A 72,089-nucleotide genomic window follows, 5' to 3' on the forward strand; every position below is an offset into this window, starting at 1 on the left:
TAACTGCTCATTGCATTCCTTACCAAAATATCGAATTTTGATTCTACTTCGAACTCAATTTCATCTGATTCGTGGCGATCACTTTGCTCAACCGGCTGGTCAAATGGGATACCATGTTCGTCTAATAATCCAGTGAAACATATCTCACCTCTTGGTCCTTCTTCAAACTCATCCTGAGTGACATCTTCCGAGACGTCGCCTGACCCTTTGAAGGTGAAGTCTCCACTTGGGCCTGGTTCATATTGATCCTGGAAGCTATCTTCCTGATCCACTTGTTCATCCTCACCTTCAGTTGTTTCAGGGACGTCGTCAGACCACGTGACTCGCTTTCGCTCACGTTTTGATTCATTTGTTATAGGAAAGGATTTTTTTCTCGATGAAATATATATTTTTCCTCTTGGGCCTTTGGTTTTGCGCATCGACCCTGCTCTTTTCAGTGTCGACTGTTCTTCCATGATATCCTCTGAATCAAACGCCATTCCTACCGACTCACCGCACTCGGTTTCTGTCGACTCAAGCTCGGTTTCTGCCGATTCCATTGCTGATTCTTTGTCCGGATCTTCAGGAATTCTTTCCATGCAAGATACATTAACTATTGATCTCTGACTGATGTTGCAGTCAAACGTAAATTCAATATTGTTTATATGCTCTAAAATTGTACCTTGAATATCCTCATCATCTGGACTTTTAAGTTCTTTAGTCTGCGAGTTTATGTCTTGTTCATCACTTGTTGCAGATTCTTCACAACCATCAACATCATCATAAACATCACCATCATACGATTCCACCACAGGCGACTGGCTCTGCTTAAATTCGAACTCGCTAACAAGGATTTCTGGGATTTCTATGTGTAGCTCTTCCTTTGCCTTTTGAATGGTGGCTTTTTCCTCCTTTACTTGTTCGTTAAGAAATTCATTTATTACAGTGCCTTGTGTTGTATTGTCTAGCTTTTCGTCATTTTCTTTGTTCATTTGCAATTCTTCAGCTTTATTATTTTCATGCAATAGTTCCTGCTGAAGTGCAAGCGCTTCATCTTCAGCATCTTGGTTTTCCTCTTCAACATTATTAATTTCCTCTTCGTGTGCTTTTTCTTCCTCTTTCGTCATCATCAAATCTTGTTTAATTGCTTGCTGCAAAAGGTCAACCTCGAAGTTATTTTCTTCTTTCTGATAGTGAAACTCCTCACTAACTAGTTGGTGGTGTTCTTCATTGTCATTTAGTGATGCTGTTGTGTCTGCGTGTTTTTCGTTTTGATTGTCGTGTGCTTCGTGCTGTTCGTCGTCTGGTTCATGTTCGTGAAACGTGAGATCAGCACTCTCTTGTTCGTGATCTGTACTTTGTTCTTCTTGTTTATCGTCTGCTTTCTCTAGCGTTATATCTTTGTCATTTTGGCATGACTTAATTTCGTGCAAAGTTTCGTTTGAAGCAGTGGCTTCTTTGATTGTGGAAAGAGAGCGTGTCCTCTTCACTTTGTTCCTAGGTCGCTGACTGCTTTGGATTTTTCTCAGTAGCTCTTGGAAAGCTTTATTAATATGCTTTTTAGCCATATCTTCAATGGATTCATATTCACTGCAGCTGTATTGTTCTGCTGATTCTTCTGGTATTTCTTCCAGAGCAAGAGTAACTGGCAACGACTTTGCTCTTCTTCTGTCCCTTCCTTTCATTCTACTCCTTTTTTTCGGTGCGACAGCATTTTCGCCTCCTCCGTCATTCTCTTGTATTTTGTCATCAGTATTTTCAATGTCAGGTTCCAGTTTGAAGCCAGCAGCTTGTTCAGACAACATAACTGGGAAAACTTCATCAAACTCGACTCCTGTGTTCAAAGACTTGGTACGTTTCAATTCTGCAGTTTCCTTCTTTTGTCTCTCATATTCATCGACAATATCGAACTTGAGAGGTAGTGAAAAAGATCTCTTTATTTTACTCGATCTTTTAGTGGCCTCTACCTGGTCCTTAGTGTCTAACGTTTCTTCAGAATTCGAAGAATCTTGTTGTTTAAGAATTGGCTTTTCCACCATCGAATCATCGTCTTCTACTTCATAAGACTCTGATGTACAATTTTCATTTTCTTTGTGTTGACTTGATTGCATATTTGGTAACCCTTGGTCAACTGCTTCTACGAACACTGCAACTTCTCTCTCATCTAAACTTGTTCTAGCAGGAAATTGCTCTATGCAACTGTCTGCAGTTGTCTCGTTTACTTTGTACAGAGATTCGGGTAGAGAATGCCACCTCCGCCATGGTTTGTTTTGACAGCGTTTATTATCAACAATCCTGTAATTGTTTTCAAAGTTCATATTCGTCTGGAAAGCGTTCATCAAACTTGTACGGCTATCGTGACCTCGATCATAATCCCCAAGATATGAATCGAGTTGATATTCAGACAAATTTACCGGAAGTGACTTTCTTCGAATATCTGTATTCGATTCTTGGAAGTCAAATGGTTGCTCTTGGACATTATTTTCTTGTTTTTGTCCATTATCTGTCGAGTTTGAAGGATAATTATTTTCGTATGGCTTCTTATCCTCGGATAATTTCGAGGCTTCATAGTCGTCGTGAAGTATAGTTGTCGTGTTCGATTGTTGATCACCCACAAAGCTTTCTTCGTTCACTGAATAAACTACTGAAGAGTTTGTTTGATCGGAGTCAATATTATTGGGGAATTCCTTTTCTTCTTCCATTATATGTAACTTTTCTACAACACCATTCACAGCTGGTGAGCAGAATCCTTGCTTCCTTACTCGTACTAACGCTTGGTCGTTTTCGTGTACACTCGATTCACTTGAGTTGCTAGACTTTCTGCTTGAGTTATCCCTCTCATCTCGATCGATAACGTCAACAGACCGCGACTTCACCAAAGTGTCCTTGTTTTTTCGCTTTTTGCTTTGATTTCGTAGAAGGCCACCGCTAGATAATCGAGCCCCACGTCGTTCCGTGCGCACAAGTCTTTCAACACTGTCGACTGTGTTACTCCTCGACCTTCCCACGATCGGCTGATCCTGTAATTGAGAATCATTTAAGAACGCAGGGGACATTGCTGGCACTGACTTTGATCTCTTATGTGGAGCGCTTGAAACGTTCTTTTCTTTTTCATCCATGACGAAGCTCGGTAAACACCCAGAAAAAATTACACTTAAACACAAGGGCTTCTACGAAGTAGATCCATATATAGTCTAGCCATCCAAATACTTTCTAGAGAAATATAGTTCACTTGGGAACAGCCAAACTGGTAGAGGTCAGTTCGCGTAGTTCATTCATTCGGGAAGACCAAAATAAATGTCACGTCAGACTCGAAGAGCTTCAGACTTGATGTCCATCGAAGAACGAGGCAAATAAATACATTTACCAGAAAAACTTCAAATATAATTCTTTTTGGTGATTCCAAGAACGATACAAATACTGCCAAATTAATTTGCTAAGAGTCTAATTTCTTCAAAAAGACGGTTCAATATTATAGTCATGTGTCACTCATATACATTATTCGTGTGGTCGCAATCTTCTTCTAAAGAAGACTATTATCTTAATTATACAGAAATGTCTAGAAGTGAATTGATTAGTACAGGAACAACAACGATTGGTGTTACGACGTGATTGATGGACGGTTGGTTGGTTGGGTGTTACTGAGTGGCGGATATTCATTATCAAAGAAGCCAGATGTTTTCAAAAGGCTTCCCGCCGGCCGTAATCGGTCTCTGAGGCAACAGGTTGCCCATCGATGGATAAACAACCAAAAGATTAAGTCTTGCATTGAATAACATGTTGTTCGTGGTTATGAAAAAAGAAAAAAAGATCCATAAAGAGTTGGTTTTTTTATTTCTTCATCAGATGCCATTATGATAAATGAGTCAATGAGGACACGAGTGGCTCTTATACTTCGTTTCCTGATTGGCTATCTACTCAATTCTCCTTACAGATCAATCAATCGTAAATTAACATAAATCGTTCGTAACACCCTAAAATCCATCCTGTTGCCATCGTTTAAATTTGTTTTGCAAATAAATCCTTTCCAAATGAATATCTTCTTTATGAAAAGGCAAAAAAAAATGGTATTTTCAATCAACTTCCCCATTATATTCGTTTCTAGAGATATTTAGAATGAGAAGGCTTAAAATTCAATTCATAGATATATATTAAAGCCGATTACAGTGATAAAGATCTTCCAAAGATAAAGACGTTGATTGCGTGTAAATAATAATAATCAAAATTAATTATTTACGAAAATAATTATCATGTGTTGTAGACACACTTCAATATGATGTGAAAACCGTAAAGACTTATTTCTCTGATCCTAATGCGCTTGATCGTTTCACTGCGTTCAGCCACGATCACCTACGTTCAATCGAAGCATGTTTCTGTTCAATATACACCTATTTCGAAAATCGTTGTCGCAACAAGAACCTCAAGTAACATGCCATGGCTCCAGAGAACAACGGTACTTTTAATTATAATTGATTTATTCATGGTTTATGCTAGTGGCTATAGCCAATTATAGCTAAAAGTACCGGCGTTCTCTGCGGTCTTGGCTTGTTGCTTGAGGGTTTTTGTGCGACAACGATTTCTAAAATAAGTATATATATATATTTTAAATTCGCCATCCATCCGTCCGTCCGTCCATCCATCCATCCTTCATTTATCCAATCCCTTGGCCATGGATGAAATCTTGTATTCAGCTGCGGATAGATGCCGCTATATCAATATATATATAAATAATAATAACAACCATCGGAATATTATCAAAACATCGCAGACATTAGTTTGAATTAGTCGCATGGAAATGTGGACGGATTTGTGATTGACAGCTATATCTGATTGAACTCCAACATATCCAAGATTGCGTGTTTGTCTTACACCAGACACCTTTATGGTTGCAATGTGATACGAGTCAAAATTTAAGATTTAAAATTTTCAATTCAGCCATCACCAATTCTTTCCATGCCTATCATAATGCCTGCTTACGTCTCTTGTCACGTAAGGGGCTTGTCAGCAATTAATTAGCAAGGGGAGGGGGAGGGGGTGGATATTTGAAAAGTGAGAGGCGAAAATGATGTGATCGCCTTCCTAGCGATAGGAATTAAATTTCCCGGGCCCCATCATTAAGCTCACTCATGCATATATTAAAATACCTCCAAAACAAACCTGAAACAAGACCTGTCCTTGAACATATATATATATCTCCAGAAACCCTAAATATTTATAAACCTATGAAATGATATGAGTGTATGAAAGAGCATCATTCTTTGATATCAAGTATCTGCCTTTAACCATGAATGAGAATGGTGACGGTGATGATGGTGTTGATCAGATGTCAATGCTGCAGTATTACAGTGACTAGTGATGCTTGGCATTATGTGTTCTTGATAGAGACAACTATGATTTTTTTTAATTAATAGCTTTTTGTCTTGCTCTTGTGAACAAGTAAATTGACATCGTCTTTTCGTTAAGATACGATGAGAGTAATGGATAATGATCGCCGAAGCAGGAAGTTTTGAGGGACATCTGCTAGCCTGCGTCACATCCGGAATGTTCTTCGTAAATTTCGAAGAAAATTCCGGATGTGACGCAGGCTAGGCATTTGCAGGAGAATAGATTAATGTTACCTCCCTTTTTCACTTTTTTCCCTCACGACCCCCCACCCCTCCCTTCTCAGGAGGCGTAAAAAAAAAGAAAAACGACTTTTGGCGGCGTGAGCCTGGCCCAAGGAGCGACGTCACGATGAAGAACATCCTTCTTGATTTTGACTCAATCCCACTAAATTTTTCACCTGAAAACGAGTTAAAATAAAGAAAAGGATTGTAATTTTCAGACTGTTTGAAAATGCACAAAATACCAAACATAACCGTTTTTTTCAAGCGGCGAAAATACTTCATTACATATTCAACAAAGGACCATCTGTCTCACATGAGCCGTTAAGTACGTCTTCGTCACCTAGTCAGCGGGGTTATGTACTGCGCAGGGTCAGTAGCGTTTCTTGTCGTCATTCAGGTTGGCTGCCATATTGTTTGGGAATATTACACTCCAAATTGCTCTACTTCTACCTTCAGAATCCCTATTTTACCTTAGTCTTTTTAGTCAATGAATAAAAATGTCCAAAGCAGAGCAAGTGGTTCAGCTTGAGCCGTCTACAGAGCTACGATTCCGAGGTAACTGGTGTTTTTTATTGCTTTTTTTTCAAGTCACTAGTGAGTCATGGTTCGTAGAGGTAAATCTCCATTTTTATTGAACTTTGTCCTTATATTTTGATTGTTATTCCTGCAGGGCCATTTACAGAGGTGGTTACTTCGACTCTTAAGATTACAAACCCTACTCAAAAACGTGTGTGTTTTAAAGTGAAGACAACGGCTCCAAAGAGATACTGTGTTCGTCCAAACAGTGGAATAATCGAAGGGAATGGATTCGTGGAAGTAGCAGGTAATCTTTTTCTCTTCTAGGTTTACTCGCCATTTATTTGATCATCTTCTTTATTTTACTACTAGACTACTCTGCAATTATTTCAACATTGATTAAGTTCCCTAAACTATGTACTTTCCCTTTTATAATACGAATAATCTTTTTCTCGTACATTCTTCTCGAGTGAGCTTCTATAAAACCCTTGCTAAAAGCTTAGTTGGTGTAAACTTTTACTTCACACATTCTTTTTAAATTTTGATTTTTACACTTTTCTACTTCCTTGATCTTCATAAATTAAATCCATCATTTTTTAAATTTGTGATAGATATTTTTTTGTGGGTGTTTAAATTAATCACATTCTAAAGTGATGGATATTAAAGATAAGGCTTTGCTCTCCATAATATTGTATTGCTTATGTAGATAATTTTATTATGAGTAGTCAGAAAACATATTTTATTTCTGTAGATTTGCTGTAAAAGCAAAAAATAAAAAGAATTTAAAAAATTTAATGATTTTGCAATATTTATTCAGCATTATATATATCCTAAGATTATTTTCTTGGGCAATCTGAAATGATCATTGATTTTGAATATTAAAAGAGCTGTACCCCTTCAAAATTGTCTTCGTTGAGAGGAAATTGCAATTATTTTCCCCTGTTAGTCTTATTAATATTTTGCACCCTGCAGTACATAAAAAAATCTAAAAATCACCATGTTTATTCTTGACTTTCCACTGTCATTTTCGATTGAAGTTGTGTTATTAACAATAGTTAACAATTATTCACCAAAGACAGCTTGAAGACTCGCGTCTTGGTAAATATTCCCTGATATTCACTGAGCCTGAGGTTAATAATTGTTTTAGTATTTTTAACACAAGTAAATTTAATAAATAAAGGAGAGAAAGTTATTATTTTAACTTTCATTTATCTCTGCAAGCTGCACACATCAACAAACAAGCGTGCATGAGCGTGTTATATTCACCTGTAGGTAAGTATAACACAGCATGAGACATAATTTGTGACCAATGAGGGCACCAGATTTATTATATTAACTTGTATAAAAATACTAATACAGTATAATTAGTATATCAGAGATAAAAACGACACAAACAACAGTGGCGTGCTAAAACTGACATTTGTCTAGACATGTATGTTATGTATCTATGCTTCTTGGTCTGGTCTTTTTAATGCAATAAGTCCAAAATTCATTATGTAAAAGTTATATTACATCATTGTACATTACAGAGAGTAAGAATATCTTTCATTATTATCTATTGCTGATGAATTTATGCTCAAATTTATCTGACATTAACATTCATCTTAATTATGTTGTATCATCATGCAACTGAGACCATGCAATGTTTTTACTGCAGAACTGAGTACTCCACACTCAAAAAACTAAAGTGGGATGATCAATAATAATATTATACAATAGCTGTAAATGAAATATTTTTTGAGGTTGTTTTGAGAAGCAAATATTATCTTGCATCACTGAGAATTATCCTTTTAGTGTACTTGCTTTTAAACTACTGTATTTCAGCAGCAGTATAAGATCAAATGTGTACAACAATATAATATCTAAAAAGTTTTACTATAATCAAAATCATTAATTCTCAAAGAGAAGCACTAATTAGGAAGGGAAAATTTATGTTGGAATCAGGGTTCGTGCTACTCCTTAAACTCCTCGAATTTAATTCATGTTTTCAAGGGCACTTGAAAAACTCTTGAATTTTACGATTTTAGCGAAACTCCTTGAAAACTCCTTGAATTTTTGCTTTGATCATTACTTGCATGGTTCTGTAATAGATCTAGTCAGAAAGATCGGAAAATCTGAAAGTCTGCCATGTGCAACCACCGTGTAAAACCTTGGCATAGTTAGCTGAACATACTCCTTGAAAATTCATTTTTGGGTCCTTGTATACTCCTTGAATAGTCATTGAATTTTAACTGGTTACCTCAGCATGTACCCTGTGGAATAAGACTCTTTTTTCCCCATGGGGTCATTCCTGTTTTATATACATGTACATGTACCTTCATTATCAAGTTTCAAGAATCTGCATTTTTAACCATAGATGTGCAAGTGAGTATGTTGTCGGAGCATTTCAAAGTCAATTTTGAAAATTCAATCACAGTTAACATGCCACTGAAAAGAGCTTTTCAGAAGCCAAAAACGGCAGACAAAAAAGAAGATCTATGGGGAAGCTGTGTTTCTAGATCTACTAAATATGTCAACATGTGGCGTCTACAGGAATTGAACCTGCAACCTCACCCTTATAACTCACAGTGGTAGAAGGTGATCGTTTTACTGCCACCCTTACCAGTGACAGTCTAAGAGATTCCTTTTCCTTTCCTTGATAAAGTAGCATCAGGTTGTTTTGACCAGACTGTTTATAATAATAATAAATATTATTATTATAGTAATAATAATGATAATAATAATATTTATTTATATAGCGCTAAATCCACTAAATTCTTCAGAGCGCTCACTAATAAAAAATAATACATAATTAACTAAGCTAAATAATGGCACTGTATATTGTATTGTATTTGTTGTTTTCAGTCTGTTGATGTGTTGACAGGAAATGAGATGAAAGTATTCACTTTCTTTTGGTCATTTCTGAGTGATAGTTCCGGCTAAGTCCTTCCTGAAAGGATATCATTTCTGTGTTAGACAATGTATACTCTAAATAACTTTGAAGCAGTTCGGTATTATCAGGAAAAATATGACATTTTTTTTGAGCTGTGCTATATCAAGTTTGTAGTTTAAAGATATTGTATAATCAACTCAGAATAATTTGTTTTCCTTTCTAGTAATGCTTCAGCCATTTGAATATGACCCAAAGGAGAAAGCCAAACACAAGTTCATGGTTCAAACAATGTTTGCTCCAGAAACATTCACTGATCAAGAAAGTTTGGTAAGAATAGAAGCATACACATTAAAGGTCTTTTGTCATTCTTAACTAGTGTATTTATTAATAAACTAATAGATAAATATGCTCTATGCATGCTTTGATTGCTTACATTGATTTTAAAATCGTACATGAAGTTTGGTAGTTATGAGATGCCTAAATATAAACGGTAGCAATACTGACTATTGTTCTCGGCTGAGGGCAGAAAAAAATTTAGCATGCAGATAGCAGTCACTGAATTTGCGTCGAAGCTGGTATAAAACCTGCAGCACTCTTATTATTCAAATAGAGATTTTGCGTACTGACTTGAATAGCATCGAATCTCAACAAATTGATATTGATATAAAACAACTTTGAGTTCACTTTGTATCCTCTGAGGTATATTGTATATTTACATTTGGTGGATCCAGGATCCTGATTCCATGGGGGAAAGGGTAGGCTGGGGGGTGGGGGGATGTTACCCAGAAGGCCAGTATGCTCTAACATTTATAATGATGAATTTCATTGCAACGACTTAAAATATAAATATAACATTGCCTGTTCTACAGTGCTCCTTGCAGGGCTAAATATAATGGCCAGCTATTGGATAGCGTTAGACCAAAATCAAAACATATTTTACAAACACCACACTGAGGCAAAAGCACTTGCAGAAAAACACAATTTAATCAATCTGATACACAATTTAGAGCTACAAATATCGACTTTGACAATATCATGGTTCGAGAGCTACTTATCGCACCGGAAACAAGTAGTTAGGATTCGTAATACTACATCTGAAGCTTACCACCTCACCCATGGTGTGCCTCAAAGAACCATTCTCTCACATCAATAACCTCCTATCCATCCCAAAACACTGTCAAGTAATGGGCTATCCAGACAAGACGAAGCTGCTCCTTGAGCTGCCATCTAAAGAGTTCAATAAAGTCACCATGACCAGCGTCTAATCAGCCTTTATTTTTAGCATTTGGCTTAGGAAAGCCTATTATTTTTCATGTAAATTTAGGTTATTATTGTTACATTTACCCTGTGTGCTATTGATTGTAGTGGAAAGATGCAGAACCAAATAGTTTGATGGATTCCAAACTAAAGTGTGTTTTTGAGATGCCTTCAGATGCTCCTGCCACAACACCTGTCGTAAGTCCAACATTCATATTTGTCTCCTCTTCACCACCATGTACCATGTTCATTAGCATTAGTATCCTTGTCCTCGATCCTCCTTCATCAGTATCATCATCAATGACTTTATCCACCAACACCATTATTTACATATTCAGTGCCATCATAGGCACCATTGCCAACACCATCATCACCATCACCACCACCACACCTGTAGTAAGTCCATCCATATTTGTCTCCTCTTCACCACCATGTACCATGTTCATTAGCATTACCATCCTTGTCCACAATCCTCCTTCATCAGTATCATCATCAATGACTTTATCCACCAACACCATTATTTACGTATTCAGTGCCATCATAGGCACCATTGCCAACACCATCATCATTTCACAAACATTGCATCTTCATCATCACCAATCACCACCATCATCATCATCATCATTATTTTCATCATCACCATCATACCAATCAAAACCACTAACATTATCATTAGCATCATCATCATCACTAACACCACCACCATGATTATCATCATCTTTACCAAACATTACCACCACCACCATCATCACCACCATCATTATCTTCATCTTCACCAATCACCACCATCATCACCACCATCATTATCTTCATCTTCACCAATCACCACCATCATAATCAACACCATCATCACCACTGCCAACATCGTCATCATTGTCATTATATTAACCAATCTCCACCATAACCATTATCATCATCATTGCCTCCATCACCATCATCATTATCATCTTCACTGCATCTTGATAATCCTAACCAATCAGCAATATCATCATCATTACAATCACCATCATTACATCATCATCTTCACTTTGATTACCATCATCTTCATCATCTCACAATCATCATCATCTTAGACCATTCACACATTCCCAATAATAATCTATACTGCAACTATGAAATAAGTATTTCTCTTAATTTGTCTATTGTTTTGCAACTTCATCTTATATCAGGAAAATAGTGATACATCAACAAAGGAAACTCCTCAGGCAGGTAAAACCAGTTATGGTAAGAGTGAGCCTTCAGCAAGTCCAGAACCAAGCTCAGCTAGTGGCAACCCAGTACGATCACCAACAGTACAACATGTCAGGAATAGCTCATCTCCTGAACAATTCTCTGATACTTTAAAGACACCACAGGTATAGCATGGCCATTAGATTGAATACCTTATCTAAAAGTGTTAAAAGGTTACTATTCACATTTGATGTCAAGTCTAGGAATCAAACCCGAGATGAGCGTGCACTACCGATACACCATTCTTGATTCCTACTTCCCTTAAAAATGTTGTTATGTTGTTGTCCGGTTTAACCATTTCCATTTTCCCTCTTAGCCAAAAGAGGACAAGAATGACAACGAAGAATTAGTAAAGCTGCGACAAGAGAATGTCCGTTTAGCGGTAAGAGAACACATGCCTAAAAAAAACAGATTTATCATTGATTTTCAGCTACTGTAACTCAATGAAGAAATAGAAAACGCGCGCGCGTGCTGTGTGCAGTCATAAAGCACGCGGGGGTTGGCAGAACACAAGAGAAGTGTTAGGAGAAGCGCGACGCAGCGGAGTGCTTCTGGACACTTCTCGAGTGTTCTGTCAATCCCCAAGTGCTTTATAACTCCACACAGCACAGCAAGCAAGTTTTCTTTTTTTTTTTGTATAAAATACAAATTACGTGAATGACGAAACTGAAAGTGCGCGCGCGTGCTGTGTGCTCTCATAAAGCACGCGCTCCTAGCCAATCAAATTGCGAGATTTACAGCAGTTATTTTATAATGTCTTATATATCTAACAGGAGGAATCTTTAAGACTGAGAAAAAACTTGGCTAACCAGGAAACGAAAGTCCCACCTGTCCAAATGTATCGAGCCCCACCCAGAACAGATAACTCAATGGTCGTAGGGCTACCTATTCTTTACGTAGTATTGGCGCTTCTTCTTGGAGTTATCGTGGGCAAGTTCATCCTTTAGAGGTTGCTGTGAGGACTGGACTCTAGCTAAGGATTGTTTAATCAAATACAAGCAAAATTTAAATGGTCATTTCATGAAGTACAATTTTTAAAATGAACAGAAAAAGAGAGGTTTAAAAAGCGGTGGTAGGAATATTCCAGAGTGTTTTTGGATCAGTGTCAACCATGTTATAATATCAAGTATACAGGGTTCGTGCTACTCCTTAAACTCCTTGAAAACTCCTTGAATTTAATTCACGTTTTTAAGGGCACTTGAAAAGCTCTTGAATTTTATGATTTTAGCGAAACTCCTTGAAAACTCCTTGAATTTTTGCTTCAATCATTGCTTGTATGGTTCTGCATTAGATCAAGTCAGAAAGAATGGAAAATCTGAAAGTCGGCCATGTGCAACCACTGTGTAAAACCTTGGCATAAAGTTTGCTAAACATACTCCTTGAAAATTCATTTTTGGGTCCTTGTATACTCCTTGAATAGTCCTTGAATTTTAAGTGATTACCTCAGCACGAACCCTGAGTATAGTCTGATTAACTAACGGTACTGTTTACACCTATTTCAAGAAAGGTTGTCTGCGCTAACCAGGAGTTAGACAATAGCTCGCTCCAAGACGGAAAGGAATTGTGGGTATGCAACTGAGCTTCAATAATAAACTGTGGTTTAGGATATTCCGTGAACTCAGTGTAGCTTGAAATTAGTTTTTTGTTTCGCTGCTGTCAAATATAAATAACCAGTCGGTACCTTCTCTGTACTTGATTAGCTGCAGTAAAAAAACAATTTCACAATAAGCCGTTGAAATGTCTGATTTCGCACAATATCAAAATCAGCAGTAATGGTTCTACAACTACAAACAACACTGGATATCTTGACAGTAGTATAACCTCCATTTTATTGACAAGGACAATCATAAGAATCACCAGGAGTGTAGCCATTGCCTTTCTCCTATAGCTTCGACAACCTATTTTGAAATAGTTATATATATATATCAAGACGTCTGGGAGCCATAGGAGACCGCTTCAGTCTCAACCAACTTATTATTAACAAATTATTTTGCAGAGTTTAAAATGAATGTATTGGTAAACTTGATGAAAATAAGATGAATTTCCTGTGAGTGGGAAGCTTGATATAGATATGTATATATACACCACAGTCTAAATATGGCGCTTGGACAGGTGAAAACGAGGCATCCAAGGCCAAATTTACAGTATTTTATGATTTGAAGCGTGGAAATTGTTGTTTTGCTGAATGTAAGTAGGAAAGAAAGAGAGAAAGCGTATTATTTCTTTGCGTTTGGCCCGGGATGCATCGTTTTCATGTAACTCACTTGGCCGTGCGCCATTTTGGATTTGGAGGTGTATGTTTCTATGATAAAACGCAAGTCCTGCATGTTCCCGCTCCTGCCTTGTCCAATCACCGGACAAGAAGCAATCGTTTTGTATAGACCTTTTCTGAAATAGCGAACATGGTGCATTATGGTCTAGTTTCAATACGAACTGCTTTTGTTCATCATGCCTTATATGGTGTTGTTTGTACCGAACCTAGACCACAATGCATTCTGGTTATCGAACTCTTAAAAGAACTATAGGAAGAGTGCATGTTGCATGTTGCAAATCGAAATCCGAAATGCACTATGGGCGATTTGAATGCAAACAGCAATAGCTTATAACACTATGGAGTTTTTCAAAACTTTGTCTGCACGCTTTTCTGGCATATTTTTCGTGGTGACATTAATGGGCCTTTCATACGAAAGTACAAGACTATCATGGATGTGAGGCTAACATGGAAATAAATGCCACATATTCCATAGAAAAAGAGTGATTTCTTTTGGGAATTTCTTTTGTGATTTCATATTAGCCTCGCATCCCTGATACCTTTGAGAAGGTTCCATTAGAAATATGTGTTCAAAACATTTATAGCTTGGTAAACAACGTGCAACATGCAACACAATTTTCACCAACACTGTTTCAAATAGATGTATCTTATTTGACTAAATGGCGCTAAATCTGCCCTGCCCTATAATGATACATCGGCTAGCCCACTCATAGGAAACCTATCCTCGTGTTTAAATCATCCATACAGACTGCAAAGAAACTGTTTTAGTTGATGTTAAAAGTAGCTCTCTAGGCATGTAACTCTTGCATTCCAAACATTCTAAATTAGCTTAAACAACGATTAATAAATTGAAATGTTGTAAATTTAAATAAACTTCCGGTAATGACATTTAAGTGTAAGGTTTTCCCATTTCAAACAACGAGTCATTCTCAAGAATAAGATTCTACGTTGCAGTTATATCCATATGTCTTCTTATTTGCAACCGTTAAACAAGGAAATGATACTCTAGGGAATGACACGTGGTCTGGAATGGGAAAACATTACGCCCAAGATAAAAGTGTCCAGTATTAAGAGAGTCTTGATGCATGGGTTATTTTTGTTTGTTTGTTTTTTGTTTTTTTGTTTGTTTGTTTGTTTTGTTATAGCTGTTGTTGATATTATTGTTCTTGTTTTGTGACTCTAAAGCAAAAAGAGTCGACTTATAACACTCAAAAAAGAGCAGTTAGAAAATATCATCACATTCTAACTCCAAGATGGCGGCCACTACTGTGAAACTCGAAACGCAGTTAGTATTATTCCTAGTTCAGTAGTTTAATATATCAGTTATTGTACGTTTACATGGCCAGTTCGCGAGCTGTTGATATTCGATGATCAATCCAGTCATAATCCCTACTGTACATGTCTGGCGATTTCTATAATTGGCATATTGCCGGCAAAAATGTTGAGATTCGATATCCAGATTTTCACTGACGATTGAGTCCCAATTCTTATTGATCTGTGGGAGAGTGCCAATGGGGTTAATGTTAACTGGGAATTGGCCAAAAAGTAGTATCTGACTGACGAATGGCCTAACGTTAGTAGCATAGGCACCCTCTTGTCGGCTTTGGGTGCAATGATTTCCGGCTCGCAACTCATTTCACACTACGTGTCATTTCCTTGAGTATCATTACTTTGATTACCCGTGACGCTTGAGAAAACAATATGAATGAGAATTTCGACAATCTTTTCTCAAGAGAATAACTCAAGTTGTCTGAAATAGGAAAACAATTGCCCTATTTTCACTATGACGTCACATCAAAACAATCTATTATTTAAACGCAAAGGATCATGGTCGTTGGAGGGGGTTAAATCAACGCAAATTCACCGAAAATTGTTCTAAAACCCGTATCAATCCACGAAGAGAAGTAGAATAACCAGCAAACGTTCAGAATATTTTTTGGTACATATAAACACATATTATATCTGAAAACCAGGCCATTTTAGATTAAACTGTTTCGCTAGGAGCAAATTGTGTTGAATTTTCTATTGGATTTGGTGATTCTATCCCCCACATAAACAAGCAGTGACGTCATAGTGAAATAGGGCAATTACGCCCAAGGTAAGGAGGTCTGCGGTCAGACAAACAGACAGACAGACAGAATGGAGTACGGAAACCAGCAAACGATATTTTAAGGCCACAGTTTCATCTGTAATTCATCGTTTCGTTTAGAAAACCAAGAAGAGTCAGTCCTCTTCGCAAACCACTCGATGCTCTTACATCTAACTTGTTGTTGAATACATTACACTCGCTGGTACTCGAGATTAACGAGCTTCATGTGACTATGATGAATGTTCTGGATATAAATAACTAGCATCTGTTTTACCCATTTCCTCAATAGTTTCATTTTCCAAAAGCTTTTAAGGATCCTGGCTGAACTTTAATTTAGGCGGGATCGCTTTACTTTCTTTTCAACTACAATTCCGAAAGCTCCAATCAGCGCTTTCAAGGTGTTTAGAGCACCATGTTACTAGGACATTACGACAATGTTTAAGGCGTATCATTAAACCTGTATCCTTAGAGAAACAATGATTAAAAACCTTTTCCAATGATAAACGATGCAGTCATTTGAATGACCGACGGAATCAGTATAGCACCTGACATATCCATATCCAGGATTTCAGAGTGATCCTGAAATTATTTCATTTAGAAGATGCCACAATCACTGATATGTGTTGTATGCTTTATGCAATCGTATACAATCCAGCTGATCTGCGAAAAAATTTAAGCCAATCAGCTAGAATCAAGAAAATTTGCAAATCTTCTTCAAGGATAATTTACAGGTCACTAAACGAAAAAGAGTAACGTTGCCGCTTGTGAAGCAAACCGAATAGCCCGTTACGGGGAGTGACTGGTTGTAATATTTATATAAGTTCAAGTTATGTCATGAGAAGCAAACTTATGGTAGGAAAGAAATTCGCCTTCAAACTTCAAGCCAGGCGCCGTTGTTTAAATATAGTTTTCTCTTCTATAGTAGCATATTACAGCCAAGAAGGATGTTCTATATCTTGGTATCAATCAGCAAAATGAATGAATATCATAACCAACCCTAAACAAGAGTTAATGAGAGGCACTGAATTACTACCCAGGGTTGGCTAGGCACGCAGTTCACCGCTGGCGTTTAGAGTCGGCGCTTCGGCAAATCAAAAACTGAAGTCTAACAAGGCATTTTGTCTGGTTTCCAATGCGGCCACTTATAGTGCAATATTCAAACTTGGCCATATCAGTTAGTGATCTTCTGTAGAGTTCCTAAGTGCTTTCACGCCAGCAGACATGTTATCCGGAAAAGAAAAAGTGGAATTTTTTTTCCTCTCATTTGGGGGAATGATTTTTTAGCCCTGATGGTGACGAAACGCGCGTACGCGAGCGTGTATTGGCGGGAAAATGGTACTTGCCTTATTTGTGGTCAAGAACTCGCTACGCCATTGCACGCTGGCCAAAATCTTCTCCAAAGCAACCACATTGTTTCCAAGACATCCCTATAGTAGTAAAACATTGTATGCTGATATTTTTTTTCGATGAGAGTTATCAATTCAATTTGAATCTGTAATAACATAAATTTCAACAAACAAAGGGTGACGGTAATATAATGACTCTTTCAACTTAAGGTTCATCTTATTTCTAAGTTATGAAATGCGAACGTCTCAAACTTTCGCTTTCAAAATCTGACGAGAGAGCATGATATTTGGTTGATCGAGAAACACTGAACGTCAGTCGTTTAAGCCACACTGCTGTCTCAAGATGAAGGCAAACTTGGACAGTTCTCACAAGCATCTTGAATGCGAGAATAACATAGAAATACAGAAGCAATGCCACAATTTCCATCGAGAAAAAGTGTGATTTCTTTTGTATTTTCAAGTTAGCCTCGCATCCAAAGTTCTTTTTGAGGGTTCATTGCTGAAGTACTGAAGTGTGAACGTCTTTATTGACGGGAAGCTTGGTGGCAGAGAGAAATTGGACAAACACACAAATGACTTTCATATTGCTGCCTAAACTTTGAATTATTACACAAGCTTTTATCATCAGTAGGATTTGCTGTTTTATTGACTTCCTTGGAAAATAACTACTGGTATATTAATCAGTGTCTCATTTGAAATCATTGGAAGCTGTTATACCGCATTCTATAAATCACATATGTAGTCTACTTATATACTCTTTTTCTCGCCGCATTTCTTTGATTTCCCCAACACCAATTGTCAGTGGTTCACACCGTTTGATTTAATTCGACTAATGCGAAAATCTCATGAGACACCATAATCTGCAGGAAAACAGGGCATAAAATGCTCTAGTAAATTCGTATTGTCATAAGATCGGTTGATACCAAGAAATAATCAAGTTATTATATCAGTAGAAAATAGAGTGAAGTAGCTGATAAATCAAAAAGCGAGGTAAATTTACACATGTCAGAAAAGACGTGTTTATTCATTCATTCATTAGTTCGTTTGGATCCTATTTATCATTAATCTCCTTCTCTTCTTCTTCAAATTCAATTCGATTGAATAAGAAAAGAGAAAAACAATAGAGCGTCTGAAATTCTTTATCACAGTGTCTTGTACTGATTTCCCAGGAAGCGCGGCCAATACTGAACGGCTAGGGTTACAGCTAACTGGTTTTCCTGTCAGTTACCGATGATGTTTATATGAATGATTTCCAACCGATCGAGAGACAATACTTTGTCGGTGTGATGAAGCGTGCTGTAAAACTATCTCCGATGATATATCTTCGGACTTCGGTTCCCCACAGCAAAGGCAGTTTTGCCGTTGATTCCGAGCTCTGATAAAGTCTCTCTTAAAAAAGGCATAGATGACCGGATCAACTATTGAGTTAATCTGCAGTGTGTAAAATGAAACAAAAAGAAGTTCCTTTGAAACGAACTGAGTGGCTTTGGCCACAATGCAGATATTTATGTAAATAATAGGCCCCCAACAAATGAGAAATGTAGCAAACACAAAAGCGAAGACTCGGGCAGCCTTTTCTTCTCTTCCCACGCGTGTTCCAGTTGCATTCCCAATACTCGCTCTACTTCTGTTCCTTAGGATAAAGCTTCTTACTACACCAAGTAAGCGCATGTAAATACAAATCATAACCACAATAGGTAATAAAATAAAAACCCCAACAAGAACGACTAGGTAAATTGTATGGAAGACACTGTCTGTGTTGGTTTTCCATGCCAAAGGCAACAGTGAAATCACTAATGGAGAAAGCCAAGCGATAGTTACGATAAGGGTGATTCGCTGAGAGCTTAAAAGTGAACGGTACTGAAATGGTCGTGTTAGTGCAATATAACGTTCAAAGGTGACTGCTGCAAGATTGAAAATCGATGCAAGTAATATAAAAGCGATGAGATAGCCATTCACAACTGTTTTAGCGTATTGCTCTATGATATGCATGGGCGTGAACACCATGGCTACTAATAAATCCGCAGCAGAGAGACTTACTACGAAGCAGTTGGTCACCGTGCGTAGTTTCTTGACCTTATAAACAGCGTAACAGACCAAGAGGTTGAGAGCAGCAGACAAGATCCCTAACACAGCCCATGATGAGGATATTACTATTATTGAAAGTCCATTACCAGGGGTTGTTTCTTGTGCTTGTAAGGTAACATTGCTTGTATTATCGACCATGATGGTTCACATACAATTGCCGAACCTTCTTCACTGTACATATATATGGATGAACTGAGTTATCTCATTTTAGTTTTATCGACGCTGATAAATGTACTATTCCTAGGAACGAGTTAGAAATCACCAACCATCCATCTTTATCACAGACACACCGCTAATTGCACTGTGGAAGAGAAAAGCAATAATGCTTAGCTATAGATATTATATATACTATTAGTAAAAGAGATAAAATATTCACGAATATAGAATAGAATCCAATACACTAACATCTAAGTTGGTCATAAGCCATTCTGCTTCAAAATAATCGCCTTGTATTATTATACACTTTTTGGTATTGAAAGCTCGGCGAGCCAATGGTTTTGATATGGAGCATATGGCACTGTCGGGTTTGTCTTATGACGTTAGTTCCAAACGATTAAAAAAATAAGGTTATTTCGGTTTAATAATAATGTGGGTGACAATCAACCAGGTGCATGCCACGAAAAATATCGGACAAGCTTATTTCGAGTTTCACTTCAAAATTACCATCCAATTGACACTTGCAGGAAGTAGGTTTTTCATCTGATTTTTTTGTCAACTGGTTGGTTACAATTTTTTTCTTAATATTAGTAAGGCGATGGGTTACTTCAGCCAAAAGGATCGCGCAATGTATACTGATCCCAAAATGTCATAGTTATCTATTTCAGAGCGGGAATTTTTGACAAGGATGCAACTGCTTTTATTAGTTTTCAGAGCCATTTCTTTACAAAGCTAGTGCTATTTGGATAGTGTGTAATCAATCAAAGCCTCAACGCAATAACACACAAGCCCACATGTACACAATCATTATATGTATTTTTTCCATATTATCATAACGACAATTTGATTCTCAAGACTATAAACATAGGCAAGCCTTCTAAGCTTTCGGCTGAACAAATTATTATCAATCGCATCAAAAAGGCGGATATTAGCGCTTTATGAAAAGAAAACCCGCCAGCAAATAAGAAACCTTTTCTCCTAATAAATTGTATATTTGTATTGTTTTAAAAAAGCGGATGATTCTTCGGATTCATTTACGTTGTGCCTTAAGTTATCAGTTCACTGATGTTAATGTTTGCTCACAAACTCTTGAACAACTTCTGTCTGACCCAAGTTAAAGACTAGCTTCACTTGTCATTTTCGATCCACAAACCCACATAAAACTTGTTTATTTTTAATAAGCTCTTGTCAGGTCACATGTATTTATGTTTGTAAAATAATTTCATGCCATTCAAAATTGTTTCATTCTCGTTTTCAAAAGTAACTGCTCTAATCCTGAATTATCCTAGCATTGACTCTTGTCTCTTGTCTCTTAAGAGAAGCGAGTCGTGGAGAGAAAAATTATAATCTAAATTAGCAGTTTAGCTAAGACTGTGTGTCAGGCTGTCATTGTGATATGTATCAAAAACCAATTCCCGCTGCGTTGAAAAGTCTTGTTTTTCAAACATAACAATATGCTGTTATTTTTGGTTTTTTAATTTTAAATTTAAAACTAAAGAATATGTTTTCTTTTTAAATTAATTTGAATTCGAAGTTTCAACCAAAGCAGCCATATTTTCGTTATCTTAGTAATAGCACATTTTTTTTCGGATCAGTCTAACGTGTGAGGAGTGAGATCTTGATAAAAAATATTTTTAAAAACCTGTTAAATTGTATCGCGCAACAAAAAGTGTAAGATTACAAGGACATAGGTAGTAATTAAACCAGAGGTGGAATAAGCTCATACAAAATTGTATATAAACATGTAAAAGAAAATCTAATGAATTGTAGAGTACTTGATCAATGACACCTTTAGTTGTCAAGCAGATCTCTCTGGATTTGTTTTTTGCTAAGAGAGTTTAGCTTTTACAAATAGAAACCTAATTAATATAAAAATCAGGCAGATTCGTGTCTTGCTGTTGTTGTTGTTCTGTTTAAATGACCGAAAAAAGGTTGTCAATTTTGGCTCATCTTGATCGAGGATGCTAAAGATTTGATGCACAATTCTGTGGATATTTCTTATTTAATCTTAATGAACGTAGCTTATTTTCAGTTTACAAAGCTATGACCAAAACATTGTCTCTTCAGTAAAGATACAATCCCCCACACTTAAGGAAAGACTTCAGCTGACGACAACTCTGAATGGCTTTTTTTTTTACAGTTTCCCCACCTGATGTCCTCAAAAATGACCCCGGGACTGTTACCATTTGGAATTGAGGACTTTTGTTTAAAATATTTTGTCGATTTTCTTTTCTTTTAGGAAAAATAATAAATAGAAGCAAGAAGGAATGGAGCATGCGTAGTGGATAGTGAAGATATCAGCAGGATGCTAAGCAGCCGAAAGGAGCTAAAAACACTTTAATTTACGAGCAAACAGAGTCAAAATATAAACAAAAAATCATAAAAACTGTACGGCCTCATCGCGGTAGCGGAGCTTATTTTAAGCCATAATTTGTTTATCTCAACTGTCACTTATGATCTAGAATACACGAAGTACAATCCCCATCTTTAAATTCAAGTTTATATGTTATATTAGAAACACTTCGTAAACCACGGAGAGTGTGTTGTGTTGTTCAGTTGGATTGTTCAAGCCTTCAGTTATGGAAATAAATAATAATTATTGATTATGGAGAAAAATAAAAATTAATTAGTTTCTTTTTTTTTTTTTTTTTTTTCTTTTTTTTTTTTTGATGTTGAAAAGACCTCAAAACAGCGACAGGGTTACTTTTCATTACTTTAAAAAAACAACACTTCCAACCATAATTTGTACGAGAATTGGTCATTACAAAACGCCGATAGGCAGAGTTTTGGCTATTTTCCTGGATAAAATTGATTATAACAATGGTGTCAGAAGTTGGTACTAGGTGTTGGTGATGTGAAATAAGCGGGTTGCCAATAGGTACATGTTATGTTTACGATAAGCATGAAGAACAAGCTCTTGTACGTTTCGACTTACCATTTCAATTTGTTATGATAAATCACATTGCTAATTGGAAAATTTTAAGAATTTTAGTATTTTAAATCTTAAACTTACTCGCAACGTAAAAAAAAAAAAAACGAATCCAGAAAACCGTTTGAAAATTTAAGATTACGAATTTAAGATCTCTCGGGTTAACACGGTCAGTACTATAGAAAACCCTTTTGCTTATTTAATTAAAAAGGCTATTTTACAAAGCTTTTTATTTGAATTCAATGCTTGTAGATAATTTGTTAAAAGAAACTATAACAATGTATTTATTAAACAAAATAGAAAATGTTAAACTGACCTCTTGTGGGAAAAGACCTTTTTAGTTGATTTAGCAGGTTTGTTCTGAATCTGTTGAGAGATAAATTTATGCATCAATTTAAAACTTGATGGGGGGAGTTTTTTGGATAGATAAGCTAGCGGCTACACTTAAAGTTATGAATATTGAACACGGCGCCCTATATGTCTTGGAAATAATTCACATGACTTCGTACTCTGCCTTAAAAAAAACTTCAAGACAATGGAAGAATGAGATGTTGTGAACGTGTTATAAGAAATGTAGTTTGCAGCCAGTTTGTCACCGAGGGTAAGTAGTTGGACAGTCTTGTCAAGCGGTAAAAAAAAGAACCTTTCTACCGCATAAATGGACTTGAAAGTACAAATAAAATTTGAAGAGAAGTTGACTTTGAATTAATTGAATTAATTCGTATTTTCCCAAAAGTCAAGACTGATTCCCGACATCGATAAACTTGGGGATTATCTGCGAAATAAGTAAATTAATATTAAAAGAATTCAAACTGATGTTCCTAAACAGAATCATTAAGAGAATTAACGGATCTGAAAACAAAACCCCCTCTAGATATAGATTCAATCAACTTCGATTAGTCTTGGCCGCGGCCGAGAAGTCTTGAAGTTACTTTAGACAATCTAGAAAGTTAAGATAACGAAAGATCATGAACTTCTATTACCGGTACAAAGCATAGCTCAACACACACGATTACAATCTTACTTTCTTCTAAATAACAGCAAAGAATAATAAAATATTTAAAAAAATGATTGATATAGTTCGTGTACTGAAAATCGTTATAGTTTGGCTTAATTTAAAAAAAAACAAACACTTCGTCTAACGAAGAAATAATGTTCTCAAATACCTTTCCTATAGCTAGCTAGATGTAAGACAGTTTTGCTATATGGTTACATCCTTTCTGAATATTCCATTAATTAATGACTTACAATTTATCTTTCGCTTGGATTGAAAAAAATATCTCAAGTTTGTTCGTATTTTTTGTCGCCTTCTTCAAAACCATGAACGAGAGTTTTCCTCGAGAGAGCCGGTCAAGTTGTCTCACGGTAATTCTAGATTAAAATTAACTCTGTACTTGTGCCTATATATCCAGCAAAATAAATCCGTATTTTGTGTTAATCTTGATCAAACTGACGAGTTTTACGACTCTTTAATGTATATCCAAAGCGTGAGATCATTCAGACACTTGAAAAATCCACTTGAAACTCGACATCTATTGGTGAGTTTGGTAAATCGAACGGACCTCCCAGCATGCATCAAAAATGTGACATCTAAAGAGCCAATGACTGGCTTTGTCAAGTGCCTTGATTAGCAATTCAGTCATCTTAGATTCATAGTGTTTTTGGTTACACACCGTTGTGAGAGAAATTAGTTTTCTTTCGTTGATCTACGTATGACAACCAAAAACATCACTTTATTGTCCCCGAATTGATTAAGTTTTGTTAAGTGAATAATATTCTCTTGGTGAATCCCAATCAGTTACTATTGATCAGATACGTCACAATCTGCTATTCATACGTAAACAAAAAGGTCTAGATTCTATCAAGTTGAAGTAAATTATTAAGGGTCTCAGGCACTACGTTTAATTTAGCTAAACATGATTATATCACGTGATAATCGTGGTATTTTTTCGCAGGCTATGTTAACTTAATAAGAATATTATTAAATCACTTTATACTTTGATTAAAAATTAGCCACGCGTGAACATTAATTCGTATTGTTTGGTCACGTAACTTAGTTGGTCAGCAGTATATCACGTGATCAAATATTCGTATAGTTACAACATATATTGAGTGTAACAGAATAATCGTTTGGCCAAGTCGGGTTTTAACTGTCTATCTAATTATTCAGATTAGTCACAATTGTTGAATGCTGTTTATGGATATTGCATATATTCATTATTTTATGGTCTTATAGTTCTATGTTGAAAATATTTTTTGTTTATATTTTAACTATAGCTAGTATTATACTATCTATGTAAAGCAATATATTGTCTATATAGTACATTAAAAAAAAAATCAATATTAATTCATGTCAAATCTCGGAAGATTATTATTAGTATATATTGATACTTATATATTTTAGGAAAAACCCGTAAGCTTATACCTAGTGGTCATGAATAAAGAAGATGTTGTTGATGATGATGTATATGATCCACATAGTGATGTGGGTGAAAATAATAATACTAGATTATGAGAATGAGATGGGGCCGGGTTGATGATAAGGATGATGTTAGTGATGATCATTCATGATGATGTAAATGATGCACATTGTGATGGGGGTGAAGATGATGATATGTGATGATGCTGATGATTACGCGAACATACTAGACACACAGATATTTAAGTGTTGGACACACTCTAGCTCGTGGAAAAGGGTGATCATATCTTTAAGAACAAAACACAACCATTCACTTGAACAAATAATATTGACAGCTGTCATCAGACCGTTCTGCGCATGCTCTTACTGCTGTAATGCAAGTTCGCTGAAAACATCTACTTGCTATTTGGGAGAACATAAAATCTTGGTCTCAACAAAAGCAATTTCCGATCAATAAACCAACATTTCGCCCGCCCAAAACTCAAAATGAAGTAGATTATTATATATATACATATATATATATATATATATATATATATATATATATATATATATATATATATATAAAGTAAACAAACACTAGAAGGAGCACCTTTACTTTAGTAAACCTACAAAGAATCATTATGTCAAGTATCATATATTGGCCAAGAAAACTTAAGTTAAAAACTGACTAATTACGTAACTTGACTTACGGCCTTACTTATGCCTTACGGCAGTTTTATCGTAAATCTTCCTAACATAAAGGGTCAATAAAGTGAAGGTGCTCTCTCGCAGCCACCATTTTGGCAAATGGTCTATTGGCAAGCGCTGGAGTTAAAGAAAGCACTTAGAAACCATTATCTAGTAAAAACGCTCTGAAATTCCCGACAAACAAAAGCTCACACATGCAAACGGTTTCTCTGCTTTTTTTGACAGATATCTGTTAAATGTTTCATGTTTTCCCCCCAGGTTTACTATTGGTCTATATTAGCAAGCGATCTATAAACAGCACATGCACACTCAATTCATTATATCTGACCTGTCTTGTCCTCATGGCGAATATTTCATTTTTAATCAATTTTTAACAGTCACGTGACAGAACTGAATTACAAAAAACATTTAGATTCGTTTCTCTAAAAATTTCTTTCGAAAATGCTTAGTCATACTTGCTATCGTATTGTATTGTTCTAACACTGCAAAAGTGTTTTAAGGTGGTGTGGCTATTTCGTTCAACACTAGCTGAATCCATAACCAAGTACATTAGGTATAACGTAACTTATTTTTGATCCAATTTTATCACCAATAATTTCAAACTCCCCAACCTAACGGGCAATTATATTAAAATCATTATATTAAATACTGAACTCTTGAACAAATTGCCTTATTGGGACTAACAAATCCAACAGAATTGTTGTCCACATTCGATATTACTGGCTGGCAATAGGTTGCGGGTTATTTGTAGATCGCCTGATTGCAAGTGATTGTTCAGGAACGTTGCTGAGATAGCTGTGTATTGCCGCCACGAGTTTGCCAATTTGTTATCGTTCTGTTGTTCAGATTATTTGCATAAGTGCCATCATCGCTGGACCACAGACTACGTATCTTCTTGAGCACCCCAACCCGTATTTCTCTCATATTCCACATAAAGAGCATAGGATTCAATGTGGAATTCACATCAATAATTGTTACTGATAACAGAGTAGCTAATATAACGTTTTTGTCTACTCCATTAACTTCACGATACACAATAAGGCCAAGATAGGGAAGGTAGCACCACAGAAATGCAATGAATACATAGAAAAACGTCCATGAAGACTTGCTAACGCGATGAATATTGATAGCGCTCTTTCCATCTTGTGTCCTCAAGGCCGGTTTAATTGATCTTCGATGTCGAAGCAAAATTCTATAAATTTGTAAATAACTCAAAACTGTAATTGCTACAAGTAGGACTATTACAGAGGCAACGAGAATGTTGTACAAGGACATGTCGATGAGTGTCAGGAATGCACCAATAATCGCAATGATCCATAATAGAACACAACAAACCAGCACTCGCTTCACTGTTACCATCGATTGATATCGAAGATGAAGCCACAAGCACAGAAATCTCTCAAAACCTATCGCTGCAGTCATACAACGAGAAACACCACAGAAAATATACGAGGCCATTGAGGCAGTCATTACAAGTGTACATTCGGTCTTTTGGTCTGTTGTTTGTTGATGAACAACGACAAGCCAGGCAACAAAGAAAGGTTGGTTAACACCTCCCACTAAAATATCTGTCACTGCTAGATTACACAACAACGTACTAGAAGGATTATGAAGACTTCTTGTTTTAAGAATCGTTGCCACGATCAAGGCGTTGCTTATCAGAGCTGTCAAGGCAAAGATTGTATTAACTACTGCAAGAATGATGAAAAGTCTACCATCATTGATTTGGCGAAGGTACAACGGCCATTCGGTAAACTGAAAACAGTAACTTAAATTTTGCGCCATTTTTTTGCTCCACAAAATAAAGTATATTTTCACCTTTTTGTTATATAACTCTTCCACGGGGCTAGAACAGCAGATGTAGCGGATGAGTTATCTGCAGAGTCAATAGGAAACTACCGCTTGAAGCGAAACATTAATTAAAAGTTATTGACCATTGAAAAAATAACGATTTCGATTAGTTCTTAGTTATATTGACACGAATAATCCTTAAAATATTCAGGATCAACAAAAAACAAGAGGGGAACAAAAAAAGTATCAGACTGATTGTTTTTGTTAAGATTGTAAATCCTGGATTTGCTGTAATTGAAGACTCTTGTAGCTGTTGTTAAGGTGGCTGCCTACTTTTGAACGTTCGATTTGAGCCCACGATGTGCGCGCGCTCAAAAACCGCTGAAAAATCTACAAGATTTTATTGAAGAACCATACGCATTTTGAGCTTCAACAGGGCAAAACCCTCAAATTTTGCACGGGACTCTATATTTTCTGATAGCTCATTCGAAAAAACTCCTAAAAATCAAGGTTATATCAAGATTTTAGGAAAAGTTTAAATCAGGAACACGTGAAAAAATAGATTTTTGTAGGGATTTTTGTTCGACTTTATGAGATTTTTTAAGAGCACCGAAACTACAAAATATGACAAATCAATGTATCTCTCTGTCTTTTTGTCGAAAATATCCATATATTATTGTAGAAGGATTGACTAGCCTTCATTTGTGCAATCATAGAGTCTGCAAATAACTATTATCTTATGAATCTTAATTTTTTTCCCAATCACTTCCGGTGGCGCAATTTTTACTCCAAAAGCTCGTGCGTAGGCTTCCATTAAATGCTGATTATCTCGAAAACGAGCTCGGGACACCCTATTTTTCTTTCCAGATTTGGAATCAGCATTAAATTTCAATTCGGAAAATCGAAGTTTAAAGAAAAGCTTAAATCAATTTCCAAAAGTAGGCAGTCACCTTAAACACCTGCAAGTGTTTTCACATTGGAAAACGTTAGAATGTAAATAGAAGGTGTCATAAAACTTCAAGCATCATTTATTCAATTTCAAAAGAGAATTAACGTATCTTATAAAATATTGGGAACACATGAAAAACCATGGAAAAAGTAAGATTAATAAGGTTTTTAATAAGAACATGCGTAATAGGACAAAGACTGAAGAAGAGTGCCATGCAAGCCTTTCACAACTTCAAGTCGCGTAAAAAATGAGCCAGCTCAACTAGAAACCGTGGACCGTGCTGACGAGGCCCAATACAGGCCGAAACAGCTGTCCATGGTTTGTAGTTGAACTAGCTCATTTTTTACGCGACTTGAAGTCGTGAAAGGCTTGCATGGCACTCATCTTCAGTCGATAGAAAGATAGAAAAAGATAAAGAAGTTTCTTTGCTGTGTGGCCAGAAAAAAAATCTTGGCTGGCTTTTTGTAACAACTCATATCCAAAACATGCAGAAGAATGTGTTTTAAATAGTACAAGGTTCAAGAGCTATGGAAATGTGGGAAAAATGGGATCAACACTTTAAGGCATAGCAAAATGTTTTGTATTTCCCCAAGACGCTCCATAATTTACACTATTGAGCCCTGACGAAATGCTTAGTTTTATTTAAGTTTCTTTATCCCAATTACTTTTTATTGTTAAATCTTTTGACACTAAAGTTTATATGTTTGTATGCATGTATGTATGTACAATGCATAATGGGTCGTGGATAGGAAAATAAAGATATAACAGTTCTTCTGGAAAAATCAGTTCTTTAGCTTGAGATTGTCATTTACCTGATCTGTTTTGATTTGTTTTTTATCTCGAGGTAATTGATATATGAACTGAAGTTTTAGCTTCTAATCATGTTTACATATAACAGGAAAGAACGAACACGAAATATATATTCGCTTTCCAGGGTCGGTTCCTGGAATCAAAGAGAGGGTGGGCCGGAAAGCCGGCGTTTAACAAAAAACCTTCAAGACCGTATGTAAATACATCACTTAAGGCGGAAGGTGGGGGTGGGGGCCCCGTCGGCCCCACCCTTTCATCTACCCCTGCTTTCTGTACAATTTTAGAACCACGCCGTCATCTAGAGCAAGGTAGATCATTGTCATCAGCATCATCTAGAGCAAGGTAGATCATTGTCATCAGCATCATCTAGAGCAAGGTAGATCATTGTCATCGCCATCATCTAGAGCAAGGTAGATCATTGTCATCGCCATCATCTAGAGCAAGGTGGATCATTGTCATCGCCATCATCTAGAGCAGGGTAGATCATTGTCATCGCCATCATCTAGAGCAAGGTGGATCATTGTCATCACCATCATCTAGAGCAAGGTGGATCATTGTCATCACCATCATCTAGAGCAAGGTGGATCATTGTCATCACCATCATCTAGAGCAAGGTAGATCATTGTCATCACCATCATCTAGAGCAAGGTAGATCATTGTCATCACCATCATCTAGAGCAAGGTAGATCATTGTCATCACCATCATCTAGAGCAAGGTAGATCATTGTCATCACCATCATCTAGAGCAAGGTAGATCATTGTCATCACCATCATCTAGAGCAAGGTGGATCATTGTCATCACCATCATCTAGAGCAAGGTAGATCATTGTCATCACCATCATCTAGAGCAAGGTAGATCATTGTCATCGCCATCATCTAGAGCAAGGTATATCATTGTCATCACCATCATCTAGAGCAAGGTAGATCATTGTCATCAGCATCATCTAGAGCAAGGTAGATCATTGTCATCCCCATCATCTAGAGCAAGGTAGATCATTGTCATCAGCATCATCTAGAGCAAGGTAGATCATTGTCATCACCATCATCTAGAGCAAGGTGGATCATTGTCATCACCATCATCTAGAGCAAGGTAGATCATTGTCATCACCATCATCTAGAGCAAGGTGGATCATTGTCATCACCATCATCTAGAGCAAGGTGGATCATTGTCATCACCATCATCTAGAGCAAGGTAGATCATTGTCATCACCATCATCTGGAGCAAGGTGGATCATTGTCATCACCATCATCTAGAGCAAGGTGGATCATTGTCATCAGCATCATCTAGAGCAAGGTAGATCATTGTCATCACCATCATCTGGAGCAAGGTAGATCATTGTCATCAGCATCATCTAGAGCAAGGTAGATCATTGTCATCACCATCATCTCGAGCAAGGTAGATCATTGTCATCACCATCATCTAGAGCAAGGTAGATCATTGTCATCACCGTCATCTAGAGCAAGGTAGATCATTGTCATCACCATCATCTAGAGCAAGGTAGATCATTGTCATCACCATCATCTAGAGCAAGGTAGATCATTGTCATCGCCATAGTCTAGAGCAAGGTGGATCATTGTCATCACCATCATCTAGAGCAAGGTGGATCATTGTCATCACCATCATCTAGAGCAAGGTAGATCATTGTCATCACCATCATCTAGAGCAAGGTAGATCATTGTCATCACCATCATCTAGAGCAAGGTAGATCATTGTCATCACCATCATCTAGAGCAAGGTAGATCATTGTCATCACCATCATCTAGAGCAAGGTAGATCATTGTCATCACCATCATCTAGAGCAAGGTAGATCATTGTCATCACCATCATCTAGAGCAAGGTAGATCATTGTCATCACCATCATCTAGAGCAAGGTAGATCATTGTCATCACCGTCATCTAGAGCAAGGTAGATCATTGTCATCAGCATCATCTAGAGCAAGGTAGATCATTGTCATCACCATCATCTAGAGCAAGGTAGATCATTGTCATCACCATCATCTAGAGCAAGGTAGATCATTGTCATCGCCATAGTCTAGAGCAAGGTGGATCATTGTCATCACCATCATCTAGAGCAAGGTGGATCATTGTCATCACCATCATCTAGAGCAAGGTAGATCATTGTCATCACCATCATCTAGAGCAAGGTAGATCATTGTCATCACCATCATCTAGAGCAAGGTAGATCATTGTCATCACCATCATCTAGAGCAAGGTAGATCATTGTCATCACCATCATCTAGAGCAAGGTAGATCATTGTCATCACCATCATCTAGAGCAAGGTAGATCATTGTCATCACCATCATCTAGAGCAAGGTAGATCATTGTCATCACCATCATCTAGAGCAAGGTAGATCATTGTCATCACCATCATCTAGAGCAAGGTAGATCATTGTCATCACCATCATCTAGAGCAAGGTAGATCATTGTCATCACCATCATCTAGAGCAAGGTAGATCATTGTCATCACCATCATCTAGAGCAAGGTAGATCATTGTCATCACCATCATCTAGAGCAAGGTAGATCATTGTCATCAGCCATCATCTAGAGCAAGGTAGATCATTGTCATCACCATCATCTAGAGCAAGGTAGATCATTGTCATCACCATCATCTAGAGCAAGGTAGATCATTGTCATCACCATCATCTAGAGCAAGGTAGATCATTGTCATCACCATCATCTAGAGCAAGGTGGATCATTGTCATCACCATCATCTAGAGCAAGGTGGATCATTGTCATCACCATCATCTAGAGCAAGGTAGATCATTGTCATCACCATCATCTAGGAGCAAGGTGGATCATTGTCATCACCATCATCTAGAGCAAGGTGGATCATTGTCATCACCATCATCTAGAGCAAGGTAGATCATTGTCATCACCATCATCTGGAGCAAGGTAGATCATTGTCATCACCATCATCTAGAGCAAGGTAGATCATTGTCATCACCATCATCTCGAGCAAGGTAGATCATTGTCATCACCATCATCTAGAGCAAGGTAGATCATTGTCATCAGCCATCATCTAGAGCAAGGTAGATCATTGTCATCAGCCATCATCTAGAGCAAGGTAGATCATTGTCATCAGCCATCATCTAGAGCAAGGTAGATCATTGTCATCACCATCATCTAGAGCAAGGTAGATCATTGTCATCACCATCATCTAGAGCAAGGTGATTCATTGTCATCACCATCATCTAGAGCAAGGTAGATCATTGTCATCACCATCATCTGGAGCAAGGTGGATCATTGTCATCACCATCATCTAGAGCAAGGTGGATCATTGTCATCACCATCATCTAGAGCAAGGTAGATCATTGTCATCACCATCATCTGGAGCAAGGTAGATCATTGTCATCACCATCATCTAGAGCAAGGTAGATCATTGTCATCACCATCATCTCGAGCAAGGTAGATCATTGTCATCACCATCATCTAGAGCAAGGTAGATCATTGTCATCACCATCATCTAGAGCAAGGTATATCATTGTCATCACCATCATCTAGAGCAAGGTAGATCATTGTCATCACCATCATCTAGAGCGAGGTAGATCATTGTCATCACCATCATCTAGAGCAAGGTAGATCATTGTCATCACCATCATCTAGAGCGAGGTAGATCATTGTCATCACCATCATCTAGAGCAAGGTAGATCATTGTCATCACCATCATCTAGAGCAAGGTAGATCATTGTCATCACCATCATCTAGAGCAAGGTAGATCATTGTCATCACCATCATCTACAGCAAGGTAGATCATTGTCATCACCGTCATCTAGAGCAAGGTAGATCATTGTCATCACCATCATCTAGAGCAAGGTAGATCATTGTCATCACCATCATCTAGAGCAAGGTAGATCATTGTCATCGCCATCATCTAGAGCAAGGTAGATCATTGTCATCACCATCATCTAGAGCAAGGTAGATCATTGTCATCACCATCATCTAGAGCAAGGTGGATCATTGTCATCACCATCATCTAGAGCAAGGTAGATCATTGTCATCACCATCATCTAGAGCAAGGTGGATCATTGTCATCAGCATCATCTAGAGCAAGGTAGATCATTGACATCACCATCATCTAGAGCAAGGTAGATCATTGTCATCACCATCATCTGGAGCAAGGTAGATCATTGTCATCACCATCATCTGGAGCAAGGTAGATCATTGTCATCACCATCATCTAGAGCAAGGTAGATCATTGTCATCGCCATCATCTAGAGCAAGGTGGATCATTGTCATCACCATCATCTAGAGCAAGGTAGATCATTGTCATCACCATCATCTAGAGCAAGGTGGATCATTGTCATCACCATCATCTAGAGCAAGGTTGATCATTGTCATCACCGTCATCTAGAGCAAGGTAGATCATTGTCATCACCATCATCTAGAGCAAGGTAGATCATTGTCATCACCATCATCTAGAGCAAGGTAGATCATTGTCATCAGCATCATCTAGAGCAAGGTAGATCATTGTCATCACCATCATCTAGAGCAAGGTAGATCATTGTCATCACCATCATCTAGAGCAAGGTAGATCATTGTCATCACCATCATCTAGAGCAAGGTAGATCATTGTCATCAGCGTCATCGAGAGCAAGGTAGATCATTGTCATCACCATCATCGAGAGCGAGGTGGATCATTGTCATCACCACTGATTATTTATCTAGGGCAGGGCGAATCATTGTCGTCACCGTCATCTACAGCAAGGTAGATTATTGTCATCACTATCATCTTTTCAATTCAATAACGTCAATCGAGAATGTATTTGTACTCTCAATTTGTGGTACAGAGGAATTGGCTTTAGCGGAAGACCAGAAAAACCGGAGGAGAAACGTCAAAGCACAGGATTGAAGGGATAAACAAATGCTTAGACCTAACTATCGACTGTCATGTATTATTTGTTCCATAGTGGTCAACGGTCTGGCTGTCATTAAATTAAAAATTCAGCTACAAATAGTGATAGATATAATAAATGATAGTAAATTCTACCCACGAACAGGAAGATGTATCATGAATACATAAAACAAATAGAGTAAGATTCCTTGAAGAATATTTAAACAAGGGCAATCAGCTTTAATCTAATGAAGTTGATCTAACAAAATAAACTAGAAAATCTTAATAATAAAAAATCAATAAAATTGATATTGAAGAAAATAAGAATTGTGGTTTAAAAATGAAAACCGTTTACTCGAAAATTTAAGAGAAGTTAAGCAAAATAATGATTGAAAGCACTAGGAAGGGATGGAAAATTATGTATAATGGAAAAAATGATGTCAATGGTTAACTTATTGATGATACATATGTTTTGAGAAGCTAATAGAAGTGTAGCATTAGCATAAGACTCATGAATACCACCACGGTATGCACAATATTACTTGGCTAGTTGAGGTTAATATATTTCATTTGAGATTGAATGATTTAATATATTTGCTTCACAATATCTATGCTTTTTTATCTGCGCAGTTTCACGAGTGCATTTTCTCTTTTCTATTACTTCTATTACTCTTTTCTATTATTTATACGCATTATTCCCTTTGAAATGAGTGGAATCCTTCTTATCGTTAGGAACTATCAAAGTATCGTATCTACGACAAGCTAAAACATCTTCAATCCGTTTTCTGTTTTCCCCCAGGCAACTCTTATCTACTAATTACGCTTTTTCATGCTGATACAAAGGGATAAATCTGTCACCTTACAATCTAGAGTGACTAATGCACCACTAATGTATATATTCCAAACTACTTTAATGCATTAGCAGCTAGTAATTGAGACTAATGTGTTTTGTATTTTTTGGTGACGTTTTTCACCTTGAACATCAGTTAAGGTACCCTGTATGAATATTTGGTGGCGCCAACCTAGCGATAACACGTACATGAAGCAGCTAACATAAATAATGTTGTCATTGAGGATCTTGAAGGACGTCAGTGTTTCTCTGTGACCTCGAGTGTCGAGGGTGATACATATATTAATATCATATAATGCTTTTTGCCAACGCATTAACCATTTTATAAATACTAAAAGCTAATGAAGATACAAAAGAGAAAAGTCTTCAACAACCTATTATCTTGAGTGGACGAAAGAGCTACACAAGAATTATTTTAAACTTTCTCTTTAATCATTTAAGTATTCTTTCCTTTTACTTCTACATTCAAACTTCTACATTTAAATACTTTAAGGTTGAAAAGCAGATGAAAACCTTTTAAAAATCGTCCTACAATTGCGTATCGCAGATAAGTTTCGAAATAAATGAGCGTGCGGACGCTTAAGCAAGTCAAAAGTCTCTCTCGACCCTATATCATCATAAAACCCATATACGATACACATCAACTACAATAACAATTATATATATATATATATATATATATACATTTATATATTTATATATTTATATATATATATATATATATAATAAAATATAAACAACAGCAACAGTTATAAACAAAAATAATAATTAGGGTTTTCTGGATTGGCTTTCGTGACTACTCTTGTTTATCACGAAGGAAATCTTTATGGGATATGGTGGTACGTAAAGCATCATATGCCGACTCCAGATTGATATGCTTTGTTTGCTGTTATCGCTCGCGCGAGTCAGTTGTCATCAATATTTAACGTTAATTATAGGGATTATAGACAAGATGTTTTTATATTTCTTGATATTGAAGTGTGATCAGAAAGTGACAAAAATTTTCAACTTGCTAAAACTATTCGAGTTTTATTTTGAAGTATATCTTCAGCGATCGCTAGAAAAAGTTCGGCTGATCTTGAATAACTGTAAAAAGCCAAAGCAATTATGGATTACAGAGTGTCAAATCTAATGAACTAGTGTCTTAAAACAATTTCCAACAAACCTTCCGATAAACATCTAAATTCAAAACACATTTCGGAAAAAGCGAACGAGAGACAATGTGGGATAAGATACAGTCTCGACGCTAGTTCTTCTAGCATTTCAAGAACATGTTAAAGACGTCGCCGTAATTAGGTTGAGTAGACAAATGGTCGTAGCAATACTTCAAAATGTTATGCACTCCACAATGTCATTAGCTAGCCTCTCTGACTAGCCATGGTTACTGAAAAACACGGCAAAGCTCAAGGTAACTCGCAACAACACAATCATCAGTGTATATATTTATCTTCATAATACTTGACAAGCCTCAAGATATCTTACGTGGGCACCTCCTTTAATAACCAAGATCGCCCAGGGAAATACGAACTCTTTCACTGACGAAAGGGCTAGTCAGCTTTGAAGCCCAAGAATTCATTTCAAATTAAGGAGAAAACAAGCTCACGTAATAAAATAACTAGAAGTTAAAGCGAAAATGGTTGAACAAGCTAAGAAATAAGCTCTATCAAAAGTGTGATATAGTACACCGTCATCTGAAAAGTCTAAAAGTATTTCATAAAAAACTGTTATAAACCGAGAGAAAATCAAAACATATAAATTATTATTATTATCATTATTATTATTATCATTATTTGCTTTGATGAGAATATGAGTCAAAGGTTTCAGCCGTTCAGACTACGCGGCCTGTTTACTTTCTTCGTACAACAGCCGGTATCGGCTAACTTTCTAGCTTCGTTTTGTTCATGAAAAGATCTTATTATGACTTCTTTCCAGTTACAGCGTTAATATGCAGTGTTCTAACTAACGGCAATAACAGTTACACTAGTCAGACTTTTGATCAATGTTTTAGAATTAAATAAATAATAAAGAGTCGTTTTTCCTTTGTTGTTGTTATTCTATGCGGTCCATTAGTAAAGTCAAGATATTGAAAACCTATTGATTAGACTTAAGAGTAATTCACAATCGTTATGGTAAAAGAGCGTGACGATATGCTATTATCAATAAAAGAAGAAAACATACCTTGCTTCTCTAGCTCGGTCTAAAGCATCATTGGAAACACTATCGCGATGTGTCTTGATTTACCCCTATACAATAACTTACTTCTGTCTTTTTTTTTTCACTTAAAGTGGAACCAAAAGTTCCCCTGATATACTACTTACTTAGACTCTGTTTGTGTAGATAGGCGAGGAATCCCTTGACCTCTTTAAATCTCTTTAATCTTCAAGATTTCAAAACTCCTGTAATTCTCAAATGTCTGAACGACTCTATCGCCAGAGCTAACTACGTTAAAACTGTGTTTTTCACGACCAGCTCTTAATTAACAGCCGTCATAACTGTACAGTGGTAATTGGATTAAACACATGCGTGAATTAATGCATATCACGTTTTTCTGCAAATTATTGTGTTCTGTGACGTAGTTTCTTTTAAATCTCTATATATAACTTCCAGTTGGAAATGTTCTGTATCTCGATGGCGTTGGCTAATGTGCCTCATAAATTAAACCAACTAGTGAAAATATGTCGTACATTTTTCAGACTATTTGCCGAAGTTCGGCAGCGGTCAGTCAATTTTTAAAATATATATTGACCTTTGGTCTTTAATCCGTTCCTAATGAATCTCTGCATTAAACATTTGTAAGGCAGAGAAAAATAATAATGATTTATAATTAAAACTTGATTTATTCTGGCTTAGCCACGTCTTAAAAAGTCGCTATATTTGATTCAGTGTTAAGGAGTAAAACATACTGCTACTTAACGTGCATTTGCAGACATATGAGAACTTTTCTTGACTTGTATCTTTATTGCTGTAGGGGAATTTGTATTAGTAGATTATAAACACGATAAGTGTGTAACATAAATACCACTAAATACTGCTAAAAAATGCTAATCCTGTCGTTTTCTATTGTTTAATTAGCACTATTTACTATTAAATAGTGCAAAGTGTTGCACACTTTTAGTGTTTGTCACTAATATGATTCGTGTGAACTTGGAAGCTGTATTTCAAGAAAAAAGAACTCTTACTTACAATGGAGTAAGTGTTAGTCTCGCTGACTACTTGGTAATTTGATTGAAAACTTTTGACGCATGCATGTCGGCGCTGCTTTTCTTAGGGCCAGCCCTAGTAAAAACTCATTTTTACTGTCACACTTTATTCATGGTTAGATTTAAATGCGCTAAAACGAGAAAAATAAAAAAGGAAATGAACGTATAAAGAATACTTAGTATAATGACAAATATAGAAAAGGGGTCAAAATATATCATGTACATGTAATTGTAATCAGAAAAAAGACTTAAATAATAGTAATAACACTTGATGATGATGATAATAATGATAATAATGATTTTACAATTGCAAATCTCGCTGGTAACTAGGTAATTTGCAATCGGCTACTTGAATTAAAGATAAATTCAGTTTTACATGAAATGAAAGGCTTATAGCTCAAGATATGTACTTGGATACATACAAGAAGATGAGGGGAAAAAACAACAATAATAATAAGAAATGAAATGATATGAAGATACTTGAAAAATTCATTAAATCAGGATTTTCCCAGTCTTTGTTTCGTTTACAAAAAATGAAATATGTTGATCTAATGGCAATCTTGATTATTTTTCTTATTATATACATTTTATGCTTTTTTTCATGTCCTAGCTGGTCGAACATTTCTAAAAACGTTGAGCTTTCCGCAGAGAAAACTCCAACAGAACTAATCGAGAGATTTACAAATTTAACAGATTTAAAATCACTACTTAATTTCCTTATAATATTTTTGTACTTCTTGTATTTTCGATCAACATTATTTTTCAAATTTGATTCAAAACCAACTGTTAGTTCCAGAATATAAAGACAGTCTAGTGTTTTTATCAGAAGATCACGACGGTGGGCATCTCCAGTTATAAGCAAGGGGCTGGTATAGCCTTCAATGTCAGCATATAATGAAGATTTGTCGAGTTTAGATAGCAGTTATGCAGCGTGGAAGTTTAAGATGGAATCGTGCCTCCAATAATAATAATGATAATAATAATAATAATCAACTATTAATATTAATAATATCAATAATAATAATGATAGTAATGATGATATTAATAGTAATAACAATATTCAAATAATAATGATAAAACAGTACAAGGAAGAAATAAAAAAAGCAAAAGAGATAATAGTAATGAAACAAATAAATAAATTAGAAAAAAAAGCCAAGCAAACCGCGTAAAACTTTAACCAACGAAAATATACATGACGTCACGGTCTACTAAGTCACGTGATCGATATCATTTATCACACTTGTTGATAGGAGAAGAGTGTGAAACACACTGTTGCATAAAAGAAAAACTTTGCTACGAAGAGATTTGTAACAAAGAGGAGTAAGAATTTAACCATGATTTACAGTCACACTAAGAAAAGTTGAAGAATGTTGAACATCATGTTCTGACCAATCGCATCCGGTTATCTCAGCTGTTAAGAGCGTCGTTCTGTTGTGCGGAAGGTCGTGGTTCATGCCTCAGCCGGACCAACACTCAGGGTCATAAAATAACTGAGGAGAAGGTGCTACCTTTGTAACATTTGCAAACAGTTAGAACTTCAATTGGCTCGGATGACTACGGCGGTCCCGTCTCTCCACACATTATCATTGACTAACCAATATCGGAGGTACGTAAAAGAATCACTGAGGACGTAAAGAAACCCTGGCAGTGACCACCTCATACTAACCACCTCTGGTTTACAACTCATTGTAAAGCGCCTTTGAACTTATCCATATGGAACAGAGCGCTATATCAAATATCATAGTCATTAGGGAATGAATTCATTTCTAATTAACTGTCGCATGTGATTGGTCAGGACACAATGTTTATCATTCCAGACATATTTAAGGTGTTCGCGGTGTTCTTTGAATTAGTTCCATGACTACTCAATGAGAATATCAAATATACTCCAGCACAATATCTACGAATGAGAATAAAATCAAGCTTGGAAACTGAGTATCCTTTATCGGGATTCAATGGTTTAAAATAATGAAAGTTCTCAGAATTGTATCGTTGTTAGATCAGATATTTTATGCCACATCTTACTGGGGCTATTGATGGGTTGCAAGCATTCCGAAGAGAGTCAAAAGACAAAGACATGGCGGCCATTTAGGTACCGTTAGCAATAGATACTAATGAGAAATCTTTCGTTAAAAGGCACTAACATGGCCGCGATGACATAACGTGCAATGGAAGAATCATTATATTATATTATATGTTATATCATATATATAAAATAAATAAATAAATCTTTAGAAAAACGTTTTTACTGATTTATCATCATCATCATCATCATCATCATCATCATCATTATTATTATTATTATTATTATTATTATTATCATTATTATTATCATTATCATATTTAGGCCCAGGGCAAACGTCGGACTAACGTCGCACCGAACCTATTTAACATAGGTTCGGTGGAAGGCCGACTAAAGGGCCTATGTGGCGGCAAACGTCGAACCTATGTCGATCTTAATTCACTCCCCCATTGTTATTATAATTTCAATTGGACATGAAAATACACGTGGGAACGCACAGACATTTGTTTGTCTTTTCCTGATTAATGCATATCCTTGTAATGGCAAAATATAGCGCTCGACCACAATTAAAACGGGCATTTATTTATATGGAATGCAGTACTACAAAACAGAAAACGGAGAATGGTATTGCACTCTGCACTTTTTGCCTGTTTTTCTTTTTCTTTTTCTTTTTCTTTTTTCTTTTTTTTTTTTTTTTCTCCCTTCTTGTCTCTCTCGCAGCATTCACCGCTTTTGCCCGACGTCCAGTCTGGCTCATTATCGTTGCTCTCGAATACAGCACATTTATTGCAGGTCGGCATCTCACAAACCAGGCAAACATATTTCGTTTGGTCAAAACAAAAACTACAAGACTCAAGAGTCTCGTCTCGTGGCAAGGATTTTCTAAACGCGGACATGTTCAGTTTGAGTAGTTTTGAATTTATTTTCGTATCCAGAGCTCCTCGGTCTTGTTCATCACTCGTCTTTGTATAGCGCATGCTCGCCAGGGGGGAATGGGTGTTTGGGAGGTGGGGGAGTGGGTTGTTTTCACGGCTTTGGTGTAAGTCATGCGACTTGCATGATGGATTTGCTATTTTGCATAATTTATCAATTTAGTTCAGCACTTGTTTAAAACGACGTTTGCCGCAAAGTCGCTCCAGAGTCGTAATGTCCGACTTGGCTTGTCGAACTTATGCTGGACTCGAACCTATTCAATGGGGTCGTTCTCAATCGCAGCAAACGTCGTACTAGGCTTGAGCCTATTTCAAATGTAATAGGTTCGACTAAATTAAGCCCTGGGCCTTAGTATCTTTAATTATTATTATTCTTGTTATTATTATCTTCCATAACGTACACATTCATTACTACATTTGAATAAGCTATACACACGACTCTAATTTCACATGTTTATTTTTATGGGGGAAGAACACTTTTAAATTAGATTATGCCTGCCTGACTGCCGGTCTAAATATGTCCAGCTAATCTCCACTGACAAACTGACAGAGCCTGTGATTGACAGACCGGCTCCTAACTTATTCCAGTCCCATTCAAACCGTTATTTGGCTATGCAGTCAGACAGGCAGGCACACGCAGAAAAGGCAACAACATAAATGACGAAAGAATAAAGAAAATATTTCCATGAACCCTTTCCGCCAGTCAAAGCAATGTCCGTCACTAGTCAAACCAAACAAGTGAAAAAAATTAACTAAAAGGATTTGAATCCGACGTGTCCTTTTTTCCCCATCAAAAGTTATTACACCGTAATCTTGTCTTATGATGATGTTTACTTGTGTTGTCTTTCTTGCGTGTTTGCATGTAAAAGTTATCTTAATGTTATATTGTTTTTCAGGGGGGAGGGGAGGGAGAGTGGAGTATGGTAGTGTAGGATGTAGTGTAGTTAGCAAAGGCATTTTATGCATATTTATAACTTCCTCTTCTGTTTATCTCTAACTCAAATAAACCATAGATTTGCCTTTTAGCGCAAATTATTCCAAAGGAGAATTCATGGTCAAAATACATAAACAAATCGAGCCTTATCCGGAAACTATTAGACCAAAAGCGCGGGGAGATCAAAGAGGTTGGGCGTCAGTACAATTCAAGGGGAAAAACAATTTAGGTTGAGCTAAATGAGAAACACTTATCTATTTTGGACTTAATGGCTTTAAAAGACTGTTACTTGAAACAATTTGACTCAATCCTTACAACGCACTAACTAATGCCACGATAAAGACATGGAATATTTCGGTTTTACACTTAGGGGATTTTTTACTATGCCTTTGGGCGACTTTTAACCATATTACACAACTGATAATTCCTTCATAATCTCATTTAATCTCCAATAAGATGATTATAAGGACAAATATCCTGAAAAACGATTGAGAAAAATTGCGTATTTTTACCAGATAATCTATCTAGATCAGTAAGCATCATTTTCTCCGAAAACAGAAGACATAATATAGATACTTTACTCAATCACAGATTCTAAGAGTCTTTTGCTTATTTTTCGTTTCTCTTGATGAATTAGATTAAATAACCATTATTCATAATTTGTTTCACCAAAATAGGGATTTTTTATCGAAAAAATAGTGGGTATTGCCAAAAAATATTTAATTTGTTTTGCTTGAAAGTGTATGGTCGTTCTTTCCCATTTATTAGCTTCCTATATTTATTTTACAATTTTACACGCTATTTAAGATAATTAACCCGGCAGTATTCTTCTATGAACCAAACCAATTCTAAGCAACAATTTTATTTTTTATTTTTTAGCAGAAAGTCTAGCCAACACGTGCGAAGACCCAGCCAATTACTTTATTACCGACAAACAACCGATGGTCTACTAAGACGTTGTGGTTAGAGGAGTCAAATCAAAGTGATAGCTTGACGTGTTCATTAAACTATGAAATATTGATAGACTTCTGACTAACGGATAGTCTAGTACACCTTTACGTTAACTTACCTTTCATACCAAGACTTTGGTTCCCAAGAGTGACCAGAATTAATTCTAGCTGCAAATGAACATTCAAATAAAGTTTTTCTGGTCTTGAAAAAGACGTGATGTTACCTCCCTCTGACTATTCACCAGCAAGTGTTTCAAGCACCTAATGACGTCATAAGTATGACATCTATTATTGGATGCCTGGCCGTAAACTATTGCACATGCGCAGTCAAGCCTCCCCTAAAAATATCTTTGTCAGTTCAAGTGCGATTTAGAATTATAACGGCATCATCAATCGTTACTTTCTGTCTTTAACCAGCAAATTTCAACCAGTCATGACATCAGTTGGCTGTGGTTCTTTTTTCCAAGTCGACCGACTTCATTTCCGAGGAGTCTTTTAAGTCAGCCCATTTATTTAATCCTATTAAAACTAGAGTATGTCAAGATCTTTATACAACCACTTAACAAATCTATCAGTGTTGGTACACATTATACAAATTCATACATCGAAAATTTAAATTCTTTTTTTTTTTCAAAGGATCGGAGGCAACATTGTTAAAGCATTAAAAGCATTTTACCGACGTTTTATCCTTCATTCTTTTCAAGATAATACCTCGAATTCTGAATGATTGATACCAATATCCAACATTGAGAAAAGTAAAAGCGATCTTAATACTTGAAATAGGACAAAAAAGTTAACATGAAACGCTTTTCAGATATCCTAAACAAATTGCAGAACTTTCTTTTATATTCCATGAAAATTATTAAATTATTCTGAAGGTAAATTGTGATATTTTATAGTTTACGTATGTCATATCATTGTCAAGGTTTTGTTTTATTATTTGATATTCTGCCGTTGCCCAATATTAGTATTCAGACACGATTACAGCCATCTTAAGCTTCCGCTTATGTATCATCCTATCTTAACCCAATCTACCTTTTAGTTGAACCAAGACAAAGGATTGAGGCTCTTAAAACTCTCGCAAACACCTCGAGTTATCTATTTCTGACGGCTTGCAAACTCGGTAAATATATTAACGCTTAAAGTGGAATATAAACACACTTAACGTCAAGTGTTAAAATGCTTTCTTGATCTTAAAATGTTATTCTAATTTGCTCACGTTCTACTCGCCCCCAGCCTTTTCACTATCGCGGATATTTCAGACCGCGTGAGCCTAGTGTGTAGCCGTGTGGCTGTGGCTGGTCACTTATCTCAGACAAGTGATAATGTGTTTCAAAATATTCCTCTTGGGAAATGAGTGCTTCTTCGTAATTGCTATAAGTCAAAGGTCGTCCGTTCCAATAAAAAACTTTTTGTTCGGTGTTGTTTTGTTTTACTCATGATGATATAGTAGACAATTCAACAATTCAGGCGCTTTGTGTTGTATAAAAGATCCCGCTGTGACCTGTATTGAGTTAGCTGGCGACAGCTAAAATGGCGATCAACAGGGTGCCCAAACATTGGTATTTATTGCTGTCATCTCTTCGAATTCCAATTGGACTACAGAAACGATAAGACAAGTGCTTTCGATCACTGAGATCACAGTCTCATCCAGCTTTAACCACCAGGCTGATCCGATATAGTATTAGTACTGTCTTTGTTCTCGTGCAGGCTGTTGTTCCGTTTAACGGTTAAAGCGTGCAAAATCACCTTTGTTTGGCTAACTCTGTCCTTGACTCGCAAAAGATAGGTGCAATATCTTATTGGATTCTGTGGGGTTTGAAAATAAGGTGAGTTGGCGCTGTCGTAACACTACCTAAGCTACATACATAATTACTTGGAGTTTACCCCAAGAAGGTTTAGATAAGTTATCCATGTTAAAATGACTACCACACGCTGCTTTCTCCATTTTACCACCAAGTGAAGACATTTAACTCCCAATATCATTAATCACTATGAAAATCTCTCTTCTTACATCCTGGAGTAGTTTTCTCGAACTTAAAGTGTTCTACGAATTGCTTTTGAATGATGCTGTTTTGGTTGGTTCATGTTGTGAGGCTCATCATAAGTTACGTGATCCAATCAAGTACTTCACTCTAAACACAATAAGTGTTTTACTTCTCGTGATTACTCTACTTTCATCTCCGGCATTGGGTGGTATATAGGTGAATTGATTAATGACAATTCTGTAATCAAACGATAAAAGAGCTTTATTCTTTGAATAGTATAGCAGTTCGTCAAGTAGCATTTATTCAATATATATCGACTATCTTTCCTTAAAAACAAAAAACAACAACACCAAAAAACGGAAAAGCAAAAGAATCCAGAGATAACAAAGTATTACACCAGTGACGATTCCTTCATCTTTGCAAACAGTTTGTATCATGCAGTTTGTGTCTAACGAGAATTCAACAATGCCTTCTTCGATTCCCGCTTTGTTATCATTTTTATCGCTTCTCATGACATCCTGTAGCGAACTGCGGGTTCAACCTGCAAATCTGTGCCATCCAGAAGCAACTGTTTCCCTTAAATTACAAATCCTCATCAAAAATGTCCTTGCGATTTCTATTTAAACGTCAAAACGGGGTGCATCCCATATAGTAGTGAACTTTAATAGTTTTCTATAGTTATAAGTCAAAGAGGATACTGTCTTTTCAGCGGTGAAGTCATTGATATCGATGTTATAACATTAATAATATGATATTTTTAGATTGAGAATTATATATAACTTCTTTATATCTTATTTATATCTTATATTTACATAATATATTATATTCATTTCTTTACCTTATTTTATGCACGACCTCGCAAGTTTTAGCATTAAATATTATCATGTTTAAATAAAGGTAATATAATCCATCCTATCCTATTGTAATTACAAAAACTGGTATTTTAATCCAACAACCCTTCAGGCTTCAGGCAATTACCAAAGTAAATCCGTCTCTTCACCTAACGACTTTTATTCTTTGCATGTGGTTAACAGTTTCATTTTTGTCTATAGCACTATCTTGTCTTTAGCTAATCTATCAAATTGTTTTATTATTATTATTATTATTATTATTATTATTATTATTATTCGGCTCTACTTGCTTTTTGAAAAGCCGTCGGTATTGAATCTGTTTGTTTCTAAGTACAGTACTTGAAAGGGTTTGTGTTTGGTAACAGTGTTAGATACTCAATGCTGAATTTTGGATCGACAGTTTCCAGCTTATGACAACTTTTAAAATAGTGCCTCTTGTAACGATCAAGAAATGTCCTCTAGTGCCATCTGAGGTAGGAAATAACCTTTAACCAACGACAGATACAATTGTAATGAAATATGGTCCAACCTAATGCTTCCGTATACCCTGTTATATATAATAACTTTGAACAGAGCATAAAATCGCAGAAATTCCAGAAATGGCCATCTAAGTTGTAGACAAGACTGAAGGGTCTGAGTGTTATCGAATGCTATCAAATTTAATCCCGTCCGTCATTGTTTTTTTTCTTTACTAGGGTAGCACTTAATTAGCCAGTGGCTAACAAACCTCTGACCCTCGTTCCATGATCAAATTGAAATTTAAACTAACCACCATTGATGGTACAGTACACCCATCCATTCATTTATTCCATCATCCCATCACCGATTGTACAGTACACCCATCCATTCATTATTCCATCATCCCATCCCATCCCATCACTGATGGTACAGTACACCCATCCATTCATTTATTCTATCATCCCATCACTGATGGTACAGTACACCCATCCATTCATGTATTCTATCATCACATCACTGATGGTATAGTACACCCATCCATTCATTTATTCTATCATCACATCACTGATGCTACAGTACACCCATCCATTCATTTATTCTATCATCACATCACTGATGGTACAATACACCCATTACATACCAGTACTTCCGTTGGTTTCATTTGAATCCTATCAATGTCAATGTTAGACTGTTGAGAATTCTCCTCCTACTTGCTAGCCATTTGTAATCATTCTTCTATTTGATAAGCACGTTTTGAGTGTATTTATAAGCGTATAAAACAAGCAACAGCTGGTAATTGAAGGCAATAATGACGTCATAATTTAAAATTATATTTTCCCAACTAATAATACATGATAGATGAGGCTGTAAGCCGTGGGGATGGGCTCGGAAACTAGTAGTAAGTTTTTTAAAACAATTTCTCAAAACTAAATCGTTATTCGCTTTGAAATCCAGTGCAAGTCATTTTGTATGGTCCCACAGCTAACAAGCTTTTCAATAGGTGGATTGGCGTCGGTTTGGGGACTTTCCTTATATTTCAAAATTTTTGAAACAGAGAAGATCTCTCTGATTAAATATTGTTCCAAAATATATCTAAAGCATAAAAGAAAATATTTTATTTTCTATGAGCTTGAACATCAAGAAAGATGTCGTACTTACCCCCACTCGCCCTCCACCCCAGACTCTACTCCACCCCAACCCATCTCGCTACTTGCAAACCACGAAAAAAAAAAAACAACAACAACAACAAACAAACAAACAAGCAAACAAACAAAAAACGGGGTTTATCAGATGAATTTCCAATTTTTAAAATCAAGGATCCAATCAAAATGTCAAATTCTAATTTTTTTTCATGTGTGTATATTTGTTTCAGATGAAATTGCGTTTTGCATATGGATTGTCAAGTGTTATAAAAATTACTAGAACTAGCTACCTATTTGTTGACATTTCTTAGCCTTATCCAATCAATGTACTCAACACTGTCCAGTAATAATTCTCAGTCATCAAAGCACAAGCCATCTCAATAACTAAGATATTGAAAAGATAAGTGGTTATCTCGCTTCTTTGATTTGATGTCATTTTGCAAGGTTTCCTTATTCGATGACATCTTTAATAGTTCATAAGGTTTTCTCTCACCGACACAGCTGAAAGTATCACTTTACGGCTCAATCTGGACGTGGGTTCTTTTCTTTTTGAGCTCAGATCCTGATGATTAACCCTGTTAAATCGTCTTTTCTATCCTATGAGAAGGTAAGAACGTCAAAGGTTCAATTTCACTGATTGTATTAAGGGAAAGTAAGTTTTCTTCGTTGAGTATCAGTTTATTGAGCTGTGGTGTGCGAGGAAATAAGTCTGTATACTTCAAAGTAAATGAATTTACTGATAGATAGGTTGTAAAAGGCCAAGTAGTTCATCTCTACATTAGTCTTGCCCTGTAATTCTGACTCTAGGTGGCATGAAATTAAAGACAAATTCCTGTTTAAGATACAAATTCATTGTCGTTCTTATTGTTTTTCGTCAAAAAGAAATTTAAAAAATTCAATCTACAAAGAAAAAATTAAGCTATTCGAGGAAAATATTACCTGCACCAGCTGTTGGACCTACAAATTTTCTTTTTCATTATTTTTGAGTAAAAAGTGTCATTTATAGAGCCGAAGATTTGAAACTATGAGACATCGAAGAGACATTTAGGTACGTACAAAAAAAAGATGTTTTCTGATTGGTCGATTCTCAAGGACTAATGACTGAGAGATTTCTCATATGTTTTGGGTGTTCTGAGATGTGTATAAACGAAGATCAGATTTTGATACTTATATCTTATGTGTCTTTTTGTCTGAGAGCAGCTTCGTGCTCAGAAATGGATTTTATTGAATTTATTGAAATGGATATATTGCCAATGACTGGCGCATCTCTTTTTCCTTTTTCGACTAAACAGAAAACCAAATAGAGCCCACTACACATGCAGAGTAGGAATAGCGTCTGGAGATATGCAAACAAACAAACAAAAAGACCAAAACAATAATAATAATAATAATAGTAATAATAATAATAATAATAATAATAATGATAATAATAATTATTATTATTATAATAATAAAATAATATTAATACTACCTTATCTGCCTGAGGCGGGATATCAAATAGTTTGCTTATCTCTCACTCAGTCAAGAAGATGTTAAAAAAACGTCCTCTCAATTACATACTGAGAAACTCTTTTACACAAGAATAGTTTGAGTGGGAAAAGCCATCTTACGAGTAATATGTGGTATTTTTGAACTGATTTTCACAATGTCAGCAGCTCATTAGAATAAAGATCTAACATCCAAGCATTGATAGCAATTGCCTTTTTCATACGAAAGAGTATGTTTGTTAGAATAAAAATATGAGCTTTTTAAAAAGATACAGAAAATTCTTTAAGAATTATGAGGCTTTTGTATGAGAGAAGACATCAAAACGATGCCACAAAGACCAGAACCCATAAATCATAGCAAAACTTGAGTTTTGCTCATATGATATTCTAAAGTTCTACGTTTATTTATCCTTAAGTGCTCTTTGAGGTGGTGTGGGTTGTTTTAATGGGGAAAAAGTTATAGTTACCAGATTTTAAAAACTCGTAATATGAAGGGGGTTAAATATGCGTATCCCATCGCGTACAAGCCTTGAGTCAAATAAAACATTACGTTATGACTGATAAACACTGAATCATTTCCTTAGTTTTGATATGACCTATTCATAACAATATAAGTTAAGGGTATTCAGAGAACTGAAGGTGGGGTCAGATTTAATGTGTCTTCGAACGGTGGGGCCACCGTAGCGTGTGGAAAGGCGAGGGAAAAATAGTCGTCGCTCAAATCCTTTATCTAAGTACATACAATGCAAACAATCCAATATAGAACAGCTCCGCTAGCGTGAGCTCATTTTGCGCTGAAACTCAATCGAGCTATTTAAACAAAGCGATAAAAAGGGTAGGTCATTCCAAGGCCCAACAAATAACTGCAAGGACTTAGAGCACCGAAGTAATAGGTGTTGGAATGGCGATACTATTTCCTTTGGTTCAAAAGACTTTTTTTTTGACTGCATAAACAGTTTATGTACACTAGTATCCATTCTTCAGCATTCATTCATGACGAGTAGTTCCCAGGTTCCTGTAAAATAAATACAACGCACAGTAAGAAAATTGAAGTTTCCATATAACACTACAACTCCGTCTAGCACGTGCCCTTCGTGACCCGAACAAGAACCGAATAATTGATCAGTTGCTGCTCTTCGCGTGATGTTCTAAAGACATGTCCAGTAGGTTGCTCAACATTTATATTTATTAGTCTTTTTGTGTATCTTTGATTGTCTTAGGTCTGTTGTCTTTTTGATTTATACGATTTATCCCTGGAATAACTGCTGTTGTAAATCCAAGTTGATTATAAACAGAGATAGAGCCATAGTCTTATTAGATACTGGCTTCTAGGTGTTTTCTAGAAGGAAGACAATATATGAGAAACGTTACTGCTGAAAAAAATATTTTTCTCTTAATTTTTCGAATTTTGAAATAGAAAAAGATATAAGTTAGTGTAAAAGCTGTTTTAGTAAGAATGCACAAAATCTAGAGAGAGAAATATAAAGCCATATAAGAAGTTTAGTAGTTTGATTTTGCTTGTCATAATTTGAATTCAGTAATACAAAATTACTTTTTTCCTTATGTTTTCTCATTTTACCTTTTCTATTGCTTTACCAATTGCATACAGGAATTGGAGATTTCTAATTTAACTCAATGAATAATTTGAAATATCTCGATAGTTGGATGACGACTATCTTTGGTATATTGATCGACAAACAACGAAAGATTTTTGTCTAATTAATTGTCCAGCAAATGCTCATTAAAATTAAAAGTTTTATCGTAAAAAGATACAGAAATCTCAATCCCAAATGCTTGAAATTTCTCTCATAAATACTTAATACAGTGTTATAATGGTTTAATTATCAAAAAATCTAGTTGAGGTAATTATTTAGCCAAAAATCTTCCTCGAATTATTGTGCGGATAATATCAAGAAGTTACGACAGGTTTAGTTCATATTTTTCCATGACACTTGAATATTACCTTCTAGAAAAGTCAATCCAAAGTAAGATAATTTCAATGATCCAATAAAGTGGTTGTATTATATTTATTTTCTAGCGGAGTTTGACAGCATGTTTTATGTTTCCGACTGTTGGATCTCTGTAGTTCTTTAATATTACAAAAATCGAAGTGTTTTAGAGGAAACACTAATTATCCCAGGATCAAACACATCAGTTCTCTTCGATCATGGAGTGTCAGTCTCTGTACACTAAAAATAAAGAAGAAAGAATAGAAAGAGTTATTCAATCGCTTTGTTTACGTTAGAACACTCTTTGTTTTTTTGCCTTGTCTTTTTTTGTTAATTGGAAAACTTTCTTTTCGCTATGACAAATTGCAGACCCTTTGAGATAACGATCCTGTAGAGTTAAAACAATACGCGACAATAAACCTTAGGAAATATCTAAAGAAGATCTGATTCCGAAGTATAAATTATCAATCTTTTAAATTGTTTTTCTTAGTCGCATTATAGGAAAGATATAAACTTATTCCGCCAAACAATAGCAAAATGAATTAGGTTCCATAAATTGATAAAATAAATAAATGCAGTTGTTTCATCATCATACATGACCGACAAACTAACCGCAAATCTAGAAATTATTAAAATATCAAATTTTTTTCTCACATAAAAGATTGGTCTTATTACTTTCCAGTCGTAACTTTTGCTATGAATAATAGATTGTAAAGAGAGAGGGAGAGAGAGAGAGAGAGAGAGAGCTCGTATGTTATCATTTTCGGCGCGTTCATTCCAAAATAACTTAAATGAACGTCAAATTCTTAATCGAAAAGTGAAGTCATTAGTTGTTATCGAGAGACTCATCTTATCTGAAATTATATTAAAAAGGAAAACTATGCAATACAATCCAAAATCAGTCACCCTTGATTATAAAACTGTTTCAGTGTCATCAATACCATCACAAGGACTGTTTCTTTTTGGCTAAATTGAGCAAATAGTCCGTGAATCTGATTGGTTCATTGATGTATTGCGTCATTGGTTCATTTTTTTTCGGGATTGTTTATTGACCTTACGCTTTAAGGTGGCAGATTCATATTGTAATCGGTCTTAGGGAAGATTTGGACTCCAAATGTCCAGATAGGGCCTCATTATGTCCACTGGAGGTAATCTCCTACGCAAGCCTTTTTAGTCAAATCACATTTTTTTCTATATTTTTCTTTTTTCTTTTCGATATCAACTCTCCGAGATATCTTGATATCTACTTTGTGGTTCTTTATTAAATTAATCATTCGATTTGTCAACAACTTTGCACGAATCCTCTTAATTATAAAACATTGACTTACTTGTCTACGAGATGAATATAACGGGTCTAAAGTGCTGTACTTTTTTTAGGTTTCCTTTAAACATTGTTTGGGGGTAAAGTTGCCACGTTTACCTTGAAATTGGTCGAACTAATGTTTTTCCTCGATCACTGACGACTAGTTTCTGGACGAACTACTTATAAGCTAAGCCAAGACAATACCTTTCGAGACGTAAGTTAAAGCGGAATCAACTTCTCTACTGTTCAATCGAACTTCACATTCATTTTGTTTCGGCTGTTTTAACAGGGCCCTTCAAATGTAAGAACTCATTTTGTGCTTTTTACTGCAAATGAGATTACTATCGTCCTTTTGCAGATAATGTTAGCTCTGAGCAAATAGTGGAAATCATCCGTGGATTTCTATTTGCAGTCAAAGGAAGACTTCGTATAATAATTAATTACCAACTGTTTGTATCAAGAGGTCTGCTTCTAAAAATCCCAAGTAGTTCCTATTTTTCTTCCTTCCTTCCTCGCCATTCTCCTTCATCTAGGTTCTAATCTATACAAGCTAAAACATTGCGGTCCGCAAACAATTACTTAAGGTTACTCTTAGTTTTTTTTTTATTTTTCCGAAGAGTTTTCAAGCCCATGATTGTTTATTTAAATCTTTTTTCCCTCAGTTCCTTGTTTGCTTAACGCGTGAAGTACTTATTAATTTTTTTATTCCATTTTCTTTTCAGAGTGAGGACATCAACGAGAAGCTAGCATCAGTTTGGTCGTCATAATAGGATTATCTTTGAGTTCAAGCGGTTTTCGAACTGATTTCCGGCTTCAAGGAAAGCTTTTCCACAATCAGGAAGTTTCTCGGGTGATTTAGCTACAGGTGTACAAGCAAGTAAAAAGAACACCACCTTTTTATAAAGTACAAGCTGATCATGAGCAACAATACAACCATTGCTCTACCCGTTATAGTCCCAGCACCACTTCCCTTGCTCGTATGCTGGTCAATAATCGGTTTCGTCTCGACCATCCTCAACATCGTGGTCTGTGGTATTGTTGCCGTTAATACTCGTCTGATGACCGTCACTAATGCTTTTGTTGTTAGTCTATCGATATCAGACTTGCTTGTAGCGGGAGTGTTCGTTCCTATCTACATCGTTGAAGAATATTCTTTGACCAAAGTCCACACCAGTGGTTACATCATAGCATTTTTGCTGCTCGCTTCCATTTTTAATCTTAGTGCTGTCACGTATGAAAGGTTTGTAGCTTTGACCAAACCGTTTGGGTATCGTGCAATCATGAACAAGAGAAAAGTAGCTTGCATCATCGGTGCCTCGTGGGTTTTGCCATTGATTATTTCTCTTCTTCCCCTCGCTTGGAATGCCGATAACACCACCAAATATCACCGAACCTATCTGATAACAGTAGTTATTCTCTTTGTCCTTTTCCCATGTATCGCCATGATCTGGGTTTACGCCCGTCTCCTTAAGATCGTCAGGAATTTTATTCAAAGGAATCGGCGAAGGACAAGCTATGGGAATAAGACAGGAGAGCGCGCAGGAACAGAGGAAAAGGCAGCACGAGTATTCGCCATTATCCTTGGGATGTTCTTGCTTTGTTGGCTTCCCTTCATGTACATCAATGTCTGCCAAGCATTCCAGCTGTATCATCTCATTTCGAATGGCCTCGCATATGCCTCGTTCTTTACTCTTCTCATCAACACTATCCTAGACCCATTGATTTTTGCTTTCCTCAAACGCGACTTTAAGGAATGTATCTTCAAGGGGAAGACCAGATGGCTATCTTCTATTACATCAAGGAGCGGCCACGAACTAGATGAACTCTCACCTACCTGCTTAGAGCCGTTGTAGATCCGGAGGCAATATCCATTAATCCTAGACCCACGGGTTTTGGCATTTCTTAAACGTTACTTTAAGGAATTTTATCGTCAAGGGGAAAACCAGGTACCTTTCTTCCATTACGTCACGTAGCGGCGGCTGCGAATTATAAGAACTCTTGCTTACCTGCTTAGAGCCGTTGTTAGTAGTGACCAGAGATCTAGAGATATCCATTAATTTATTATGGGCAATCGAAAAGGCTGTGGATGATGAGATGACTCCGCGGGGGTGCTTTGTCGGCTCATGTCACTCAATTTCCTTGGGATCAGAAGTTTACTGACATTTGCATAGAATTGCCTAAATGCCGTACAACAGTCAATCTGTTACTTGCCATCGAGATAATGGCATATTCACTGTACTGATTTTCTTACGTATATATATTTTTGGGCAAAACAATTATTTAAGAACAATTTACTATCACTTATCCTACTTTGACTCTTGGATATCGATCCCGGTAAGGAACCTTACTGGAAGAAATTTAAATTCTGACAACATACCATGCGAAAAAGATTTGAAAAGCTTGATTTCTAACTATTTAAAGAAGTGCATGTACTGAACATGCATTATACTATTAGAGACGTGTACTGACCATGCATTGTACTATCAGAGGCGTGTACTGACCATGCATTATACTATAAGCGACGTCCACTGACCATGCATATCATTATACTATTAGATACGTGTTATGACCATACATTATATTATGAGACGTGTATTGACCATGCATTATACGACTAGGGACGTGTACACGACCATGCATTATACTATTAGAAACGTGTACTGACCATGCATTACAATATTAAAGACGTCTAATGACCATGCATCATACGATTAGAGACGTGTAGGCATTATACTATTAGAAACGTGTACTGAACATGCATTACAATATTAAAGACGTCTAATGACCATGCATTATACTATTAGAGACGTCTATTGACCATGCATTATACGATTAGAGACGTGTACACGACCATGCATTATACGATTAGAGACGTGTACACGACCATACATTATACTCTATTAGAGACGTGTACACGGCCATGGGTTATGGTAGAGCACTGTCGTCTCCACAATATGAAAATGTAAAGGGTGCAGGGAGTTATCTGTTTGCTTAGTTTAGACTTTGCTTCAATAATTTATCAATATTATATATATCATCACAATTGTTTTTGCCAACTGAGTTGCATCGTTTCATTAGCTAAAAGCCTATTTTCGAATTAGCCAAATAAAGCAGTGTTCCTTGGTCAAATACTCGTTTATGCAGAGTCAACCGCATTTCACACTTTAAAAATTCCACGGACATTCACTGGAAACTTGAAAACGTTTGAAGTATCACTTCCATACGAAACCAATGCCGACTAACCCCGTAGAATAGAGAATTGGAAACTGGAGGTATTGCTGATCCTACCTAATCAGTGGCGGATCCAGGGGGGTCGAAGGGGTCCACGGAACCCCCCTTGAAGGTTTGATCTTTTAGGTAATAGAAAATTATTTTATATAAATTTTAACAAAAAAATATTAGTAGTTTTGATATTTGCTGTTATGATGTTTAATTTACCTTTAAGTTCCGTTACTAGATAGTAAATTAGGTGATTAGAGCCAATTTCTTTGTCAAACATCGACTAAACAAAAGAGAATTATACACAGTTTAAGAAACGGAACCCCCCTTTGAAAAATCCTGAATCCGCCACTGCTAGTAGGTAATGTTCATCAGCTGAATCACATGTTTTTAATAGGATTCTTTCTGGTTACCAGCATACGGTGATCAGTGTTTGACCACCATTTGGAGTAGATAATGAGATTTACTTTTATCAGCTGAGTGAAACCCCTGAATTGATTTCTGACGCATAGTTATAGCAATAACTTACGTAACGGCAACTAGCATTTTTAATCCACCAAAGTATTGTAAACGTTTTTTTCCTTCTAAAAGTAGAAGAATAATACATAATAAATAAGACTCACTTACATTGTATGGGGTATGAGCGAATTGATGTCTTGTATATCAGCAGATCTATATAGTTGAATATAAAGAATGATTTTTAATAACACAAATAAATGTAATAAGGATATAATTAGGATAAATTATTATATTATCCTCAGGGGTGCAGCTAGAAATAAAATGACATTTAAGAGATATTGTAGGTCGTAGCAGCAGGGGAGCAGGCGTAGCTCAGTCGGTAAGCGCGCGGCCTTCAGGGTTAGAGGTACATCGTTCGATCCTCAGGGACTCCACGTCTGTTCCTACTTCTCTCTTTCCTGCGTAACTCCGATTAGCTTCAAATGCCCGTAAGAAGGAGTAGAGAAGTAAGAGGGGGTAGAGGGCGCACTCTCGAGCGCAATAAACATGAGCCCCAGGCTCGGGGGATTTGGGCAACCACTCCCCGCGTCATCGAAGTAAAACATATTACTCCTTTACCTTTTTTGTTTCAATTTGAATTTGACTGATTTGCTTGTGGTGGTGGTAATGGCGGTGGCGGAACAGAAAGGGGATCCTCTGTCTTGGTCCTGCCAGGCACCCACATGGGCTGTTGTGCCAGAAGAAATGGTAAAGATCACAGGCAGCCCAATCTCTTGTTCTGTGATGTTGTGGTATTGAATGTTAACGGTAACATTTCGTAGCAAGTAAAATTAGTACTTTTAAGAATAAAAACGACTTTTCTTGATAGCTTGTTGTATCTTTTGATGTTTTGCTGATTTTGAAGCCAGTTTGGCGCGTTTTTACGGAGTTATCGAGTTCCTACTATTTCGTTTAGTACTGAGGAGGACCACAGGAAGCCTAGGAAGACAGGTGTCTTCTTATACAACGGGGAAGGGAAAATGTTTTTAAAAATCGCTAAAATGGCTCGAAACTACTATTAATGAACTAGGATGACGTATAAAACACTTCATGTGAGTAAATATTAGCTTTCATTTATTTTTTTGTTTTTTATTTTTTTCGCTAAATTACATTCAGCTCTCAAAGCTTGTATGGGCTTCCTGTGGAAGGACGAAAAAAACGATAACTAATAATAATAATAATAATAATAATAATAATAATAATAATAATAATAATGGGGTTCTTATATAGCGCATTATCACATTGTCTCATTGCGCTTTACATTGCAGTGGAGGACTTTACGGGCTGCATATTAAGGCGCTATTATTAGCAACCGTGCAGCTTACAATCATGAGTGATTTATTAGTACGTTAGTGTTATGCCTCCAAGTTGGGATAGGCTGTTGAACCGGGAGACAATCCCCTACTCTTACACGAATAATTCAACAGGTTCTTTTATATCACCCATTTACTGTAGGTTAGGAAGGGTTGGGAGACAGGGCCTACGGTTTTAAGTCCTTGTCCGAGAAGACTTGAAGGCCTAACCATTTGCAGATGTAATTACAAAGGCAGCACCTTTTCCTCAGTTATTTTAAGACCCTGAGTGTTGGTCCAGCCGAGGTTTGATCCACGACCTCCCGCACAACAGACCGCGACGCTCTTACCAACTGAGCTAACCATAAAATGACACGCCGAACTGGCTTCAAAATCAGCAAAAAATAAAAAGATACAACAAACTATCAAGGACATTTGTTTATATTACCGTTAATATTCAAACACTAAACACAACAGAACAAGAGATTGGTGGCTGTGCCCTGCCTGTGCCCTTAATGCGTTATGGGTTGCCTGTGGTTGTTTAGTACCTTAGTAACCAGGCGCCACGTAGACCAAAACAAGATGAGTTTTCAAAGCTAAATCACATTAAGTCTTACTTTTTCCTCCTTTTTTCTCGTAAATGGCGCGAAAAGAAGTCCAGGGAAAGTCCGAGATAGAGAAATACAGAAAGAACTTAGGTAAGACAAGGAAATTTCTTCATTTTTAGGCAAACTTTGTTCAAGTTTTTTCGCACCCTTCAATAAGTAGTGTTTTGAAAGTTGGGAAAATTTTACTGTTAAAAGCCATGAAAGATCAAATTTTAGTATCTTTTTTTCTTTTAATAGTTAATACTGAAAAATAGCATTTAGATATTATGATATGGTCTTTCAGCCTTCATTTAAAACATTTATTATTCATACAAACTCGTATTCATTTCAAAACCTACCCTAACCTACTTTATTTAAGAGTATATATTTTGTTTTGGGATAAACTTGTAGTTTAATTGAGGATTGAATGATTGCATATAGACTTAAGTTTTATTATTTAATATTTTATTTAAGGGAAGCATGAATTTAGTGGAAGAAGTAAAAGGAATACTTTGAAGTCCAGAGAGAAAGCTCAAGCGAGAAAGTCTTCACATCCTTTGCAAGTATGACACCTAGGGACCGTCCGTTATGTATTGGAGGGGGGGGAGGGAGGGTTATGAGTGGGAATTAGGAAGAAAATTTTTTCTCCAAGTCCCTATTAGTAATTCCCAATCAGGAACCCCACAGCTGTTTATTTCCAACATGTTGAAGGCTCATGTAAGTTTTGGAGATACCGCAATCATGTATCATACTCCTTTTTATTACTCATACTGTTTAATTATGTTTATAAAATAACTGTTATGAATGTCGCATTCTGATTGGTTTGGAGCGCGTGCTTTATGAGAGCACATTGTAATTTGTATTTTATAAAACAAATAAAAAACTTGCTTGCTGTGCTGTGTGCAGTCATAAAGCACTTGGGGATTGGCAGAACACTCGATAAGTGTCGAGAAGCACTCCGCTAAGCATCACGCTTCTCCTAACACTTCTCTCGTGTTCTGCCAACCCCTGCGTGCTTTATGACAGCACACAGCACGCGCGCGCGTTTTCTATTTCTTCAATATAATTACACCTATTTACTTTGTATTTACAACTATTTATTAGTCAGTGAAAAGAAATAAATTGATCAATTGAATTGGCACTCCTTTATGTATCTCATCTAATATTTCAAGACCCCCCTTCAGTGTCTCTAACATTTCAATTACCGTTATTTTCTCATCCATATGCCCCCATCAATAATAAATGGCCCCTCACATTTATAAGTTTTACAGGTTAAGACCTATTTACTGGAATTTTCAATATTCTGTGAACTCATTAGCTACAAGCTGCACCATGAAAATTGTGGTATTTTGTTATTGTCAGTCAAAAGTAATCAGTCAGCAGTAAAAAACAATTTTACAACAAGTGGTTGAAATGTATGAGTTTGCAGAATACGGAAAAGCGCAGTAAGTGAGATACCATGGAATATCCCATGAGTCTCTTGTATTTTTCTAGCACATGTGCAACATCATTATCTGAAGGCAAATGTGTTTACTACTTATGAAGAAAAACAGTTGACAATGCATGTAAATTTACTGGGATTTTCCATGGTGTGTCATAAGCATGCACACTAATATACGCAAAGCATTAACCTCAGAGGCATTTAGGCAAAAAATTCAAAACACCACAATGCCTGATGTCATAGAATATTACTGAATATATAACAGCTTTCCTGCATTCTGATTGGCTATTCTTAATTGATGTGGAATAAGTTAAATAATCAAACTTTGCATTATACCTATTTTTCTTCAAACTAGAATAATCAAATGCTTTGACAGTTGAACTAAAATTAAATGGTGTGAATGCTGAAATAATCAACAATTTGCTCATGAATGACAATCGTTAGTTAGTTATTCATGTTAGTACCCAGTCTGTCTAGTAATAGATGTACTCGTCACATCTATTTATTGACCAGTTTATTGATTATAATATTTTATGAACTGACAAGTAATGTAGCATTCATTTATTTTCTGTAGACTGCAGTTCTATATTTGGCCTTCGTGCTTGCTGTGTTACTAGCCCTCTATTGTCTTTTCTTCATGTTGTATGATATCAAGAAAACTGAGTAATCTCAATATATCATAAAAAATGAAAGAAGATACAGAAACTCCCTTTGAAGATGTACACAAGCTTGATGGTAAGTCCAGGATGTTATGGATTTTCTTTTGCCAATTAACGACTAGAATATGGAACGCTCTCGCTGATTAACTAAATCTGAACATGGACAAACTCAACACATTTAAACGCGCCAGGTTAAGGCACTACGTAACGTCGATCACTAGACAGTTACAACTGTTACGACCCACATACTTTCAAAACAGTTTATTTAAAATGTAACTCTTGCAGAAGCCTCACTCTTGCTACCTCCTGTTGTTAGCTATTTGATTCAAATGTGTCAATATATCTAATTATATTATCTTTATGCACTAAGTTTCATTTAAGACATTATTTTGGGCCCGCAGTAATTGGCTTAACACTGTTGCGGTCACCCTGTCATATATCACAGTATTTTTTTTTCTTCAGTTATTATATTTCCAGTTTAATATATGGTGTAACTAATAAATAAATGAATGAATGAGTGAGTGAGTGAGTGAATGAGTGAGTGAGTGAGTGAGTGAATGAATAGATAAATAATATACCTATCCCTAATTTGCTTGACTGACCACGAAACAATGGTTTGAAGTTGAGACTGAACTTGATTCTTTTATTCATCAAGTTCAACTTCGACTTGAAACCATTGTTTCGTGACCAGTCAAGCGAATTCGGGACAGGTCTATTGCTATTCTTTTTGTGAAAGTTGACTTTTTTTTTGTCACTTGTGTATCATGTTTTTGTTTTGTCTGTACAATAGCCCTTATTGCAGGTGAGTCCACAGCCCAGCAGTACCCTAAATGAGCGTAGTAATCCAAGTGAAGCGATCAGGTTGAGCTCGCAATAAATTTCAAGAAAATGTTTTTAACCAAAATAAGCTTTGTTTTATTAGTCTGATAACTTGCATCATATTTTTTCTACTTTGCTTGAAACAAGAGCCTCACTTTCACTGAGATAAGTGTAATTCCAAACCACAAGCATTTTCATGCTTGTTACTTTGAAAACTAATTTCCAGCCCTAAGCCTGAAAGGATTGAGTATAACAAGTTCTGCTGACTAAAGGATATTTGTGCGCATTTCTTGTTAAAACATGAAGCATGCGGAATATGCCACAGGGTTCCCAGTTTTTACACATTTATGTTTGAACATTACATTTCATTTTATATCGTATATATTATGACATTTGATTGAATATTTATTCTCATACTTTATAATTATGCAAATACTTAAATCTGCCTTATTTTTGATATTTTAATGAATGTCATTCTTTTTTTATGGCGCATTTGATCATTTCGACATGGAAAATGCGCCCTACAAGAATTAAATTATTATTCCCAAGTAGCTTTTTCACCACAAATTTAAAACTTGTGAAACAATAAAAGAACAATTTTTTGGTCAAAGTAATGATTTTAAGCAGCCATTACTAACAGCATGCACCTCATATATATTGCATTCCTCATTATCTCTTTGACAATAATCCGTATAGATTACAGTATTGTTATAAAAGAGTATAAATGCATAGCTTTGCTAATAATCCTCATCATAAGTAGCATGCACAGCTAAAGTATGCATGAGTCTAGATGGAGAGCTAGCTACAGTTCATTGCAAGACTGCTGAATGACTGCATTGATGGATGGACTGACTATCTGTCTGTCTGTCTGTCTGTCTAAAGTCTGCATGGGTATAGAGAGAACTACAGTTCACTGCAACGACTGACAATGACTCAACCGCTTGTATACTGTATATATAGATTGATGGATTGACTTATTGTTCACTGACCAGACTAATGTCTTACTGATTAGCTGACCAACTGCAAGTGTATATTCATGCATAAATAAAAGCTAAATGAAAGTAAACAAATAAATAAAATATAAAATAAAATACTACAGGTCTCACTGAACTGTGGCGACATGTCAAAAATTTGTCTCGCTACCACACCCTAATTCATCTACTGACACGCCTACTTTTGGTACATGTAACAGTAATGATGAAAAGGTAAATCATACACCGTGAAAAGATGAAAAAACTTACTGATGTTTTGGATGCTAGTCCTTCGTCTTTTACTCAGAAGAAGGACTAGCGTCCGAAACGTCAGTAAGTTTTTTCATCTTTTCACGGTGTATGATTTACCTTTTCATCATTACTGTTTCATTAGAAACACCGACGCAGCACACACTAGTTTTTAGCTTATATCTTTTTGTTACATGTATTACAGTGAATACCTTACTGGCAGTATGCTAGATCCGAGAAAGTGACAAAAGTAGGTGTGTCAGTAGACGAATTAGGGTGTGGTAGCAAGACAAATTTTTGACATGTTGCCACAGTTCTGTGAGATTAATAGTAAAATAAAATATTTCTTCTCTGATTAATATTAGTCAAATATTTATTTAAACACAATTATCCACACCTCTATTAATCCTAAAAATTAGCAATAATAACATTTTCTTTCAATTAATTTTTTTTTTCTTTTCTTAAATTAGATTTGTTGGAAGATAAAGTTTCCTGACAAAAACAAAATGGATAAAGTAGTTCTAGACAGACTAGAAATGAATATAGATAACGATAGAGAAACAATACTAAGATAAAGTGAAGTGATAACATAGAAATGCTATTAAACAGATATTAACATTCAGAATTTTTCAACATGTGAAATACAATATTATTATGACAAAAAAAATTCAAAAATGTCTCATAAAAAATATTTTAAATTATTTGTAACTGAATTTTGATTAAATTATATTTATAACAAACATGCTTCCAGACAGTCTACAGTATAAATGTACTATTTTTATTGTTTATTATGCACTTCTTTAATTTCCTCTTTACACGACTTTCATAATTCAGCTTTTTCTGATACAGAGAAAATAATAATAAGTTATTACAAATAAATAATAATTTATTACTTATATAGCCCTATTTACAATAGCAAATCAATAGCGCTTTACAAAGATTATATACATGCATATATACAAAAACTAAATCAATCAGAAAAATAGATTGTCTTAGAGTGCTTTTAGTCTCACTGTTGAATAGGTGACGTCAACTAAATTAGATAAGTTATTTACTATTTTAGGTGACGTCACCTAAATTTGAAACTACGAGTAAATAGCTACTGAGATCAGGGGGAGAAACAATGATGCAAATGAATGTCTATTTACTCATTCTCTGGTAAAACAACCCCCCGGATTAGCATGACCGTTATTTGGCGCGCTTTTACTATTTTAGGTGACGTCAACTAAATAGTTATCTAAGTTAGATAAATTTATCTAACTATTCAACAGTGAGACTAAAAGCACTTAATAAAAAAAACTATAATAATAATCATATTTTATAAAGAAATTACTATAGAATTAAAATGAGGGCTTTTTACCAAAAAGATCAATTCTTATTTCAGAAAGAACTTCATGAAAACTATTTTTCAGAAAATTGTATTCAATTTGACTGAATACCACCAAAAGAAGTTAATGGGAAATCGAAAATAGAGAGTTTTGTATGTATTTATAACTGGAGGCCCTGGTGTCTGGTTTTGGTGCCTTTTTTAAAACTTTAAATACTCATTTCTTGTCAAGGATTTATTACTTTCATTAGAAACTCACTCATTATCGAAATCAACAAGGTGAATGATTTGAAAGGGTTTTCGCTCCAAAAAAATAATTTTAAGTGATATGTAAAATTAGCTGCAACCGTTTATGAAAGTCATTCCGTTCATGAAAGTACAGGGGTCAGGGAATAAGATAGAAATGAATTCTTCAATTTAAGATGGATCTTGATTGTCAAGTTTCGTTTGCAGTTTGTTTGATCAGGTTGATTGATTCTCCCTCGCTATCCATAGCATTAGTCACTACACTAGACTAGTTTTCTTGCTTATTCAGTGGGAAACATAAACACGCTTCTCAACCCGCAAACAGTACTTTACTCTGCACTCTCGATCACCTGGAATCCAACGCTGCTTTAGCCACAATTCCCAATCTTCCTGAAAATGTAGCATGACGATAGGAACACTAACCCCTCCCCCTTTGGTAATTCAACATAAATATAGCCACACTACCCTCATGATCCATTATCCATCTCGTTTCAGAGGGGAATACTTTTAAGTAAATGGTTTTAGTCAAACCCACCTTCTACCTCTTTTTTCCCAGGGACGACTACGAATATCAAACAGTCTCAGCACTTTTCAGTTCATTGGATAGCGCGGGTGCCAAAGCGGTGAGAGCGCTCAATCATCAATGCGATCCGGGTTCGAGAGTTTTGTCTTTTCCAATTGGAATCCAGTGGAAGAAGAGCCACTATATGAAATCCACTGTTAATTCCAGCTATTCATTTTATTCATTTATTCATACGGGAACTGTAATGTCACCGTGAGTGAAATAAATTTGTACAATAAATTTTCACGAACTCGCGCGCGATCTGATTTTCTGAAAAGCCTCAGTATGTTTTATACTTATTTCAATAAAGTTAGTCACCAAAAACCTAGAAAGCTGTGATCGCTGAGAATCATGGGGAAATGCTTTATATCCAACAAGCAAAGCTTTTGACACAAACTGTAGCAGTTGAGGATGCTCAGAGGAGGTTAACTTGTAACTGGTAGAAGATCTCAAGTCCATCAACAGTTATCAAGTGGTTGAAACATGTAAAATCTATCTATCCATAAACCTTGTCGGTCTCACCTTTGTAGCTTTTCAGGTGACTAACTTTATTGAAATAAGTGTATCAGAGTAAAGAAACATAGATATGACGCCAAAACCATTTTTTTAAATACAAAAGTAAACAGAAATAACGTCACAGTAATTCGTTTTTCAAATTAAAGAATTTTGACATTTTAACTTTTAAATATTTATTTATTTTTATTATTTATCTTTATTATTTTGGTGTTCTCTAGAAAACCACTGTTAATTCCCAGTTATTTCATTTATTTATTCATACGGATCAGTGTCAAGTCACTGTGGGTAAAATAAATTTTGATCAACAATAAAAAATGGCTTTGATCGCAGGAGACTAGGAAAATGGTATAAACTCATTTCCTTTGGGACATATTTCTTTTTGTTCCCCAGAAAGATTAATTTGTTATTTTCCAAGATTAATTCATTGGTTTATCTATGTGGTGTTCGATAAATATACATGCTCACCGGTAGTATTTAGTTGTTTGTTCTGTTCTTGTTACTCCTTTTTCCGGCTCTTTCTTTACTTCTTGTCTTCTAATTGTGATCATATCTTGACCAGCTGTATGTAAGTCATTCAGTGTGTTCTAATATACTTGCATGGTACAGTTTCTATTGCAAACCTATCCAGCTTAATTTTATAATTCGTTTTGTGAGGTCCAGCGGTCGTTTCAAGGTATCGATAAAATTTTAATCTTTTTTCATATAGTAGGTTTACCAGAAATAATTAAATAGCTTACTATCAATCACGTGACTTTTTGGAGTTGACTGGGGGGCAAACAAGCGGTTGACTGGGGGGCAACTAGCGGATGCTAAGTCAAAACATATCAAAATAAGTCCTCAAACTATTGTATTTGACTATTTTCACGACATCAAACCAGAAAACAAGAGATCAAAACAACCTCCAGGATTCTACAAGCCATCAAAAAGAGCTATTACCGGAAGTGACGTCTATTGATAGCAACCTATACTTTTTTAATTTCCTATTGGCGAAACACTGGCTCACCTAAGATACAATTACTTTTCATTTCTTTTCTCTTATTTCCGATTAAAAATATTTAATTTGAAAATTTAAAGGTAGCTGAAAAGGTTGTGTTCTTTAAATTTTGTGTTGTAAGCCACCAGACGGTTACAATTTGATTTCACATACCCTTTTTTGGCTTCTTTTTTATCCTTATAGCTTCAAAGGGCTCCAGGTATGGTTCTAGAGGAAGCAAGGAAGGGGGGGGGGGGGGGGGTGTTCTGCAAGACGAGAAAATCTGAAAGCTTTCGTTCAGTTTCACAACGTACCGTTTAAACAGTGTTTAGTTCTACTTTGTTCGAAGTCTCTGGAAACCACATTTCAAAAGCATTAATTTTCACATTAAAGGCCATTCGTATTGTTTTAATAAGGAATTCTCATTAGCTTTAAAATAATCTTAAATAACAATTCACAGACTTAAATATTACAAAATGCTGATAAGTTTAGTTTAGTTTTTGTACCATTATAACAAGGTAATAATAAATATTGCCTAAAATAGTTGCTCAAATGGTGGCCCTTTCTTATTCATTGATTCATAATTTCACAGTTTTACAACGGTTTTCATTACTAATCCTCAGACGTTGCTCTAAAGCAAAGTAGACACCATATAGCGCATTCATCGGCTGCTCGTTTTTCTCTGCTGTTGTATGCAGTACTTGCTGCTGTGTCGCTTGCCTGGGCTTTGCGCTCGCAACTAGGTTTGGGAAAATGAATCTCGATTCCAGCAGTGCACTGGTTCGTGTCATCCAGGGACTTGGTTATTGTTATCTTGCGTACTTTCTGCTTGACATCATCCTTCCAAACTCCTGGTAAAAGATTGCTTAGCTCTTTCTGTACGATTGGTATATTATGACATGGCACGACTTTGTAGTAGAAAAACTCGGTTACGATTTCTGTCGATGTGTCGCCTGTCGTAACGATTCTGGTGGTGGATTCTTTTGTGTACCCCCTGCTTTCTAAGTTGGCTTTTCTCAGCATTTGGTGCATTTGGAGGCTTGTTGGTTTGAAGTCACGATCGAATATTCTGAAGTCGTCTTTTTCTTTCGCTGCTTGGGTTAAAACTGTGGGTGAAAACCAAACAGTTATCACTGTTGAACTTTGCTAAAGTAAAGGCATCTGCTTTATAAGAACAGACTTACTGAATAGTGGAGAATGCATCACATTAGTGGTTACTAGTTGGAACTGTGTTGGTGTGTTGAATACAACAAGTGAATAAGAATGACTATAGGTTACTAGTTGGGACTGTGTTGGTGTGCTGAATATAACAAGTGAATAAGAATGACTAGTGGTTACTAGTTGGGTGTGTTGGTGTGTTGAATACAACAAGCGAATAAGAATGACAAGTGCTTACTAGTTAGGACTGTGTTGGTGTGTTGAATACAACAAGTGAATAAGAATGACTAGTGGTTACTAGTTAGGACTGCGTTAGTATGTTGAATACAACAAGCGAATAAGAAAGAAACTCAAACATCGTGTAAATTTTTTTAACAATAACTATCATGCTGACGTGTTGGACATTCTATAATTCAAAATACGTCTTTTTGACATACGAATTAGCCATACGAGTTGAAAACGACCTTCAATTTTCGACTAACCATTCATTAATAAAGGAAAACTCAACATTTTTTTCCAAATTACTTCAGTACGGTGTTATCCAGTAAGGGTTATACTTTGCGGCAAAAACAATGGTTTCCGTTGCTCTTTCGCAGCCATTTTAAACCGAAGCGACTGTTTTTTTGAATCTCAAAGCTGTCAAGATCGGTCTACTTTTTAGAAGATAAAAATTTCCTTTGGAATGCTACGACGTGATCTGTTTGTAATCGTTGCGGTTTTCAAGTGATGTGCGCGCCTACAGAAAAATTTCTAACTTGTTAATTAGTCTTAAGTGGCATTACGAGTGAAAGTGAAAGCCATGAATAGAGGGCAGAAATATCTAGTTTACAATTAGCAAAAGGGACAAGCATCCCCAGTAACCATACGTCTTTGTAATTTTTGAGAAGTTTAGGAGGTTGCTACAAAAAAGGTATGAAACCCAAATCTTAAAACTCAAGAAATTTACTAATTTTGATGTACTCTTTCTTGTTATGGTGTTTATGTTTTAACTAGGTCGTTAATTCTAAAAAAATAAACTCATCCTAGTCCTCAACTTGTTCTGAAGTGGCCAAGAATCCTAGCTATAATTATAAGTATGATTATCTTGACGAGAAATATTGTGTCATAAGGATAAGTGTCAAACACTTGATATTTATCATTCCGATCTACTAAAACACACAGTAAAGCCCAACTGAGGAACGCGGAGAAACTTTTTACGAATACTTAAACGACACACCCCGAAGAACTGATTAGTCGGCTTAACGGATTCGACTCGGAGCGTATTTATCAACATTGCTGTTAATAAAATAACTTACCTAGTAGAGAGATTGACCAAATGCATAATACTAAAGCCATCTGCTTCATCAACGAAAAGATGGCCATCATGTAGTTGTAGTAGTTAACAATAATGGGTTTTTAGTTGTCTTGCTCGCTGCCTCACCGACTGCTTCAAGTGACTGTGTCTAATGCTCCCGGTATTTAAGCCCAGGCATTTTGTTATTGGATACTGACGTCACGAATTGTTAACCGGTAGTATCCATGATACAAACTTCCCAATACGTACGTCGAATGGGAAATGAGACATACTTCTTGAGTGGGGAATAAGGCTTCCTATTGTCTTCCTGAAACAATGTAGAATATAATCTGCTCTCAATACCCCAGAATAAGGATACTAATATTACGATAATAGTTTTGCGCTTCTAGTTTCGTGTCGAAACACGTCTCATTCTCAGGTTCGATGCAAACGTTTTATTTATCGACAAACTTGTTGCGATTTGGCGAGACAGCTTCGATTGTTCCCCCAATCCATTTATTTAAAAAAATAGATAAAACACTTAAAATACCGTTAAAGTACTCTCACGTTTTTTAGTTATACTACAAGATCCTTTCCAGTATTCCTTGACAATACCAATATCACTACGATAACGAAAGCTGTCGTCCTTAACTGTCAAGGTTATTAAGTTTATTTCTCAATTTACCGACTAACGTTTAATACTGTTTATGAGACGCCGAACAGACCGGTAAAAATATCTTGTAATAGACACACCACTACTGAGAGGAAGAAGGTTTGACACTTGGACTGATACTAAACACCTCCTATGCGTTCTCTTTTCCAAGCCAGGTCATCATTTGGAAGTTAATTCCATTCAGTTCTGTATAGAATTGAGCTTCCGTTCTGTATTGTATTAGGCTCAGGACCTCGTTTAAGCAAGAATGATCGGATTTCCCCACCATTGCTTTATCTAAATTAAAGTCATATCCGACAAATATTTTTTTAAGCAAAACAGGTCTCCTTACTTTTTTTAGGCTTGCCCAATGATGCCCATTTTAAAATATTTCAGCTCGTACAACAGTAATATCTAGATCAAATTTGGAACGATTTTCGTCATTGTTTAATATTAGGAGCTACGTTCTTATTTTTATTACGAAATACTATATTCAATTTTTTAATTGGATTAGGCTGCGTACGAAAGAACACAAGGTATTCCTCTTTCCTCTCCTTAAAAGGAAGCGCTTGTTTATTCCTTTATTTCTGATAAAGTCGTACTAAAATGTCACTTGTGGGTCTGGCGTATTTCTGGCAGAACTCGCGTGTTTCTCAGGTTTTTAATAGGATTTGGATGGCATCAATATGTTATATAGCACAGTTGACTTGAGTGAGATATCCTAACAATGTCTGGGGATTCCTTTTCGATATAATACAATGATGCCTCAGAGATAGAATAGGAAACTTTGTTAGCGTGAATCATTCGCTTAAATGCTAGCTAGTTTACAGATAGTCCGCTTAATGATTAATAATAACGTATGCAACATCGAGATATTTGAGTATTCTCGATACTCCTATTTCACGGGGATTACCGGTTGGTAAAATTGCTTACTGAAGATCGTGTCGTTGCGGACACAAATCATTCAAATTTTTTTTTTAAACCATATGCAACCAAATATATCTAACACTCTGCGCAAAACAGAATATATTTCTATATCTTTACATTGCATTGAGTTCATTTATCCCACGTTTCATGGTATGGAAGAATATAATTATTGGTATTTACTGAAAACAACCTTGTATTGGATCGTACTATATAGCGCCTAATGAAGGTCTTTTGTAGTTCATGTTGTGGGTCAGTCTTCACTTGTATTAGCAAATCCTTTCAACTTCAATAACAAGCTCCAAAATTTCATAAAGTTGTTATCAAAGATATTTTCTCGTTAGATTCACTTTTAAGTTAATCAGTATCGTGAGAACCTCTTGAGTGTTTTAAAGGTTTTCTCAATAACAAGCTCCAAAATTTCATAACGTAATCAAAGTATTTTCTCGTTAGTTTTACTTTTAAGTTAATCAGTATCGTGAGAACGTCTTGTGTGTTTTAAAGGTTTTTTTCAATAACAAGCTCCAAAATTTCATAACGTTGTTATCAAAGTATTTTCTCGTTAGTTTTACTTTTAAGTTAATCAGTATCGTAAGAACTTCTCCTTTACGAAAATGAAAGTAATTCATAGATTTATAAATAGTTAAAATTGAATTGAAAGGAGAAAAAAAAAAAAAAAACAACAAACAAACAAACAAACTATAAAGAGTTACCATCTGTAAATGCCACTTCTAATTCCCATTTTATTCTTTTTTTTTTTTTTTCTTTCTTCGACAAAAATTTAAATTCATTTTGACTTTAATTTAGGCGTGGGGATATACTTCTCGCCGCTCTTCTCTTTCCTGCTGTTACGGGGTGTATTCCCAGCCCACACAACATATACTAACGAACAAGCAAGCATTTTGAACAAATGCAAGCCTATTTAGTAGCTCAAAAAAAAAAAAAAAAAAAAAAAAAAAAGGCAGAATAAGCAATCGCTGGTTTCCTGAGAGCTAAGGAAATAGCCCACCGAAGAAAAGCTCTGCAAGACACAAGAAAACTAAGAAATATTTAAACCCTAGTTCTAATTAGTATCTTAGATTAGCTTTAGTTCATTTTCCGTGTTTTAAATATCAAAATTTGCAGCTTTTTACTGCTACGTTGGGTGTTAAAATATCAAGGAATAAAATTTGAAGTTACATAAGTCAATCAGTGATAGTTTAGTTTGTTATTCTAACGTCAGAGGACCTGACGGATCTCTGACCTCGTTCGTATCCGGCCTTTGAATCGAATCGAAATCATATAAACTTCATTAGACCGGCTGAGAAAATAAGAAGTTGCTAAAAAAGTAGGGTTTTTTTCTTTAAAATAAATAGAATCAAACTATCGATGGAGGTTATAATTGTGAACGGTAGAAATTTTATGCTTTTTACATGATTATTTTACTTTTTTGATTCCTTTATTATTATTATTATTTTTAACGAGAGCAATTCTTTTATGAGTAGAAAAGAAAAAAAAAAAAAACAAAAAAAAAAAAAACGATACGGCTAATTCCTAGCCATACCTGAAATAGCCGTAACTACTCATTCTGGTTGAATGAGTCATGTCGTATATACTGTATATGTGTTTGTAAGTCAGTATACTCATGCAAAAGCCATTCTATCTGCGAGCCAAGTCCAATTAGAACCAGGCATTAGACGTCACTCTATCAACGGGTTTTTCCATTCACTTTCTTTTCTTTTTCTGTAACACTCGAAAAGATTTCTCTCGGAATTTTATTCCCGAGGTAATTGCACTTGGCCTGAGATTAGAAATCTAGTTCAAAGCTGACATGCTTCTTGATTTCCGGTTCAATTTGTTGGATAAGTTAGATAGCTAATCTAAAGACTAAAATGAATGATTTGAAGGGGAAATATACTAGTCTATCAAAAGAAACAAAAAAGCGCAAAGCGGAGGATAGACTCTCCGGAATTCTCTTGGGTGAATAAATGTTTGAATGAATGATAACGCGTGAATAGATCTATCTTTTAAATGTTTTCTCGGTTTAAAGAAGAGGTGTACTTTTAGTCTCAATGGATGAAAACATAATAAAAAAATGGCTGGAGGAGTGGGAAGAATCGGTGAATGAATAATAAATGAAAAAAATGAATTTGGTCAGGAATGGATTGATGATCAAAAGGATGAAATACAGGATGAATAAATACAAAAATTAGAATTATTGTAGGAGTGGATGAATATAAGAAAGAATAGATAGATAAACAAACGAATGCCCTCACCGATTTATAAGGCGTAAAATATTAAAATAATATAAAGTAAAGGAAAAAAAAAAAATCAAAACGAAAGAAGGAAAATGACTGACGGACGGACGCATAAAGCCCTTGAAATGTGTCGTCCTTAGTCATTGGGAATTATCTACATAAGTATATATTCTAACTCCGATATTCCGTCAGGTTGTATCAAGTTGGCTGTCATATACAGATACGTATACATTATTTATTCCAATAAGTGTTTGTAAGCCGAGTTAAGATTCATGATAGTTTTGATTCATCAGCTTTTTGATTATGAATTAAGCCAAGCTTTCGAGCATCTTGCTCTTCATCAGGGCAAACGGTTGTGACAATATTCACAAGAAACACGCAACATAATAATGTGCGCGTGCTATAGCTAAATGTATCAGTTTGCCCTGATGAAGAGCAAGATGCTCGAAAGCTTGGCTTAATTTATAATTAAATAGCTGATGAATCAAAACTATCATGTATTATTTTATTTTTTTAAATTTTATTTAGCATTTGCCTCACATCAAATCATAGTTTAAAGAAATGAAAAATATAAATAAATTACAAG

General features: G+C 35.8%; 6 protein-coding genes across 10 annotated transcripts; 3 read left to right on the forward strand and 3 right to left on the reverse strand.

Annotated features, from left to right (window-relative positions):
• The first annotated feature begins 5,954 nt into the window (after positions 1 to 5,954).
• Positions 5,955 to 14,825, forward strand: LOC116292475 (vesicle-associated membrane protein-associated protein A). The gene is made up of 7 exons (XM_031699798.2): positions 5,955 to 6,140; positions 6,256 to 6,408; positions 9,197 to 9,300; positions 10,339 to 10,428; positions 11,400 to 11,585; positions 11,777 to 11,842; positions 12,234 to 14,825. Exons 1-7 carry the CDS (start codon positions 6,083 to 6,085, stop codon positions 12,405 to 12,407), a joined length of 831 nt encoding a protein of 276 aa, XP_031555658.1. The 5' UTR covers positions 5,955 to 6,082; the 3' UTR covers positions 12,408 to 14,825.
• A 2,958-nt stretch (positions 14,826 to 17,783) lies between these two features.
• LOC116292494 (adenosine receptor A2a-like) lies at positions 17,784 to 37,096 on the reverse strand. 4 transcript variants are annotated; one of them, XM_031699832.2, is made up of 3 exons: positions 37,001 to 37,096; positions 22,657 to 22,706; positions 17,784 to 19,556 (listed from the first exon to the last, which is right to left on the reverse strand). In XM_031699832.2, exon 3 carries the CDS (start codon positions 19,391 to 19,393, stop codon positions 18,392 to 18,394), a length of 1,002 nt encoding a protein of 333 aa, XP_031555692.2. In that variant the 5' UTR covers positions 19,394 to 19,556; positions 22,657 to 22,706; positions 37,001 to 37,096; the 3' UTR covers positions 17,784 to 18,391. The 4 variants fall into 4 exon arrangements, with proteins under 4 accessions (XP_031555692.2, XP_031555691.2, XP_031555689.2 ...); XM_031699831.2 differs by lacking the exon at positions 37,001 to 37,096 and adding an exon at positions 36,861 to 36,924; XM_031699829.2 differs by lacking the exon at positions 37,001 to 37,096 and adding an exon at positions 23,589 to 23,805.
• On the reverse strand, positions 26,224 to 27,234 carry LOC116292487 (melanocyte-stimulating hormone receptor-like). Its single transcript, XM_031699819.2, has one exon. It carries the CDS (start codon positions 27,232 to 27,234, stop codon positions 26,224 to 26,226), a length of 1,011 nt encoding a protein of 336 aa, XP_031555679.2.
• Positions 37,097 to 44,301: 7,205 nt separating the features above from the next.
• On the forward strand, positions 44,302 to 55,242 carry LOC116292492 (histamine H2 receptor-like). 2 transcript variants are annotated; one of them, XM_031699824.2, is made up of 2 exons: positions 44,302 to 44,550; positions 52,623 to 55,242. In XM_031699824.2, exon 2 carries the CDS (start codon positions 52,818 to 52,820, stop codon positions 53,751 to 53,753), a length of 936 nt encoding a protein of 311 aa, XP_031555684.2. In that variant the 5' UTR covers positions 44,302 to 44,550; positions 52,623 to 52,817; the 3' UTR covers positions 53,754 to 55,242. The 2 variants fall into 2 exon arrangements, with proteins under 2 accessions (XP_031555684.2, XP_031555685.2); XM_031699825.2 differs by lacking the exon at positions 44,302 to 44,550 and adding an exon at positions 52,007 to 52,114.
• Positions 55,243 to 57,472: 2,230 nt separating this feature from the next.
• LOC116292463 (uncharacterized) lies at positions 57,473 to 62,375 on the forward strand. Its single transcript, XM_031699782.2, has 4 exons — positions 57,473 to 57,607; positions 57,971 to 58,059; positions 59,512 to 59,672; positions 62,106 to 62,375. The coding sequence occupies exons 1-3, from the start codon at positions 57,550 to 57,552 to the stop codon at positions 59,602 to 59,604; spliced, it is 240 nt and encodes a 79-aa protein (XP_031555642.1). The 5' UTR covers positions 57,473 to 57,549; the 3' UTR covers positions 59,605 to 59,672; positions 62,106 to 62,375.
• A 3,271-nt stretch (positions 62,376 to 65,646) lies between these two features.
• Positions 65,647 to 67,848, reverse strand: LOC116292464 (uncharacterized). The gene is made up of 2 exons (XM_031699783.1): positions 67,713 to 67,848; positions 65,647 to 66,365 (listed from the first exon to the last, which is right to left on the reverse strand). The coding sequence occupies exons 1-2, from the start codon at positions 67,780 to 67,782 to the stop codon at positions 65,872 to 65,874; spliced, it is 564 nt and encodes a 187-aa protein (XP_031555643.1). The 5' UTR covers positions 67,783 to 67,848; the 3' UTR covers positions 65,647 to 65,871.
• Between the last annotated feature and the right edge of the window lie 4,241 nt (positions 67,849 to 72,089).

Source organism: Actinia tenebrosa, unplaced genomic scaffold, assembly GCF_029948245.1.
Source record: "Actinia tenebrosa isolate PJP-AT-01 unplaced genomic scaffold, QUT_ActTen_1.0 PGA_scaffold2__45_contigs__length_23673736, whole genome shotgun sequence".
Lineage (NCBI taxonomy): Eukaryota > Metazoa > Cnidaria > Anthozoa > Actiniaria > Actiniidae > Actinia > Actinia tenebrosa.

What these genes read in the sequence shown, in the direction of transcription:
- LOC116292475 (XM_031699798.2), top strand. Translation starts at nt 6,083, where the DNA reads ATGTCCAAAGCAGAGCAAGTGGTTCAGCTTGAGCCGTCTACAGAGCTA. An exon ending in TGGATTCGTGGAAGTAGCAG is followed by an intron (nt 6,409 to 9,196) that starts GTAATCTTTTTC and finishes TTTCCTTTCTAG; the next exon opens with TAATGCTTCAGCCATTTGAA. An exon ending in CTCCTGCCACAACACCTGTC is followed by an intron (nt 10,429 to 11,399) that starts GTAAGTCCAACA and finishes ATCTTATATCAG; the next exon opens with GAAAATAGTGATACATCAAC.
- LOC116292494 (XM_031699832.2), bottom strand. Translation starts at nt 19,393, where the DNA reads ATGGTCGATAATACAAGCAATGTTACCTTACAAGCACAAGAAACAACC.
- LOC116292487 (XM_031699819.2), bottom strand. Translation starts at nt 27,234, where the DNA reads ATGGCGCAAAATTTAAGTTACTGTTTTCAGTTTACCGAATGGCCGTTG.
- LOC116292492 (XM_031699824.2), top strand. Translation starts at nt 52,818, where the DNA reads ATGAGCAACAATACAACCATTGCTCTACCCGTTATAGTCCCAGCACCA.
- LOC116292463 (XM_031699782.2), top strand. Translation starts at nt 57,550, where the DNA reads ATGGCGCGAAAAGAAGTCCAGGGAAAGTCCGAGATAGAGAAATACAGA. An exon ending in GAAATACAGAAAGAACTTAG is followed by an intron (nt 57,608 to 57,970) that starts GTAAGACAAGGA and finishes ATTTTATTTAAG; the next exon opens with GGAAGCATGAATTTAGTGGA. An exon ending in AGTCTTCACATCCTTTGCAA is followed by an intron (nt 58,060 to 59,511) that starts GTATGACACCTA and finishes TATTTTCTGTAG; the next exon opens with ACTGCAGTTCTATATTTGGC.
- LOC116292464 (XM_031699783.1), bottom strand. Translation starts at nt 67,782, where the DNA reads ATGATGGCCATCTTTTCGTTGATGAAGCAGATGGCTTTAGTATTATGC. An exon ending in TTGGTCAATCTCTCTACTAG is followed by an intron (nt 66,366 to 67,712) that starts GTAAGTTATTTT and finishes TTTCACCCACAG; the next exon opens with TTTTAACCCAAGCAGCGAAA.